This window comes from Dioscorea cayenensis, chromosome 16, assembly GCF_009730915.1.
Source record: "Dioscorea cayenensis subsp. rotundata cultivar TDr96_F1 chromosome 16, TDr96_F1_v2_PseudoChromosome.rev07_lg8_w22 25.fasta, whole genome shotgun sequence".
Taxonomy (NCBI): Eukaryota; Viridiplantae; Streptophyta; class Magnoliopsida; order Dioscoreales; family Dioscoreaceae; genus Dioscorea; species Dioscorea cayenensis.
This window is the reverse complement of record NC_052486.1, coordinates 1,931,110-2,003,198: the sequence shown is the minus strand read 5'-3', so window position 1 is coordinate 2,003,198 and position 72,089 is coordinate 1,931,110. Positions and strand designations below refer to the sequence as shown.

At 36.1% G+C, this 72,089-nt stretch overlaps 4 protein-coding genes and 1 pseudogene across 4 annotated transcripts in view; 2 read left to right on the top strand and 3 right to left on the bottom strand.

The window, feature by feature from the left end:
- Window positions 1-11,083: 11,083 nt before the first annotated feature.
- Window positions 11,084-12,634, bottom strand: LOC120279161 (UDP-glycosyltransferase 73C1-like). The gene is made up of 4 exons (XM_039286028.1): window positions 12,342-12,634; window positions 12,024-12,289; window positions 11,561-11,930; window positions 11,084-11,465 (listed from the first exon to the last, which is right to left on the bottom strand). Exons 1-4 carry the CDS (start codon window positions 12,632-12,634, stop codon window positions 11,084-11,086), a joined length of 1,311 nt encoding a protein of 436 aa, XP_039141962.1.
- Window positions 12,635-20,057: 7,423 nt separating this feature from the next.
- LOC120279622 (UDP-glycosyltransferase 73C6-like) lies at window positions 20,058-21,734 on the bottom strand. Its single transcript, XM_039286546.1, is given in 2 exon segments — window positions 20,058-20,959; window positions 20,961-21,734. Coding segments are annotated over 2 exon segments (1,542 nt in total). The 5' UTR covers window positions 21,702-21,734; the 3' UTR covers window positions 20,058-20,158.
- A 16,757-nt stretch (window positions 21,735-38,491) lies between these two features.
- Window positions 38,492-41,909, top strand: LOC120279157 (putative receptor-like protein kinase At3g47110). Its single transcript, XM_039286021.1, has 2 exons — window positions 38,492-41,423; window positions 41,493-41,909. Exons 1-2 carry the CDS (start codon window positions 38,492-38,494, stop codon window positions 41,849-41,851), a joined length of 3,291 nt encoding a protein of 1,096 aa, XP_039141955.1. The 3' UTR covers window positions 41,852-41,909.
- An 11,269-nt stretch (window positions 41,910-53,178) lies between these two features.
- Window positions 53,179-54,660, bottom strand: LOC120279155 (annotated as a pseudogene).
- Window positions 54,661-71,427: 16,767 nt separating this feature from the next.
- Window positions 71,428-72,089, top strand: part of LOC120279154 (probable LRR receptor-like serine/threonine-protein kinase At3g47570) — a 2,864-nt gene continuing 2,202 nt past the window's right edge. Inside the window, exons 1-2 of the mRNA XM_039286020.1 lie at window positions 71,428-71,667; window positions 71,945-72,089. The exon at window positions 71,945-72,089 is cut by the window's right edge and continues 2,202 nt beyond it. The gene's annotated coding sequence lies outside the window, so the exon portion shown is untranslated. The remainder of the gene's footprint in view (window positions 71,668-71,944) is intronic.

Below are 72,089 nucleotides of genomic sequence, written 5' to 3'. Positions count from 1 at the left end.
AAGGTTGGTAATTACAGATTACCATCAATATTATCACTGTGACTAATTCAAAGCGTGGTAATCGAAAAAGATTAACACGTAACAGGTGGTAATATTTTCACATTACCGCGAACCAACGGTCCCTAAAAGCTTTAACGAATTCCCTGTAGATTTTCCCCGATGCTCTGAAAAAATCAGCACAGTAATAGGAGCTTTAGCCTAAGAGCCCCCTACACTTGAGTTAAAATTGTAAGTCAACCACTTTCCAGTGTGATGAAAATTTGTATCACTAGGCATCATGTTAATCATGGAGAAAATTGTTAACCAACAATGCCTAATCTTATTGAACTTCCAAATAAGATGCTCAGCTATTTCTTTTTCCAACCCACAGAAGGGACAAAGAACAAAAGGCCCAATATTTAAAGAGTAAAGTAAAGCCCCCGTGGTTAACTTTCCATGAGCTAATTTCCAAATGAAGGTCTTGATATGAGGCATAACACAGTTTCCAAATGGAGTTCCAACCTTTCAAAGACTCAAAATCACTACCATTGTAGTTAATAAAGTCATAAACATAAGCTAAAATGGTAGTCTTAAGTGTGGAAGGGGCCCAAACCCAAAGGCTATCATCAGCAGAATCAATTTTGATATTATTTATCCTCTCCAAATCCAAATTTTTTTCCAAAAAGAATTTTCAGAGAAGTAAAGTGAAAATCATTGCCATCAAGAGGATCATTGAAATGCAAATCTTCAAAAGAAAGATCCATGTTTAGAATGGTAGGTTTATGGGTGATAGGGAGATCCATAATGCAAGGATCTTTCAACCAGTCCAAACAAGAGGGATTGGCATAAAGAATTTTAAAGTTAGGTATGAGGAAATTAGCTTAATTGCAAATTGATTTAAAAATCCAAAAAGAGAGATAAGGTTTATCGTTAGTTGAAGGATTCCAAAATCTGTACTTGTCTTTGAAAATATTAATACAAATTTTGTTTTTAGAGTTAAGAATAGGAAAAATATTTTTAGCCATAAGGGAGTGTTTGACATATCTGAGATTTTTAGTTCCTAGCTCTCCCTTTATTTTATCAAGTGTAGTAAGAGTCCAACTAGCCGAGTGGAAACTACTACTATTGCCATTTCTCCCCTAGAGAAAATCCTGAGCAAGTTTAGAAATAGCATCCAGAATGGTATTGGGCGGATTCATAACAAAACGAAGATAATTTGGGATTGTAAAAATAGTGTTGTTGAGGAGGACAATGCAGTCGGTAGTTGAAATGGAAGAATGGTTCAAGGAGTGAATAACAGACTTAATTCTTTTGGGAAGGAAATTTAGCTAGCTGACTAAGAGTCTTCTAGGAGAAATGGGAACACCAAGACAGGTGAACGGGAATTGACTTTACTTGATGCCCATAATCTTGGAAATGACTTTAGAAACCTTGCTATTACACCAAGAGGGAAGAAAAATAGCATATTTAAGGAGGTTTGGCTTTTAACCTGTAAGCTTTTGATAAAGATTAAGGCAAAGAAGGTAGTTTCTAGCGGTTTTCCTAGAAGTCATAGTGATTAGAATGAGATCATCAACGAACATCAAATGGTTAAATTCTCTTGGAAGATTTGAATTAAAACCAGGAACTAGATTAAGAGACAGAGCTTTATTCAAAATAGCATAGAGAGTTCGGGAGGTCAGATGAAAGAACAAAAGGGAGAGTGGATCTCCTTGTCTGACTCCCCTCCTACTGTGAATCCAGGAGGAATGGTGGTCATTAAGAATACAAGAAAAGGAGGCAAAGGACAGAGAAGCATGGATCCATTCTATCCAACACTCAAGGAAATGCATTCTCCGGAGGGTAGCAAGAATAGCTAGCCACTAGATTGTGTCAAAAGCTTTCTCGACATCAGTTTTTAAAATCCTAGGGATGACAGAGGAATCAAATTCCAAGCTATGAGATATTTTCTAGGTTGCAATTATGTTATCATAATCGCCACGCACCGGGATAAACCCTTTTCGCTCAGGATCCACTAGCTCATAAATCACAAATCATAAATGGTTGGCCAAAATTTTTTGCAATAATTTTTTAAAAGATATTACAGAGCGAAATCGGACAAAAATCCGTAACGAAAATTGGATTATCTTTTTTAGGAATCAAAGCAACATATGTTCTATCGCAGGAAACATGAATTTTAGCAGTGTAAAAAAAATGATCACCAATTAGATTCCAATAAAACATATAAAATTCCACATTAAGACCATCGGATTCAAGACTTTTCCTTGAGCCAATAAACAAATTTCGGAAACCACAAGGGTCTTTTTTGTACTTTTTCTTTGAAGGTTTAGAAAGGAGTTTCTAGTTTATCATTTCCGAATTTAGATGATAAAAAAATAAAAAAAGGTTATGCGGCAACTTTTGATTTGAGAGAATACAATCTATGTAATTGTTTCATTGAATATTTATATGTTTTTTTTTTAAAGGGTGATAAACCACATATATTAAACTGGAGAAAGTACATACAAAAAGTCACCACAAGACTAGTGGAAGACAAACAACAGATAAACGAAAACCCACTAGCTGTGGATCAACAACTACAAAAAACTACAAAAAGGTGACCAAAAAGGCTCCACTAAGTATCTCCAAGAGACCCTCTAGCTTGTGCCGTAATCAATAACCTCCTCGGAAGATGGCACCCTAGCAATCTCCTTTGCACGAGAGCCTAAAAACTCCAAGCTTCACCAAACAATCGATATAGACTCCTCAACATTCTCTTTAAGACCATCGGACGCTGTTGAGAACCAGGACAAAAACATACGATTAATCTTTAAAAATAGAATGTGAACAGACACCACAATATGTGGTTTTATTCAAAAAGTATTTTTTAAAGAATATCTCCATGGCCTTGTAAAGAATTTATTTAGGATTAAAATTATTAAAAATATTTGAAAGACTTTAGATCTCTTTCAAAATTAGTATTATGGCATTGACCGATCTCAATAATCTTTTTAAACATATTTTTTAAAAGTGGGATAAACCACTTTTAAAGGCCATTCTATGTTTTTTTCTTTAAAGCTATTCGTTCTTGATTTTATAGTCTTCTAGAGATGGGGACGATGCCGGTTTTCAAGATTCCAGTGCTAACAGATGGCGTATGTTTTGTCAACAATGGCTGCCTGAATATTTGCAGTCAAGAATGTAGGGACCACTTTGGTGGTGGACGTTCTTTTATATTTATTTGGAAATAGAGTACCAACACAAGCACATGCAAAGAGATTCAAGACTTTTTTTGTTTTGAAAATTTTTTGCTAACCTCGTAAAGAAAAAATTAAATGGGAAAAGTTCATTTTGCATTGGAATTAATTTTATAACACATGAAAAGTTCATTTTCCTCCCCTTTTTATGTTGTATTTTTTTTTAAATGTACTTTACCATTGGTGACTTTTGTATTTCTCTTTTCTTTTAATTATGCAAAAAAATATACCGATAATCACTCATAAAAGATATAAAAATAATGTAAATTGAGGCAAAGAGAGAGGTTGCCCTCTGTAAATGGTGATAAAATATTCTCTTCTAGTTAAGGGCACCATTTGCATTAAATCATCAAATTTCATTACCATCACAAGGGAGATTGTGGGGAACTTAATTCTCTCCCTTGAAATAAATGTAAGTTTTTTAAATAGTTATCTTTTCATTGGCCACTAGCCTTTAATTTCTTCTTTAAATGATCCCCATTATTAAGGATGGATTCTTCTACATCCCACTACTGTCATAATGGCGATGCTCCGATGGACTTATGGCTAGAACTCTTCTTCTTGGCTACCTCTTTCCCATTAACTTCCATAGGTGGCGTATACTTCATGCCTTCTTTATTTGTTCAACACTATCACTCTCCTTCTGCTACCCCTCAATGATTTGCTTGCGGCCTTCTACGTATCTTTTTCCATTGACTCACATCATGGACCATTGGGAGTAATTGAAACTTTTCGGGTTTATTTTTTTTACTGTTTTTTAAATACAGGTAGCTGAAATCATAGCTATGTGACTCTTTTTGGAAGAGCAACTGTCCATTGAATTATCAAACTTTTTAATTAGCTTGCATTACATAATAAAATCCTCACCTTAAAAACATAATAATAAATCTTCCTAAGAGATATTACAATAGTTTGCTAATTAACCTATATGCTTTGTTTTTTGAACATAGAATTAGTACATCATTTGTTCAAATGCCTTTATGCTTGCCAAATTAGGAATCACTTCATTTCCATTTTCACCCTCCCTATATATTTGCTTCTCTTTACGAAGCTTAGCATTCATGGAGGTAGTAATATCATATTAGCCAGGGACTTCCTGATTTAGACTATTATTTAGAGTATTTGGCTTGAACTCAATGTCCATGTTTTTGAGCTTAATTATTTCCCACATTTAATATTGATTATTATTAGGTTTGATTAAATATTCCTTCTTTGATTCTTTGCGATCCCTCGATATAGAGAAACGAATCAAGGACTCTCACTGCTATTGTTAAACATAGTCTCTAAACATATAATTAAACCTCGGATTAAGAATATTGGTTATAACTTGTGAGCCCCACCCCTTAATTAAATCTTAGCCGTTACTTTTATTTTTAATCTTAACCATTGATTTTGTTTTTAGTTTTGAAACCGTAGCCGTCACTTCACCTCCATCGGATTTAGATCGCCATTTAGAGAAAAAAAAAGAGAGACCTTGCCTCATCTCTTTTTCTCCCTATTTGCGGGTGGTGTTGACGATCGAGGGATGGGAGAAAGGGTCTCATCGTCGTGGTTTCGTTTCACTGTTATTATTGAGATAAGGTTCTGATTTATTTTTTTGATACTCTTTCTTATGATTGTCGTGGCATGATACTAGTTAGGGTTCGAGTTTGGTGAGGATGTTGATTTGATTTAATTTGAGGATAAGATTCAAAAATTCATATTAGCATAGCATATACTCCTCTTTGATGTTAGAGGTCTTAGAGGGCGAATTTGGAGGAGAGTCGAATAAGAAACTTGTAGAGTTCGATGTTGGATAAATATCTGCAGAATTTCAGAACTTTTACATGAGTATCCTATAAATTATAAGTTTTAGACGCATGTGACGCGGACAGGATTTTTGTACAGCCCTTGAACAGTTTTTTTAATTAATTTCATGATTATAAGTTTTGAATTAGATTTAGATTTATATAACAAAGTGATATATGATGGTTTATATTTGACTCTGCCAAATTTTAGAATTTTTAGCAATGTAATTTGTGAGATATAATCAGATTTCTATAGCGGTGCTCAATGGCATTTCTGCAGGAAGCATGAATTTTGATCAGAAAATTTGAGGATCTTAGATGTTGAATAAGGGCTCATGTTTAATAAGGAAGTTGTTCAATTTCGAGTTAATTATATGCTCCTAAAGTTTAATCTTATTTGAAGTTATACGTTGTGAGATATATTTTATTAAAAAGGGCATGTCTGAAATTATTGGTTTACATATTTATGATTTTTAAAAGTGATTGCTTAAATTCTGTAGATCTTAAATCATTATGAGATTTGGATATATTATAGTTGTAGATGTCTAGTTTTTGTAGAAGATTGAAATTTCTGATTTGTGTTAGAATTTGCAAAGCTATGTTGATTTCAATCTTAAGGTTCGTAGGGGAATTGGTTATTAGTCTCGATCTTGGTGGTTTTGTTAATGTCTTGAATATGTTTTTGCATTTGTATGAATTTTAGAATTTGATTTACTTGAAATTCTGATGGGTTATTCCCAAATATAAGACTTTCCAAGAAAACTCGATTGGTGAAAGAATTCGAAATCTGGTCGTTAATTAGGTAAGTATCCCTCATATAAATCCTATTAAATGTATATTTTAAAAAATTCTAGTCTTTTTGAATTTCTGAAATTTTGAGAAAAATGCTTATTATTTCAAATTATATTTTGAATTATTTATTTATTTATTATTTGAAATTCGTATGTAAGTATTTAGTTTTGGAAATGAATTGGAATTATTTTTATCTGAAAATGGGATCATCAAATTTATGTATTCTGTTTTGATAAATGTTTGGACATTACATATTTTGACATAACAACTTCTAGTCCCCAACTAACTTTACAATAACACTGTCATTGGTAGTTAAACTGACCGTGTCGACATGTATCTGTGGAATAGAAACCATAGTTTCCCACTGTTCTGTCGGTGAAGAATAACGGATTTTGATAATTCTGTCTCAGGTCACTGAGGGTAAACTTATGACCTCTTATATTCTGACTCGGGTCACTGAGGGTAAACATATGACCTCTGACATTTTGTTTTGGCAATAGTTATTTGTTGGACATATATGCTTGACTTTTGATCAGTTATGTTTTATTGAAAAACTTAACTTCTAAATTTTATTCTGATAAACTTGTATTTTATTATATTTGTATGAGTTTTGAAATTTTGAAACTTTTATGATCCTGATATTTTTTAGTGGGTACTTACTACGCTGTTAAGCTCATAATTTGTTGTTTAATCGTGATCGGGAGTTTAATAGCTCACCGCATTGAGAATTGGGTTTTGAGGGCCTTACACGCCTATTGAGTCTTGGCCTTGTAGGTGTGCTGGCCGTTTGTCGGCCCACCGTGTTTTGGCGAGCCGGGTTCGGGGTGTGACATAACTCCACTTGGATGGTGTCAATGTAGATGGTTGATTTCTCATAACAATCATTTCTTAAGAGCTAACATCGGTTTGACATTTATCTTTATCTTGTTGTTTTTAATATTTTTTTATCTTTTTTTATGTATGCGTTCTTTTTTCCGAATGGTGTTTCTGTTTCTCATTTGTTGAGTAATGTGCCGCCATCTTAATTAGTTAACTAGTTAATTGTGACTACTCGAAGCTTTAAAATATAATATTAAAGGAAAGTTTTGCTTTCTTTGATAATTTGATACTTGTGGTTTAAGTTGTAACACTTTAGTACACTGTAATCTAAACCATTTGCAAAAAAGTGCTAAAACGCTTAACTTTTTAATTTAATTCTGAATTTATCTTTTTGCCTTTATTTACATTGCTGAAACGCCTTTTCTATTTACGAATCATTCAAGTCTACCTTCAATTATAACTTTAATGGTTTTTAAATACTATGCAAATAGCTGGATTTGATTGGTTTTTATTAATACATATTTTAGTAATGTAAATAAGGGTAAAAAAAGTAAATTTATATCCATTTTTATGCCACGTCATTAAGATTTAACCGAGTTAAGCGTTTTTGGTATGTACAAACGGTTTAGACGACAGTAGTACTAAAGTGTTATAACTCAAACTACAAGCCCCTCAGATTGATAAGTAGACAAACCAGAAGGTACTTTAGTAAAATTTCCTTAATATAAGGTACATGTGTTTAAAAATTATGAGGGGTATTTGTACTTTCCTTTTTTTCCGAAAATCTTAAGGTGTGGAGATGTGTTGCTTTCTATGTAATTAAATGCTGAGAAATAATAATGAATGTTTTGGAGATTTAAGCTGAAAATTCGTGGTTTATCCACTTTATTAAAAAAAAATATTGTTTCTCCTTTTTGAGATCCCTTGTGTTTTTCATCCTGCAGAAATAATTAGTGCTTCTCCCAATTGCAGGCTAGCTTTTTGGATATATAATACAAGGAAGGAGCCACTACATCTTTATATTTAGCAAACTACAATTTATCATCTAATTTCAGCTTCTATTGCTTGTGTTGTCTCACATTAAGAGAATCAACTAGTGTTTAAGTAAATCATGAAGAATTAGTTTTTGAAAAAGGTGGATAAACCACTATATTAATAAAAAGTAACAACCAACCACTAGATGTGGTAAGGATACAAGGTACCAGACCAAAAGAAACAACAAGAGATCAACAACAAAACAAAACAGAAAGAGGAACAACGGCCCTCCTCAAGGCCATCAGCAATTAAACACCTATCTTACGACCGCGTCGTGAACCTCTTCAGTAGACTGGGTCGCACCCCAAACCTCATCGCTGGATCCCAACTTCAAGCTCTTCCGAACATAGGTGATGTCATCATCGAAATTCTCACGGACTGCATCCCTCGATCGAAGATAACCAAGATAAAAATCATCTCGATCAATTTTTGAATAAAAATACGAGTGCACATGAACAAAAATTAGTTGAATGAAAGAAGTTAATTTGTTTTACTGCATAATATTGCCTAGTTCCCAAATTGCTCCTTGGTTTGTGATTGATCCCTGACACTCATGTTGCTAATTTTTTTAATAAATTATGATTTATCTATTTTATTTAAGAAGAGAAGAATAAAGGTATGATATTGTTTCAATGTATTGTTTATATTATGTGACACAATCTAGTAGAGGATGAATTCTTTATAAAATAATTTAGACTTAGGAGGGTCAGTTACACCATTCTACGATAATGTCTTCCTCACACTGGCCGGCAAGGATGAGGTTAAGGAGGTGTGCAGGATGGGAGAGTCGACCTTATGTCAAAGCACAAGGTTTGCACCATCTCTATTGCACTATGGTCGGTGGCGATCAATTCTATTTGAAGGCGACAAGCTTCGGGAATGGAACCAAATATGGAAGTAACTAATGGAACCTCCTCTTGCATGGTTGGTGCTAGGGATGGCAACGGGTCGGGTTGGGTGCGGGTATTACCATACCCTGCATTCGCACTCGATCACCCCACTAATATACCCGAACCCGAACCCGAACCCGATGGGTTTTAAAAACCCAAACCCACACCCGCACTCGACGGGTAATCGGGCTACCCACGGTATACCCGCCCCGCCCTCAATATTAAAAAAATTAATAAAAAAATATTATTTTTTTATAAAAAAAGTAACTTAAAAGTAATTATAATTTTTTATAAAAGAAAATAAAATAAAATAATTATAAAATTACAAGACCAAACAAAGAGGAAAAATAAAAAACCCTAAATTGTTAAGTTGTAGAACATAATAGTATATATATATATATAATATAAATATTTTAGTAATTTTAATTTCGGGTCGGGTACGGGTACGGGTCGGGTATTAGAATTCCCATACCCGCACCCGCACCCGTTTCATACAAGTCGGGTTTTATCCGAACCCGACCCGAAATCCGGTCAAATCGGGTTTTACCCGTCAAACTCGGGTCGGGTCGGGTCGGGTTGGGTCGGGTATGGGTATTATTGCCATCCCTAGTTGGTGCTGACAAATGGTTGTCCAGGTCTATGGTATGTAGGGCAAACTTAGTAATAATGGATCATAAGCAAAACTATATATATTTTTATTATTAAATAATAAATTACATAATAGAAAGTTATGGACGGACTACAGAGCTAATGTAATTTAATATTATTATAAATTAATTAAACAAGATAGGTTTCATATTTAAGAAAAAAACAATTAAGATTTTTATCAATATGATTATAAGAATAAAATAATAATAAATAAAAATTTAAAATATAATTTTTTTTTTTACAAAAATCATGAATTGGGGAGGCCAAGAGGCCTTCATATATATTTTAGAAAACAACAGTCAAGTTTTTTCAGTTTATATGGATTCGTGGTTGATATAATAATAAATGAAAACTTTAAATATAAATTTTTAAATTTTAAAAAAATTAATGAATTATATATACTAGCCCCAAAAATCATATGGATTTTAATTGTTTATGTCTAGGACCGACCATTATGGTATTGTTAGGAAAACGGTTGTGGCGTGCTAAGAAAAAGGCCTATGTGACCTAGGCACACATAAATCTTTGCTCAATCAAGCTTAGACTCGTACAATTTTTTATTTTATTTTATTTATTATTTTCTTTTGGAAAAAAATGGATAAACCACAAATTTATTAAAAAGGAGCGAACAAGGTACAATTTTACCACAATATAATTTTTTTAATAAAATAAATAAATCAATAATCTATTAAAATAAAAATGACTAGTACAAAGAAAAAAACAACAAACAAGAAATAAACGGAAACAAGAGGATGGGTGGTATATTAAAAAAATTTGAATGCTTCAAATAAATGAAAATTTGGGAGTCTTAGACTCGGTAGATTGTTTGAAAAGGTGGATAAACCACTTCAATTAAAAATAAAGACCCTCAACAGCTTGAAGGTCACAGAAACAATCACAAGAAGTGGAGAAACAGCCCAAAAGAAAAAGAAAGAAAAGAAAAAAAAGTCTAAAAGTTGGGCGAAGAGACAGTCCTCCCCCCTCTAAACCAAGGAGACTAGCCCGCGCTTTAACCCTGCAATTCCTCAGTACGTGGGGTCCCACCAAACTCCTCCACAAGAGGTCCCAAAAACTCAAGGCTCCGCCGGATGGTCGAGTTAGAATCTTTTAGCTTCACCTTAAAACTCTCTGTAGCTACTGAGTACCATGATAAAAAATTTGAATGTTTCAAATAAATGAAAATTTGGGAGCTGCTGAGTACCAAGATAAAAAATTTGAATATTTCAAATAAATGAAAATTTGGGAGTCTTAGATTCGGTAGAATTACAACATCAATCTTTATAAATTAGATGCATATCATTTTGAAGGCGGAGATTTACATAATGCATCCTTCTCATGTTTTGCTAGTACTCATTTGTTTGCCCACAGATTATTCCAGAACGCTTAGGCTAGCGCTGTCATAAAATTCATTCATTCATGATCATTAATCCAATAGAACTATATTTATGCACTGCATCTAATATACATCAACGGTGGTGCGTATGTGTTAGAAAGTTTGGTCTAATTATTATTATTATTATTTTTTCACAAAGTTGACAAGCGACAAATCAAAGGACAAACGGGTATGGAGGTGCACTAGTTATGGTGACTTGAATGACCTCCTGGGAATAATCCCTCCGCTATGCAACCCTGGAAGGGAGAACGAGAGGTAATCCTCACACAGAACTCCCACAGGGGACCCTAAATATGAATTGTAATCTGAGAGGTTCGAACTCGAGACCTCTCAATTACAATCATGGGTAGTTACTATTGGGCTAGCCCAAGGTTCCATGTCTAATTATTTCCATTTGAACCACCAAAATAAATAAATAATAAAGACACTAGCATGACATATAACATGTCGCTGATAAATTGAAATACAAAGTTTCTGAGATACAAAATTAGAAATACAAATTTATTAAGCTTTAGTTCTTTGTACAACCTTGCGAGGTTCCTGTTTCATGTACTCAACGAGCTTGGTTATATTCTCATAAGAAGAACCTCCTCCTTCCATAGCCTTAATGGCCTTCTCCTTAATCTCTCTAGCCCTTATCCTCCTCTCCTCAGCCACCTCTCCATCATTCATCAAACTCCTCACAGCCCTCTCCACATCATCCCTCCTTACCGGAATCTCATCCTCACCATAATTAAACACTGGTTTCTTCACTCCAATAGCAATCCCAATCCTCAGGAACTCCACAACCAACCTCTCATTCAAGAACTGGTCTCCAAACTGCGGCCAAGTGATCATTGGCACACCATTTGACGCTGCCTCCAACGTTGAGTTCCATCCACAATGACTAACAAAACCACCAACAGACTTATGCGAGAGTATCACAGCTAGGGGCCCATCCCTTGATAACAAAAACTCCTCAAACTCATCCTCCGCTCAAACCCTTCCAACCACTCCTCAACCTTCGGACACTTCTCTGCATCCTTAATAACCCAGATGAAAGGAACTTCAGAAGCCTCAAGTCCTGACCCAATCTCCAATATCTGCCCGACATTCATCCGAATCAAACTCCCAAAACTGATATAAAGCACAGAATTTTCTTCCATAGAATCAAGCCAACATAACAACTTCTCTTGATCCACTGCAGCCTTGTTCCCTCTCACAATCCTAGCACTAAAATCATCATCCTTATCATATAAACACAATGGCCCAACAGTCCAAACATCCTTTCCAACCACCTTCTTATAAGCCTCCACAAACATAGGCTCGACATCATCGAAAGTGTTGATGACCACCCCATCAGCCGTCTCCTCTGCATGTAAAAACCTCCTCACGTAACTTCTCATAACCCGGCGAGGGTGAACCAACCTGGTGCATGCATTCTACAAACCTTAAAAACTCTGACCAACAACATCATCATAATCAGTCAAACCAGGCACAGCAATTTCTTCAAACTCATCAGTAACGGTCTCATAAATCTTATGCAGATGAAAAACATGACTACAATAGATGTGAATGCAAGAAGGGCCATGAAAGACGAGGCGACGAATGTTGAGTGAACGTGCGACGTTAGCCGTCCACGGGTTGAACATGTCGTTGATCATGCAGGTGGGGCGGGGGACGAGATTTTTGAGGCGTTGCTCGAGAGGGAGGGCGAGAAGTTGGAGTGAGCTAAAGAAGGTCGGAAAGAGGTCATTAGAAGGGATGAGGTCGCAGTTTTCACAGCCGGGGGGTAGGCCAGCTTCGGTGCAGGGGAAAGGGAGCCTCGATGAAGTCTATAGGGAGGTTGGACTCGTGCACTCGGACTATGATGGGTTTTATGCGCGACGTGTTCACTGGGGTTGTGATGAAGGTGACGCGGGTGCCACGCTCGGCCAGTAACCGTGCCATGTCAAGCATGGGGATTATGTGTCCTTGTGCCATTAATGGAACTAGAACAACATGAGGAGGAGGAGGAGGAGGAGGAGGAGCAGTGTTGTTGTTGGAGTCACTGATGATGGTTGTTTGTTTGGTCATGGCTATGGAGATTGATGGATGGGAGAGGTTGGAAAGGATGAAGGATATGGGTGGAGATGAACAGGTTTTTATAGGGAGAAGGGTAAAGGAAGGCTTGTGCTTCACGGGACTTCGAAATGGTGACGCAAAAGGAGATAAAGGAGCAAGCTTGTTTGGGAGTTAAAGAGTGAGTCAGCATCGTTGGGACACTTGGCAAAGTGCGTAGCAAGGATGATTCTGGATTGACGAATGGCGCATATGTATAGATAGATATCAGATGCGTGCATATCTATGTAAGAGATAAAAGAGATAAAATGGATGATTAATTATCTTTTCTGGAGATTTCTTTAAAAGAAATTAACAACAGCTGTGCAGGAAGTATGTTTATTTTTTCCTAATCAGTTGAATTTATTTGGTGGAGAATAATATTATTGGAATATGTAACTTTCATGACCAGTGTCATATTTATAGATTGTAATTTTTTCATTTATCATGTGAGAGATTGAGAGAAATTCTTTAAAAAAAATGATAAATTATGTTCATTAAAAAGGAAATAAGAAAACAGAGATAACACCAATAAACCGGGGCTGAAAATCACCCCCAACAGGAGAGGAGTGGGAGACAACACAAAAGTATGTGATTAACCAAAGTAAGTTTTTTTTAATAATTAACCAAAGTAAGTGATTTGTCTATATTATAAAAAAAAATTTTAAAAAAAATTATGTATCAAAATTTAATTAGTTATATTTTTTTTGAATAATAGATGACAAGCGCCTTTTTTATCTGAATATAAACAGTACCGAACAGTACTGGAATCCGGATGTACAGTGTATGCACAATATGAGAATAATTAGTTAATTCAATTAGTATTTAAAACTGTGAGTGCATAATTTTGTTTTAAAATTAATTAATTTTATTTAAATTAAAATTTAAACGAATAATAGCATTTTTTTTTTTTGTATACAAGTCTTTTTCTTTTATAGTATGAAGAAAGAAGACTTCGGTTTGTTGATATCTAAATAATTTTTCTTAAAGATGAATACCATGTGCTTTATGGTCTTCTCATTTGAGAGCTATTTATTAGTGTTTGGTTTTCTAGTTGGTTTTCCATATTCCACCGGAATTTGGTGATATTTATTTAAAAACAATAGTTGTCTAAATCTTTGTCAAAAAATTTTTATTATATGATAAAAGTGGATAAATTATAATTTTATTAAAAAAAAAAGACAAGTACAAACCTGAAAAACAAAAGCAACTGAAAAATAAATAATAACCCAGAACAACAAGCCATCACCAGAGATAATGAACTTCTAACAATAAAACAAACCAACAACCAAAGAAATAGCTCAAGAAAAAGAGAAAACATCGCAACTGAGAAGTCAATGATGATGAATATATATATACTTATATGGCTATATATTTTTCATGGACATTTGTTAATGCTTTAGCAGAGAATGAAAAAAAATGAGAAAAAATGAGAGAGAGAGAAAGGGAGAGAGAGAGAGAGATTGGGTGAAAAGAAGGGGAGTAGGGGATGCAAATCAATTTGGACGTTTGTGATTAAATGTTTACAATTGAGATGATGATCGAATGGTTGTGATGCAATCACTGTTTATTATTCAGAACATTGTTTATTGTACTATTCACACTAATGGATGATGTGTAGCCTTTCGATTAATTTAAATCCAGCAGCTGATATAGGCACATTCGTAGAATTTTTATCTACTAACATCCTTAGTAGAATGGTCTTATATATATATATATATATGCTAAACATTTTTTAAAAACGCCAATAAAGAAGCAAAAGTATGAAAGACAGTTGGGTGTTGTTTTTTTTAATTTTTCAATTGCGGAGAAAAAGAGATAGATGCGGAGAGAAAAATATGGGGAGGAGAACAAGATCGTTGGATAAGCATCATCCAATGGCCCCTCAGGGGACATCCGTAGAATTGTTATTTTACGGATCTCCCTAAATTACTGGGCTCCATATATTTTGTTAACTTTATTCGAGTTACAATTATCCCAGCCATCTGTTTCTAGAATCTGGAAATCCTAGCTACCCTCGTTAAATTCTAGCCAACGGATATTGTGGGACCTTAGTTCTAGAGTCATCATTTGGAATATTTGGCTAGAACGAAATATTCACATTTTCTAGTTACTTGCTTTACCATTTTATGCTGTAATCTTTAAAATTGCTAATATGCTTCTTTTTTGGTTTTCCATAACTTCAAACCTACAACACCAAAATTTCACCGAAGCATCTCAAAGGATCAAGCACTCCCTTAACTTCATGAGCACAAGAGTCGCGAACAATTCCTGCGATACAAACCCTAATATAGTTCAGGAGTAGCCTACTCCCCCATGCATCTCGGATTGGCCTGTGATTGCAGATGGTAGTTTCGCTGGTCCAGCTACACTACTCTTTTCAGTTTTTTCTTTCTTCTCTTCTTCTTTTCTTTTTCTTATTTCGAGTGGCTCACTGTTGGTGAGAGACCTCAGATTGTTTTCTGTTTTGTTGTTTGTTCTCCTTTTGTATGTTTGTCCTTCTTTTTTGTTTTTAAATGAAGTTGTTGTTTATCCACTTTTATCAAAGAAAAAAAAAATTTGCAAAACATACAATTGATCATCATGAAAGATAAATGATATATATATATATAGAATATAGTCAAAAGAGATGGTGCTGATTGAATCAATAGTTTGAAATTCCTTTATTTTAAGTTGACACAATCTAGAAGATGAATTATCTAAACTTAGAAAAAGAAAGAACAAGCTCACAATTGAAACTTCACAAAAGGGGAAAACAAGGATAACAAGCCACATTATAATTAGTTTTAGCAATGATTTGGAAAGAATGGTGTGTTATGCATGGTGGAATTTAAAAATTTCATCCAATGAGAAAGGAAAGAGAAGTCTGACTTATGTTCTAGAAGACAAATACAATGACACCATATAATTAAAAAAGAAGATACCATTAATCACAACAAAACAACAAACCAGGGAGAATATATAGAATGGCTATATTCATATTTTTTTAATAGTTTTAATATTTTTAAAATATATCACATTTAATTATTATTATTATTATTATTATTATTATTATTATTTATTTTCCTCCATCTCCTTCCTTCATGGTATGTATAAGACAAAACAAGTGCTTGCATATGCTTTAAAAAAAAAAATACTAATTAATGCAACTTGTATTTATTATCAAGATGCACATAGTTCATGTTTTAACTTAAAAAATATCATTAAAAATTTTAAAACTAACTAGTTATATAAAAGCTAGCAAGGTTCCATCCCTATTTTTTCTTTTCTTTTTTTTTCTTTTTTTCTTTTTGATAAAGTGGACAAGCCACGTAATCAGGGACATGTACAGGGACATGTACAGGATCAGGCATTGAACATCCAATCTTGCACCCTCACCTGGAAACACAGAGCTTAGGTGACAAGCTCAAACCCATACTAGGAACCTAAAACCATTATTTGTGGTTGAGAGAATTTGAATTTGGGACAATAAAATTTTCTTATTTTAATTTTAGCAAGTGGGACCGTGCCGCTGAGCTATGAGCTTGCCGGCACCATCCCTACTCTAAACGAGAGAATATTTCATTCTTATCACATATATTTTTGGTTGTTACGGCAGATGTGGCATCTATTCAAAAAGGTTAACTTTCCTGTTTACTTATCAAAATGATCTAATAATAACATACACTTGCTAAACATAATTAATAACTAAATATGAACATATAGGCCTATAGCTAGTTTTATTTACATAAAGAGTCGTAAAACTCATTCCATAACTATGAGTAAAATAACTATACTATTTTTTTTTGAATAAAGTGGATAAACCACAAATTTATTAATAAGAAAAGGGGAGTAAAATAACTATACTATGGTATAAATCTAAAATTAAATATAAAGACTCCATTGGCACAGGATCGACTATTCTAAATTTTATTTATGTTCTCACAAGAGGACCAATTAAGGGCTTTTGTTCTTGCATATGAGCTAATATTTCAATTGATTAGTAGTGGTTATTCGATTCAATATCATATATGAACACACAAGAAATTAAACTTGAAACATGTTGCTCGTTAAAAAAATATATCCAATATGAATAAAAACCGGTTAAATAACAGTAAATTCGATATGAAACCAGTAAAAACCCTGCAATTAATTTAGCACTATATTATAAGTATGAACAAGGCATTTAACACACAAATTATAATAATCAAACAAGTCTCGTAAACATCCACTATAATATCTCGTCATACCCTGACAATTAACAAAGAAACTGATAATTGATAATTTGATAATTGTATCATTTGCTTGTGGATGCCCTCAAAAAGCACTTCACCGGGTACTATACTCTAAAAATATTTGAGCAGGGATTTTAACAAAAACAATGGTTTTAAACTTTTTTTTCTCCCAAATGTAATAACAAATGTGGTGCTAAAAACCTCAATTACTCATACATAACCTCTAATATAATTGGGTGGATCTCAAAGAGGGGCATACACAACTTAATTAATTAGATCCCTAATAGGCTAGTATCCTCTTTGTTTAACCAATCTTTTTTGGTTTTTTTTTTTAAAAAGGTGGATGAACCACTGATGAATTGCAAAAGAAATAAAAGGCAATAGATAACAAAAGAAAAAAAAAGACAGAGAGACTGATAACCAGAGGTGAAGTGTCTCAGCTACAACCCAGAAAAAACAAAAACCACTAAGGAAGAGGTCGGCATTAGGGCGGCTAACACCGACCGGGGGCAGTCAAAAAGCAGGAGCGCCATCAAAAGTAGGGACGTCTGGGTCAACAACAAGAGCAGTCGTCTCTAGAGTGGGGGTGTCTGTCTCAATCATCGGAATAGCTGTCTCGAGTGTGGAACTGTCAGACCCACTAGCTAGATCAGATGTCTAGAGAGGATAGAAGCCCTGTTGCCCACAAAAACTAGGCGACGCTTGATCGTGTGAAAGATCTCCTCCAGTTGTGGTTTAACCAAATATTTGTCTAAATATTTTTAATATGTCACACACATAGTACATTAATAATGTCAAATTAGTCTATTGTGTAAACATGATGAGAATATCATACAGTCATGCCATATATAAGAACCGGAAATCTAAAACTAAGAAATTGATTTAACTTAAAACTGAATATAACTGTAATTAAAGTTATTGATGAAATACTAATTACTTGATAAAACATACATTTGATGTAAACAACCTTTCTAAATGTTAACTACTACTTACTCATGTGTAGTACCTCTAGATTTTCATTTGACCGTCTCTCTTATAGATAAGTTACCCATGCACATACTTTCATTATTTACATTTTAATTATGCATTGGAAGATAGTTAAACCATGCCTCATATGAATTAAATATCTAACAGTTTGCCCATTACAATGATAACTCCCTCACTTATTTTTTATTTTTTTGACGAAGTAGATAAACCACAATTGTTTTTAGAAAAACTAACAATACACGAAACTCCCTCACTTATTTTATTTTTATCTTTTATCCTTTTTAACTATAAATAAATAATATGTGAATATCAGTACAAGTAAATAAGAAAATTTAATAGTTGAAACTTTCCTAAACCTAAATAGTAAATAATGCCGGGCCTCTCATATATTGTTGCCTTGGATAAATTGAAATATGTCACTTGCTAGCTAATAGCGAGGCTTGTTATTATCCCCACAACTCACTCAACTCCTCCACCATGTCCAAATGAACTGGTCATTATAGACTCCATCAAAATTAAAATGGATGGGCACAACAGTTTATGCCATTATCGCGGTCATCTCTGATTCTTGCTTTTGAATTTTATTGAATAAAGAATAAGGGAGATGATGAACTGATGCCAGAGGCAGAGAGTTTCTGCTCCTGGTTGTTGCTCTATTTTTATTCGTGTTTGATTGCTTGTACTCTGTTGCTCTATTTTTTTAAATGCATTTATAGTTTATCTATTTTATATTAAAAAAAATTCTGCTACATTTTGCTACAAGAATGAGATCAAAACAGATGCACTCACGGATGGATGTATCATGCATGTTGGGTTAAAAAAAATATTCAAATATGCTAATCTTGTTCAGATCCCACTTAAGCTTAATTAATTGGGGCTGTGGTGGCAGCATGCTAGCTGGTGGTGGCAGGCTGGCAGCTTGCATTATTGCCCACTTCCATATGGCTTTGGTATTTATCTTCAAAATTCCAATTTAGCCCCTCACATGAATACTTCCAATTATGACGACCCGCTTTGGATCGCGAATAGTAAACTGAATAGTGAATAAAAAGAAGAAATGCGAATGAGAATAGCGAATGAGTAATAACGTTTGGCTTTAAGGGTAATAAAGATTGTGAATAAAAAAAGTTTGGAAAGGTAGGATGTAGTAAAATTACATCAATACCCCCTAGATATAAATAATATGATATTATATAAAAAATAATTCATTATGTTTAATGAAAAATATTTAACATTATTTATTATTAATTATTTTTTTATAATATAAATGTATATTTTCAATATATTATAATTATATAATTAATCTTAATAATTTATTTAACAATTATATATTTATTAAATTAGTTAATATCATTAAATACGTTTAATTAAATTAATTAAATTTTTATTTATTTTAATTTTAATTTCCCAAAAATAATTTAATTAAATTATTTTTAATAAATAAAGCTAAAAATATATAAATATGTAATTATATATGCTAGGGGTATGTTAGTAATTTTATAACTAAGGCATACTCTCCCCATTTTTGGGTGGACTAGGACGCCTCCCAGGAGTAATTCTTTTTCCCACGCATGGACGCAACTCACGCCTTTCCCCGATCACTAAACAAGGGGCTGGGAACGAGATTCCCATTCCTGCCCCCTCAATCCGTGATCCAAACGCCCCCTAAGAGTCTCTGAAAAATTTATAATAACTACCTGGATACCAAAACAATATTAAAAAGCTCCCTACAAAATTTATCTAGCCTCTACTCTTTTCTCCTTTTTCATTACATGATTTATCTAGCCTTTCAAAAAATAATAAAATATAATAGAATATAATTTTCTCGCATCTAGAAGTTGAGTGTTCAATCTCATAAAAACACACATATATATTTATATATGTCATAACGGAATTATGATTTTTTTTTTTTTGAATAAATGTGGATGAACCATAACTTTATTGAAATAAAAAAACAAAAGAACAAGACAAATGAGGAAAAAAAAAGATTACAAGAAACGAAACAATAGAAAAGATACAAAAATCTCATAAGAGGTGATGGTACAATAAAAGTAAATACTGGAAAAATAAGTAAAAAAAGAAATTGGGCGGTCTAAGTCATTTTCCTGGAATTGTGATTTTTAATAACAAAAATCCATCTAGTTTCATAAAATCTAATTTCATTCCTTTCAACTAAATTGACAAAAGTAACCCGTAAATGCACAATAGTGACAATACAATGGATTTTCAAATCAATGTCCAAATAAATTAGACTTTCAAATTAAAAAAAAAAAAGAAAATTTAAATTAAATAAAACAAGCTATGCAAAAAGTGCATTCTTCTTGTCCCCCACTTGACCATGATCAGCACCATTGAAGCACTGTATCAAGTTGCTCAAATTCTGATAAGAAGAACCACCTTCTTCCATTGCCCTGCCAGCCATCTCTCCCAACACCTTTGCTCTCTTCCTCATCTCCTCTGCTTCCTCTGCTTCCTCTCCTTCAGCCATCAACGTCGCTACTGCCTTCTCAACCCTCTCCTTCTCAAGCAGCACTGCATCCCCATTATCATCACCCCACTTTGTGGGATGCTTCACTCCCACTGACACTCCAATCTTCAGCACTTGAACAATCAACTTCTCATTAATAAACTGTTCAGCAAAATGAGGCCATGTGATCATTGGCACACCTGCAGTCACACCTTCAAGAGTGGAATTCCATCCACAGTGAGTCATGAACCCTCCAACTGCTTGGTGTGATAAGATCATCACCTGAGGAGCCCATCCTCTTATGATCAAGCCTCTTGATCTTGTTCTCTCTTCAAAACCTTCAGATAACCACTTCTCCACCTCTGCCATCTTTTCCCCAGCTTTTATCACCCATACAAAAGGCTTCTCTGAAGCTTCAAGTGCGAGTCCCAACTCCACAAGTTGATCAACCTTTGTGCGTGCCATGCTACCAAAGCTCACGTAAAGAACTGAGCTTGGTTTCATGGAGTCAAGCCAGCTCATACACAAGCTTTCATCAATGGCTGCCTTGTTCCCTCTGGCTGCCACATCAGCTACATTCTTGTTAGACAGTGACAGAGGACCAATCATCCAAGCCTTCTTTCCAGTTGTTTTTCTGGTACCATTCACAGTACGGGCTCTCTAACTCATCAAAGCTATTCACCACCACGCCATCAGCATCAATCTCAGCTTCTCTTACCTCCCTGCGTGTACTTCTCCAATTCTTTGGTAGAAAAACCCAGGGGCCTGCTGCACGTGTCAACTCTATCCTGTCTGGCATTCCAGGGATGACAAACAGCTCATTCTCATCGGTAATGGTCTCATGAATCTTATGCTGACGTATGTTGAACGAACAAAGAAGAGCAAAGCAGCCAAAACCATTAAAAAAGAGCCTTGGAATGGATAGCTCCTTGGAAACCTCTCTAGTCCAAGGATGAGAGAGGTCAGTGATGATGAGGCTTGGAGGAGGAAGATGACTCTGAGCTTTGAGATGGTTAATGAGAGGGTCTTTGAGCAAACGGCATGCATCTAGGAAGTTCTTGATAAGGGCCCTGGATGGCAGAGTGTCAAGGTTTTCACAACCTTCAGGGAGCCCAGCTTCAGTGCCTGGGAATGGGAGGGTGAGGAAATGGATAGGGAGACCAGAGCCATGCATGGAGTTTATGGAGGTGGTGTTGCGTGCAGCGTTGATAGGGGTGGTGACGAAGGTGACATGCACGCCTCTGCTGGCGATGAGCCGAGCCATGTCGATCATGGGGATCATGTGGCCTTGCGCCATTAACGGCACTAGAACAAAGTGGGGGTTGGGAACATTGCCGGAATTTTGGCTAAGTGGGATGACTGTTTGGTTTGTCATACTAAACAAGAAACTCTTTGATTTGATGATGAATTGGAAGGTATGGTTTCTGTCTTTGTTGTGTTGATATATATATATATATATATAATAATAATTATATGGTTTCGCATGTTGACGAGTGCTGTGAGGTCATGGATGAGTGGTGATGTATGCACAGACGTTCGCACTAAGATTTAAAATGCTGTTGTTTTGACTGCTTGATTTGATTTCTGTATTAATTAATGTTGAGCAGGTTGAGCCTTTGTTCAACATTGGGGGCTGATCTGTTGGCCACTACCCTGATGTTGGGGTTCAAGTGGAAAAAGGCAAACGAAAGAGTGCTTTTGGTTTGGAGTTTTAATAATAATAATAATAATAATAATAATAATAATAAGTGGAAATTGCCAAAAAAACCCTACAACTTTGCCAAATTATCAAACAAACCCCCATAGTTTCGGAATACCCAAAAACCCATTTCTTTTCAACTCCATGATTTTGAAACCCCCAAAAGCACGTAAACGGGCATTAAACTGAGTGTATTTAAAATTTTATGGATGAAAAATGCCCTCTTGACGTGAAGTCGTAGTCGCACTCATTTCTGCATGTGAGAGGAAGTGGGTGGGTTTTTCTTAGGCATTACAATGCTTGTCTCTCTCTCAACTCGCGACTCAGCTCAACTCGCGTCTCCAGCTCTTCTCTTCCCACCCAAGACTCTTCCCTTTCCACCGCTGCCTCAAGAAGAAGTCCCGCAAGTATTCAGCATTTCGTCACTTTGCGTCTAAGGTATTCATTATGGTTTTTGTTAACTATTCCATTACGTAAGAGACATTTTTCGGTTTTGGTTTGTGATTTTTGTTTTTGCTGGAAGACATCAAGCTTTTCGTGGGGATTAATCGACTGGGGTTTTGTTAGTCCGCAGAGATGTCTCGGCTAGGGTTTTTGTTTTGTTTTACATTTTCGCTGCAGTATACGATCGAAATGGTTTTCCCGATTGTTGTGCTTTGTGTAATGTTTATAATCTACGCTTTACTCTTTCGACTGATATGGTTGCAGATTGTAAAAACGAGGTCTCCGCTTTAAACAACGAGCTTTACCGCTTAAGTTAGTTCGTCTCCGCTTAATTATTTCGTATCTCTGCTTAATAGTATACGCCACTCGCTTAAAAAAATGATATCGGGTGTTTAAGAACCGGAGTGTTTACCGCTTTAACAAATTACATTTCCGCTAACAATGTGATGTTATTATCGCAGGCTTGTGATTACGGGCGGTCAATCTAGTTAACGGTGATGCTACTTGACACCTGTGAGTGGAGACCGTGGGTCAATTGAAAGTTCACATGATCCTCGACATCGGGAGATCATCCGAAGGACACTCGTTCACGACGTTCATCGAGTTGAAGTCGAGTACCAAGAGCGGGCCCTTCTTGACTCTCACAGTAGAGATACGATATCGCACTCAATATATTCGTGGATCGGGGAAAGTAGCTCGACTTTCGAGCCCTGAAGATGTGTGCAATCGTTCTGGTCTGCGTTGTGATGGGGAGGCGATCGTGTTTTCAAGAAGAAAAACACGGTCACTTTTCAAGAGAGGTATTTGATCGAAGACGTCGAGAGACAGCGGAGACTCCATCGGAGCACTCTTCAAAGAACTCGCTGGACAGAGGGAAGAAGAGGAGAATTTTGCCAAACCATCGATGGTGTATCTCCCCAGCATAATCCTCTTCCCAAATACCTCCCTCGCCGGTTCATAACCCGGATCGTTGATTATGTCGATGATCTACACGGAATGGGGCGCCACGCATGGGCGCAAGCTGACGCACAAGTGGCTTATGGAGGACATACCACAAGCCGCCACCCGAGCTGCAATCTAGATCGCTGGGGAAGAAGACATCAACACCGGTATGTTAAGGGGTTGCACTGTAGCGCTTAACATCCGGTTTTACTGAGTGACGGAACCGGAAAGAAAAGTCCGTTCTGCAAGATCCCAAGGATCGTTTGTCTACGGTGAAAATACTTACGGAAGCAAGTGACGATAGAGACGAGTTTGTCATCTCGAGAAGGAAAAGAGGTAATAATTCAAAAATATTTTGTTTAAGCGTAGAGCGTTAACTTTTTAACCATATCATTTTACCGTTTAACTTTATTCATCTATCGTTTAACATTATAACTTACCGCTTAACTTTGTTCAACTACCGTTTAAATTTTTAGTTTAATGTTTAATTTGTTTGTTTATGTTTAACACAATAGGTTATAACGTTTAAATATACGAGTTACATGTGTAAATATAGTTTTAATTGTTTTAAACTAAATAATTTCAGCTAAGATTGTTTGCTTTACACATGCTAGTTTCTCGAAATGGTTCCGTCGAATCGTCGATGAAGAAGTATTTGTTCGACAACCGTCCCTGCCTCGGATGCTATTGCTCCCGGGAACCGCTTCTAAAAGGCGAGATGAGGAGTGGCAACCTCTTCCTCTGGGCCGGACGCTTCTCTCCTGCCTAGGCCAAAAGCGCATTCGTGCCAGGCCGGAGAAGCCCTCCCACACGCCCGCCCATGGCTTCCCGACCAGTGTCGACCCCGACGTGGCGGCTCCCCGCTGGGCACTAGGCGAGGATGTCACCGCAACTCTCATCGCAGGCTTGCAGTTTTGATGCCGAGGGTTCCCTCGGCTTGTCTGCCGGGGTAGAGCGATTGGAAGGCGTCAGCAGAGTCATCGATCATGCGCCTTCCCTTTAAACAAATGAAGCACCGGGACGGAATCGCGTCGGAGTTCGACGACAAGGACATCATCGGGGTGGCCCTTCGAAAGACGGACCTCATTCGAAGAAGCTCGCAAAAGAGGAAAAACAATAATGCCTCCGTCTCCACCCGCTGCCGGCTGACGATGAAATAATAGCAGCGACACCATCGGCAGCTTTCACGTGCTGGTGATGTTGTTAACGTTGATGACATGCCCATCACGGTGGAGGAGATCAAGATGGCGCCCGAGTTTGCCGCGGTGGAAAAGATCGTCGACTCACGTTGTTGACAACATCATGCATACACGCGTGGGAACCGGCGCGACAGTCATGGGCATCAAAGATGGACACAATCCATGAAGAACAACGGGACAACGCTGTGTCTCCCATTGATCTGTCACTGCTGCGGAACTCACGGTTGAGAAGGTCGTTGAGTCTATCCTCGACGAAGTGGAATTCACGGGCGGAACCAACGGCTGATCGTACGCGCATCGAGGCGCATACAATCCTACAAGAACAAGAAGCATGAAGGAAGTGTCTCCGTTGATCTGCCGCGTCGTTTCCCCGATTAAAGGAAGCCGATAAAAAGTAGAAGAACTTCGGAAAGTCTTCGTTCAGAAGAAAAATACGTTGGCCAATCGCGCCTCAATAAGTACGAGCAGGAGTTGATAAGGATCTTCCTCAACTGCCCTATGGACAAGTAAGTTTGAAGTTTTTATGATATTGTTTAAACTGTTTTAGTTACCATTTAAGTAGGAGCGTTAACGTTTAAAATTTACAGATAACATTTAACTTATAAGTGATACCCTTTAAATATTACCGTTACCGTTTAAACATTCAATATAGAATTTAAAGTTTATACTTTAACGTTTAATTTTATACTTACAACATTGTTTACATGTCTTTGTTCCGTTCAACCACAGCACTGTCGTGTGGAAGAAACGACTCTGTCAGCACCACACGGGCCAATCTATTCGACTGCTCGAGGGGAAGGGAGATGGTCACGAGGCGATGTGATGGGACGCATTCGTATGTATCTTGCAAAAGACGATGGCGTAGTGTCGTATATCGTTATAAGAGGCGCGCCTCCATCACACGGCCACTGGCCTTGTTCATGCTCAAAGCGAGAGTGACGCACGCATGAATCCACGATGGCTATGATTGGAGATGCCGCGCAACTTGCATGAAAGTGGACATCGTCATCCTTCCGATAATTATGAGTGGCCACTTCCATGTCGTACGTCCTCGACAATGAAAAACAAGAATACGGCATTATTCTTCATGCCAAAGCGAAGAATACGATAAAAAAACACGCTAGAAATGGTAAGTGCTTTAATAATTTGTGTTTGTGTAATAGTGTTCGATAAATAATCGGCATTCTAATATGAACTTGTATATCTCGGCAGCGAACCTATTCGACCTTTGTATCGACATGGAGTTAGGGCGAGTCGGCGACCGCTAAAGTACCCGCTTGTTCACGACACTGAAGCCCCACGACAGAAAAAAGGAAGTGTCAACTGCAGCGTCTATGTCATGCGGTTTATCGAGCAGTTACTCGCCGGTGAGAAGCTCACGGGTACATGAGACTGAGCGTCCCTTATCTGCGATTAAGGTATGTTTCCCGCATACTTAGGGAGGGAGGCAGCTGGCATCACAGCAGGGAGGGAGTCTTCGCAGCGGGTTCTTAGTCATTCTTTCTATATTTGTATACACGATTCTTTCTTTAATAATCCAGATTCATTGTTTAACATACACTTTCGGTGTTTAAGTATATAGTTCATTGTGTAAATATCAATGTAATTGTTTAAACTCCGCTTTTTCTGCATGTAAAACGAACCAGAGGGGAGTGTACGCAAGCGGGGTCATAGTCATTGTATAGGTGTAAATATCATTCTGTTTCGTTTTGAGGTTCTGTTCTTGTTGGATGATATTGTAGTCCGCTGGGTACATTATCGGGTAGGGTTCTCGTTTCATTTTCATTTTCATTATCGACTAATATCAACATTCATTTTAAGCTGTATAATGATAACTTTTGCCCTTTTAACTTTTCGTTTTCTCCTGTTTAAGTTTAGGTTTCTCTGTTTAAATTTAATATTTTTACATTTAAAAATATCCTTATTATTTAATAATATCAATGTAATTACAACAAAAATATACTTAATATTTTTCTGTTTAAAAATATCCTTATTACTTAATAATCTCTTATAGAGTGTAATGTAATGTTCCGATTTTTTTATGTGCGACAGGGAGTGGAAGCGCTTGGGGAACCCGAGCGTGTATTGAGTCACGCTTGGGGAACCGCTAGCACCATCCCGTTGTACATTTTAAGCGGATACAAATTTATTTTAAGCGATAAAAAAATAACGATTAAAGCAGAGAATAAAAATATTTAAAACGTAAGAGATATATTTAAATATAAAGTTCGATATTTAAACAATAATAAAGTATATACACAATGCCTAGTCGTGCAATGATTTCATTCCACGATCTGCGATTGTGACCCGAAGCGTGGCAATGGTAGCTAGACGCAACTCAGGACCTCGGGACGCTTACGACTCGATCCTCTTTCGTCTAGGACACCCGGGTTGCCTTCTCGTCACAGTGATCGCAAAACCACGATTCGCGATTTTTCATCCATCGGCCCGTCATTATGTCTGTATGGGGAATATAGCTTCCTTATATGCCATTTTTGAAGTCGAAGCTACCTTCCACGATGCCGGTGTTTTCGTTCTTGATGAATTTGAAGTCAAAATTCCTTTTGATTGCAAAATTCTAAGTCGTCTCGAAATGTTCAACGCCTTCAAAAACATTGTCCAATATCCAACGACAACACTTGACTTGATCGGATGAGGAAGCAGGCTGCCACACCCTCGAGGCTCGCCAGTGATGTGGAGCAGGCGATGCCGATTCCGAATTCCTGCCAACACTTTTGAGTTTAAGCGAACACGATCGATATTTAAACGAGACACAAAATATTTAAAGCGATAAACATAAATCTTAAACGTTAAAAACAAAAAGTTAAATAATAAGTTAATAAGTTAATCGGAGACAATAGTGTTTAAATGGAAACTTGATAAATGTAAACAGTGGCAGGGATAATAAACAATAATTAACTTCTACAACTATATAAACATAAACGAGAAGAAACTTACAACGAGAATAACTCATTTTCAGTAGGATACGATACCACATCATCTGTCTCAACAACAAGATCAACAACAAAACATTTGAAGATGGAGTGCACGTGACACATGCGCTGGAAGTCAACCTCGTTTTATATAAGGACATACCGTTTTTATGTCCATCGAGTGTGATAAACTTCACCCTCGACACGGGAAATATCGAGACCCCATCGCTCACATATTTCATTAACACCGATTCCCAAGAAGTCGGTAGTGAACATTAGCACTCGTCCCTCCCGTTGTATCTAGCAATAGCACAAAAACTCTCCATAATTTAATCGGAAGAGCTAAAATTGAATACACCAAATGAGAAGAAGAAAAAGAAGAAGAAGAAGAAAAGAAGAACAAGAAGAACAAGAAGAACAAGATACGAGCCTCTAAACTTTCGTTTGAGAAAAAGCAAGCGAGAGGATTGAAAAACTATGCATAAAGAAAATTATGATTTGGTACCATTTTTCCCACCTTTTGCAAGGGCAAAAAGGAATTTCATATTGTGGACCCTACTTCAACTTACCGTGAGGGTTAAAAGGAATGTAAAATATAACGGAGGGTTTAGTCCAGGGGTGTGCAAAAGTTGGAGGGGGTTTTTGGGAAGTTTTGAAAATTACGAGGGGTGAACAGTAATTTTCCCTAATAATAATAATAAATTTGCAAGAACTTTGTTTCAACTTTTTATTTATTTATTTATTCAATTTTTTTTTGTCTTGTTTGTAGTGGAAATAGCTTATGGGAATCTGGGATTGGCACTCCTATCAAAGTCGGAAAGAGTGCTTTGATAAGGATATACTATTAAAAGGATAACACATTATTTATTATATATCATACAAAAATATGTCGACCTATACGCTGAGGATGGTGCGCAAACTATATTCTGGTGGGACAGCTTTTGGTATTACACAGTAACTAATGCAACCAATGGGCAACGTGAAAAGTCTAATGACATCCACTACCCTCTTTGTTGGCAGATCCTGCTATCTTGATATCTGTTCATAGATCTCGGGAGCTCTGTCTAATAATTGTGATTCATAGAGCACTACAACAAAAAAAAACGTTATTTGCGACATATTTTTGCGACATAAAAATTTAAAAATGCTGTCATGACTATAATTACGCAATCTGCTGACGATAAAATAATACGCGTTTCAGACGTCAGTAAATTTTTGCGACACTTTTGAAAAAGTGTCGCAAATTTTTGCGATCAAAACAAAAATGTCTGAAAATTTAATCGCGAATTCGTAGGGTTTTCTGAGACAATATTTGCAATGTAATTTGCAACAATATGTGACATTGTTTGCGACATAGTTTTTGGTGTCAGTAAATTGTATTCAGGTAATGTAGAAACTTTTGTAACAAAGACCTGCGATACATCTATTGTCATGAAATCGAGTACATAATTATATCCGAATCTTATGAGACATTTTGTGACACATTGTCACAAATTATGTCAGCAAAATTAATTTCATAACAAAAAAGCTATGACACGTTTGTTATTTATATACAATAATTTTTTAAACATTTTTTACAAACATGTTTAAAACCTAATTTACAATGCTAAACAACAACTTTTATAATATTTTGCAAAATAAACATTCCGATTGATAAGTATCCCGAACAACAATTGAATACAAAATATAATAATCCAAACATCTAATACAACAAACCAATACAAAATGTAATAGTCCAAACAATGTTATGTGCAGTTTTCTTACTAACAATGTCAATAGCATATCCTTCCAACTTTAGCCTACTTCTGACAAAAAAATATAAGAGAATGTCTGGAACCTTTTCCGTGCAATAAGAAAATCATTACTCATGCCACGAACCACATTGTCCTCCAAAAGGATATCTACCATTGGATAAATACAAGATGATTTGAATGGTGATTTTTGAACCTGCATTCATCCCAGGGAATTGCTTCCCTTGTACAAACTGATCATCCAAAGCATTGAGACATAATAAGGGCACTGACACATTTCTAACAAATTGAGCACTGCTGTAGTGGCGGTAATATGTATCAACAGTCTGACAAATATTGGTGTCATTCAAGTTAGCTCATCTTACAATATCCAAATAATACTGTCAGTTGAGATAACTATACCTCAAATTAGCAGCAATTCGAGTTGCATGGTGGTCAAAGTCCCTTACAGTGCGTGACTGGTCAAAAGTAAAAAGAAGAATAAACAATTAGTTTGGAGAATGATGTTCCACCTTGTATTACACGCCCGGAGTAAATAAAAAGGTGTATGAGCAATCAGTGTAGAAAACTGGCATTATCCAAATGTCATAGTTATGTAGAGAACAAAGTCCAAAAGCTCCAAAAGAACATATAAAGATGATATGTCAATTTATATTTATGGAGAAAGATGACGTGTTAAGGCTGTTTTCTTGCTTTTGTCCAGAATTCTAATTCAACATTAACCCACTACTTCAGTTTTATCAAATTAGTAACAAACAGCCTAGTGTGACTGAATTAAATTTTGTTGTGAATTTGAGGACAGGATGTGCACCGTTGAGAACCAAGGCATGACAAAAAAATAAAAAGGACCGAGTAGACTATAAGTCTTACAAAACAATTCCTCAATGATTGCATCCTACAATCAGGAATATTTCCTCATTGTTGATGCACGAGAAAATCACGTCAAGACACTCAATACTTACACAAAGGATTCCAGTTAATGCACAGACAAAAAAACCCATAGATGTGAGTACGTACCTTCTGAATCCCTTCCCAGTTTGCAAGTCAAGTCAAAAGAGGCTGATGTCTGAAAAATGACAATGTCCAAAAGTATCATCAAATGATGTATCAAAGAAGTATGTGGGCAGTTCATGCTAGAGGATGGCACTAACAATATTTACTTGAGGAACAGTCTGCTAGATAAGATGGTTCTAGAGACGTACTGTTTAGAATAACCTAGAAGACCAATTGCAAGGGCTATGTCATACAATTGTTGCACAAGCTTACGATTAATGAACCTGTCACAAACCTACAAACTGGGTGTCAAATGTCAATAATTTTCCAAATAGCAATTCTTACAAACACTGACAAACTCAGCATCCAAATAAAAAAGACTCCAAACTAATGACAAAGATTTATATTAGACCTAACAAAGCAGTTAGTTAGAATCAGATGCCATGCCAATTATGGTGGCTCACAAATATTGAATAAATAGCTTACATAATTAGAAAGAGGTCCAATGCTGAAAAGGAATGCTACAAAAATTAAGTGAAAAACTAGGCTAAAGAAGAAATTGATACTGGGCTAAAAGAACCAAGCAAGCAGTTCATCTGGAAGTCAGGAAGAAACAGGGAAAGATAGGTTAGGCAATGCATTTAGATGGAAATAGCAACAATGAGATCTACCTAGTGTAATGCCAGATGCCAATTATTAAATCAAAGCCAAATTATGAATTGAGAACTCAGGAAGTTAAGCATATGAAAAATGTAACATATCTGCAAAAACTGAAAGGGAAAATTCAACTAAAAATACAAAAAAAATTAATTATATTAGAGAAAGTTCTATATCTAAAACTTGTTTGATGACATAGAACATGTAATAATAAACTGAACAGAGGATCAATTGCCTTGCTTATTGAAAAAACAATGCCATCTTGATCCCCAGTAAAGTTGTTAATTTACTAACCACTGGATCCCATGGAGAGCAAACAGAAACAGCACCGGCAACAGGAGTGCTCTACCCCTCTTCTGCGAGATACTTAACCTAAAATCCAATATCCAAATGATCATGAGAAGCTAAAAAAAGCCCATTATTCAATATACCAATCACAATTCTCTGCTCAAAGGATATAGTAAATGATATTATATCATACCAATATATTGGCACCAATGCTTGTCCCTACAGCAAATAGAAGAGCCTTTGGATGCTCATGATTAAGGTAGTTCACAACTTCCCTCAAATCTTCCGTCCATCCATCATTATAAAGGCAGTAAGACTGCATGAATTGGCATAGAAAGCAGAAAACTTAGAACTTAGCAATAATTGTACTATTGCTAATTATTCAGAAAAAAATCATAATCAACCTGTGAGAACATCTGAATTAAGAGACATGTTTTACAGATGCAGAGGTGGGAATTGGACACATTAAGACTAAAACATTGACAGTAAAAATGATAGCTAGGTTTACCTGAAATAGTTTAGGGTTAGGAGAAGTGGTAGGTTCAAACCTTGATCGTATATCAACAGTATTATGTAAATCATAACTAGTGAGAGAATCCTGAAGCTAAGTTCTATATTGCAACTCATAGCTCGGCCACGTCTAAATACTCGATCACCATACCTGATCCGTTTAATTTTGCGGTGATTTTGGGATGATCCATGATCAGTCAGCTCTTATTCCTTTGTCGGAGATGCGGCAGCAGGAGGTCATGAAGCAATACGATCTGGAAACCGATGCCAAAGTGCTCGACACCGCTGCAGACTGAAGAGACCAAAAGAATGAACTGCAGTTCCTATTGAAGCTTAGTGACAAAAATTTTAGTTACTGCAAACTGAAGAGATCTGGATAATTGCAAAATAGGGATCCAGTAACAAAGGATGAAAACTAAATAAAAAAAATAAATATAGCAAAGATTTGTTAGTACTAGTGAGTCTGGACATTCTAGACATCAAGAACATGGCACAGAAAACCACAAAAGGAATATAGGGAAGGTTAAAGATAAGAATGCAAGAGACTAATTGATGCATGCCTGAAAAGAAAGGCTTAATCCTGGAACCTAAACAATATCCTTTAGCAGGTTTTCTTTCAATTTGGTATAGGTACAAGCAGAGGTACATATATATTCATAAAGAATTAGACATTATGTGACTATAGATATCCATGGAGCAATAAAAATAAGGCATTCATGAAAAAAATTGTTATCATAAGTCTATTAAGTCTGCAATCACCACGAATGAAAAGGAAACAACCACCTGCGAAGGCTGAACAGAAGGCAAATATTGCAGAGAGGGTGAAGCAACGTTGGATGGCTTTAGCTTTTTACGAGGTACACAAACTTTGGAATTCACGTCAATGCAAGGGTGGTTCTCAGTTTTTTGTTGCTGAAAACATGCGGGTTGGGGAATTCTAAATTTAGATGACTTCAATCTTGCACTCTTAGGGAAATGGTGGTGGAAATTTACCACCGGAGTACCTTGGAGTGGAAGAGAGATAATTCTTTATAATTATTTCCAAAATTCCCCGCTTTGGAATCTCCATAATCTCCCCCAACAAAGAAGGTCGTTTATCACGGAATGGCCTCTTACAATGTCTTCAGCCTTTAGAAATTGTATTTCTTCAATTGTACACAATGGGGACTCCACTCTTTTTGGCTTGATAAATGGGTGGAGAATCAGTGCGCCAATGTTACTTTTGGCGAGGCAGCGATTTCATCCTCTCCAATCGCCCCTTTGATACAGTTCAAAATCTGGCTCATTGAAAGAGTCCTTGTCCAAAAAAAATTTGTGTGTTTAGTTGGCTAGCTTGGGACAATAGTATCCTCAGCTGGCAGTACGAGGATGTAACAGACTCCCCACTGCGACATGTGTTATGTGTAACGCAGGCATTGAAACTGTTGATCACTTATTCTTTTCCTGCCTATTTGCCACGTTTATCTGGAATTCTCTCATTCCAATTTTTCGATTACCGTCACCTCCACAGTCGGTTCATGCTCTTTGGGGATCTTGGAGGCCCAAACTCTCTTCTCATGTGAGAGATGCGGGGACCCTCATTATCCATGCTTTAATGTGGAACATTTAGCTAGAAAAGAAATGCTCGCATTTTTAGGGATACATACTCGCATGTAAATCAGATTATGCAAATGTATTCATATGTTTCTACTTTGGTTGAATCGCGATTACGGATAAAAAGAAACCAAGATTGGAGGATTCAGCTGTGTCTGCTAAACACAGCCTGGACTTCCTGAATGACCATCCAGGATCCGGCGAAGAAGACAAAACTGAGTAGTCAGTGATTTTTTGACCCTAACCTTTGGGTGGGTTAGGGGTCTTGTTATGTTATTTTGTTTCGACCTTGTTATCTTGTACTTTGTTTTTGCTCCACTTCTAGTGGATGTTGTTTGGACTTATTTTCAGTTAATGCATGTGGTTTATCCACTTTTTCAACAACGATAAAAACAAACCAGGCCTACAAGAGACCAACAAAGACTCAAAGTAAATAAAACAAACGAGAAGAAGAACAAATGAGAGGAAAACCACCAGGGGTGGCCCAACCCACAGAACAAACTGACACAAAAACCTAGAGGCAGAGCCCTCTAGGGAGAAACAGACCAACAAGGACTACATCTCGCCAGTATTCGGGGCAGGCTCAGGGTGGACACTAGGAACCGCATCCCCGGCAGAGAGGAATTCAAGACTACACTTGACTTTAGCCACAGGTTCCTCCAATCTAGCTTTCTTTGAATCAGGCGCTGCTAAAAACCATAGAAGAAATAAGTGAACAATTTTGATCAAAATGGATTTAACAGGAAGACAAGTGCAATTAAAAATGCGCATGTTTCTTTCAAGCCAAATGTTTCAAGTGATTGCCCTCACAAGGAGATCCCAGAGAAAAATCAGTGATTGCCCTCACAAGGACTTGACCGAATATTTGGAAAAATCAGTGATTGCCCTTACAAGGAGGTCCCAGAGAAAAATCAGTGGTATTATACCTCAAATTTGGAAACTCAAATATTTCTTGAAATAATTTTTTTTTTAATAAAAGTAGGTAAATCACAAATTTATTAAAAAAAAAAAATAGTACAAACTAGCACAGTACGAATAAACTAGAAAAAACAGAAGATCTTACCAGAGGTGAAGCATAAAAACAACTAAAAGCATAAACATAGAAAAGACAGTGAAAAGATAAAGCAACACCGTTCGAAACAATTTGATTGATACACCCATAAAAGCTGGCATACAATAGCAAATGCCATTCTAGAAGAAGGAAACTAGAACCGAGCTATGAAAGAACAAGTTCCACTTAGAGGCACCATAGCTAAAATGCACTATCGACAAACCACACCAGTTCGCATCGGAAGTCAATTTCCACCACCATTTCCCAAGGAGGCGAGATTGAAAGCATCCAGATCCAGGATTACCCACCCTCCTAAGTCCCGTGCATGATAGATGTTCTTCTAACAAACCAACCGACATTTGGGCTTATCCAAGTCTGGGCTAGACCAAAGAAAGTCCCTCCTGATTTGATTAATTTCCTTAATAACCTAGCTCGGTAGATGGAAAATGGACACCCAATACATGGGGGTAAAAGATAACACTAAGTTCAAGAGGGTTAATATACCGCCCAATGAGAATTGACCAGCTTTCCAGGAGGTAAGACATCCCCGGACCTTCACAATAAGGATTTCCAAATCTTGCTTACGAGGTCTTCTTCCTAAAATAGAGATGCCAAGATAAGTGACCGACAGATATCCAACAGCACAACTAAGGGTTTGTGACTCGGCAGGATCCTGTAACTGATCCATTCTAGTCGAATAGAGACAAGTCTTCAAAAAATTAGTTACTAATCAGACATACCTTCAAAAAGATATAACAGAAGTTTGATGATTATCAAATCTTCCAAACCCCTAGTGGTAAAAACCAACAAATCATCAGCATAATGTAAGTTGCTCATTCGGCCCTAGTCGTCTAGCAGAATGCCAACTAGAATTCTAGAAGTCAATACATGCCTAAACATGGTGCCAAGAACAGTCATCTCTAGGATGAAAAGAGGCGGGCATCCTGTCTTAAGCCACAACGATATCTCACATACCCACTTTGAGTACCGTTTACAATAATGGATGCCTTGGAGGAGGACAGAATGGATCTGATTGTAATTAGGCAGTTACGTTTAATTTTTATTGTATTTTATTTGGGAAACCCTAGCTACTTTTTCCCACATAATCTCATGCTCTTCACTCCCTCCTGACCTAGTATCACCATTTAAGAAAAATGAGATCTAGACCACATCCTCCCTCGTCACAACGTGGTTCCTATGATGAAGTAGAGAAATTCATCTCCATGGGTGCTTGACTGTGAGTGATTGATGTAAGGTTCTGATTTATTCTATTTTTGCTCTTTATTATAATTGTTTGTGATGCAATGCTAGTTAGGGTTAGGGTTTGGTGAGAACCTTGATTTGACTCTTTTGTTCTCATAGTTTAGGTTATTCTTATAGAAATTCTTTAGTCTTTGATTATGTTCTGATCATTTTAAAATTGTTATCAACCTGGACTAAAGAGAAATGCCTGAACCATCCATGCTTCTTATGTGAAAGGTTTGATTTATTTGAGCATAAGATTCAGAAATTTGCTTTTAGCAGAGTAGATATTCCTCTCTAATTTTGGGAGACCTAGAGACTGGATTTAGAGGAGATCAAAATACAAAATTTGTAGATCTTAATCTTACCTAGCTTACTACAACATTTCAGATTTTATTCATGTGTATGATGTAAGTTATAACCTTTAAATTCAGGTGCCTCGGATAAGACTCTTGTGTAGACTTTGAAGAGTTATTAATTTGTTTTATGACTTTAGAGTTTGAATTAGATATATAATTATATAGGAAAGTTGTAGAAGTTGACATTATCTATGGATCTAAAATATTTCAGAATTTATGCCTCTGTAATACTTGAGTTATAGCCATATTACGAGTGCTCAAATGACATTTCTACAGAAAGCATGAAGATTGGTTAGACAATTTCATGGTCTTAGAGTTGGAATCAAGACACATTCTCTCTAAGAAAGTTGTTTCATTTTGAGTTAGTTATCCGCTCCTGAAGTTTGATTTTATTTTAAAGCATATGCTGTGAGATATTCTTATTAGAAAGAGCAATTCTGAATTTTCTGATTTGCAGAAATAGGTTTACTCAAATTCTTGGTTTAAATCTTGTAGATCTCAAATCATTGTGAAATTTGGATATGTCATAGCCTCCAGTGTCTAATATTTTTAAGATTTAGAATTTTGTGATTTGGGAAAAGATAGACAAACTTGTGTCTGATTTACTACTCAAGGGTCATGATAGAATTTTTATATGACCATTTAGAGTGGATATATGCTATTATACCCTTGAAAAGAATCAAATTTTGGGAGAATAGAGTGACACTTTGATTTTTTGCATTTGTACCCTCCTGAAAATTTTCTAGCAAGCCCATGATTATTGTAAAAATTCATATTGTTTGCGATACTAATAGGTTACTTCCCAATTTTAGGGCATAATGAAGGAACTTGGTTTGCCTTAGAATTTAGGTTGTTTTGGACATTAATCAAATAAGTAACACTACATATAAATGTATATACATAAATATATATTCTAATTACCGACAATTGTGAATTTATTCTTTTATTTAATTAATTCCTTGTTTTTTTTAGGTTGCCTGCATAATATTAAATCATTTGTTGGGTTTTAATTCATTTTTTGGTATTATATATTTATTAAAATTTTGAATTATTTCTCTTTCTTTGAAATATTAATTCCCATATTTGATTATATTTGTTAACCTTTGATATGTTAAGCTGGTTAATTGTTTTGAATATAACTGGATTATTTTTGCTATAAAAGAAATTGGATAATAAGTATGTTGATATTTTGCTTGGCAAATTATTCTGTAAATCCGGATATGTTTGAAATTATGTGAAATTCTAATTTTGGTTTTTGGATAATAAACTTATTTTGACATAAATACGTTTAGTCCCTAATTAAATAGGTACTAACCCTATTACCTGAGGTTAAATACTGACCATGTCAACATGAGTTTCTGACTTTAATAAGAAACTATATTTTTGCACAGTTCCATCGGTGGAGAATAATGACCTCTGATAATCTTGCTCGGGTCACTGAGAGTAAATAAATGTGCTCTGAAAATCTGACTCGGGCCAACGAGTGTAAATAAATGATTTTTGATATTTTATTTTGGGCATAGTGATTTGGAAACATATATCTTTGTTTGCCATTGAATTGTATTTTGTTGAACGGTTTTTGTTTTATGAACTATATTTTGGATAAATATTTGTACTATGTGATATGATTTTTTTTTTATTTCAAATTTTTGAAACTTCATATGATCCTAGTTTTTTTTAGTCGGTTACTTGCTGGGCGGTTACACTAATAATCTTGTTGTTGAATTTTTTCAGATTTGGAGTAAGTAATCCAACAAGCAACTTAGTTGACTAGTGAAAACTTATGCTCTTTCTTTTAAACTTTTTGGGTTATCATTATGTTTGTGTGAGTATTTGAATTATGTTTAGAATACTTCTTTGTATTTGAACCTATTATATTCAACTTGTATTTAAAGTTGTACTTTTGAGCTTCATAATTTTTGTTCTAGAACAGTTCTGAAGGCTTGCATGTTTATTGTGTTCCACCCCATAGGTGTGTGGCCGTTTGTCGGCGTACTAGATCTAGCAAGCCAGGTTTGGGGCGTGTAAGATGTCCCCAATGAAGTCATTGGTTTCATACCTGTCCCCAGTAAGTTTTGATTCTGACTCATCGATTGCATTGAATTTGCTGGCATATTTCTTAGGAACCAATGAGCAACACACCCGAGACAAAATACCACTCAACCTGAGGCCAGGGTCAGATGTGAGGGCTGATTCGATTCATTACAAAGTCCACCTCGGCCTCAGACAAATCAACAATATACTTAATAGATTAGTAATTATTCACATTAGAGGATGCTAAGGATTTTAAATTGAAATAGACCCACAAACTGGGCCATGCTCAGCTGCTCTCCATGGGGCTGGGCCTCAGGAGCAACAGACCGCACCTGATTCTTGTCCGCAGTATTGAGTTGGTGCTGGTTGAGTTATATATATATATATATACTTTTCTACCTGCCTTGTCGTTGTCGGCCCTTTATCCACAAAAAAACAAACATTTGTCTTCATCATATCATCATTATTTAATGACAACATTGACCGCCGAGCTATTGAGGTTCCAAGTTTTCTCCCTTACTACCAACAAGAACATGTATCACTGTATCAGTATTATATCAGTATTGCAGTATAAAATCATCTCTTGTCCTCCATTAACGGATTATGAAGCACTGTTAATAGTCATGGGTTTCTCTCATTTGCCCTTTTTCTCTTTGCTTCTCTGTTTCATGGCAACCACTTTGTTAGCATTCGAGACTGAAGATCACTTAGCATTGCTTGGATTCAAGAATGGAGTCACATCTGATCCTTATGGAGCTCTTAATTCTTGGAATGATTCTGTTTATTTCTGCAACTGGACTGGTGTCACTTGTTCTGGCATGCACAAAGGTAGAGTCACCTCTATCAATCTCTCCATGTTGGGCCTGGGAGGCTTCATATCACCCTCTATTGCCAATCTTAGCTTCCTGAACAACATTGAGCTCTCTCTCAACGAATTCTCCGGCGAGGTCCCACCGGAGTTTGGTCGCCTGCACCAGCTGCGGTACCTGAACCTCAGTTTCAATGCGCTTAATGGCATGATCCCAGTAAGTTTGGTCAACTGTTCTCAACTCAGAGTTCTCGACTTGTTTGGCAACCAGCTCAATGGTTCTATCCCTGTTGTGCATGGTGGAACTCTCCCCAAGCTCAAGGTCCTGGTTTTATCCAATAACAGTCTCACTGGAGTCATTCCATCATCCATTGGGAACCTTTCTTCTCTAGTTCAACTCCGTTTGGCAGTAAATCATATACAAGGAATCATCCCTGAAGAACTTGGCAGACTGTCAAACTTTGATCATTTTCAGGTGTCCTGGAACTTGCTCCATGGGACAATCCCTTCAGTTTTGTTCAACATTTCATCTATGAGCTTTATAAGCGTTGCAGGCAATCAGCTCCATGGTAGGCTGCCTTCAAGTTTAGGTACCAAGCTTTCTAAACTCACATCCTTTTACATTGCCCGAAACATGTTTACCGGAGCCATCCCTGCTTCACTGTCCAATGCTTCTCTTCTAGAGACAATTTATATTTCAAGTAACCAGTTTAGTGGGACAGTGCCTCCAATTTTTGGAGGGATGCATGGTCTTCATGACCTCAATTTAGAGAACAATCAGTTTCAAGCCAGCGATGCCACTGATTGGACCTTCATTGATTCCTTGGTGAATTGCAGCAACTTGCAGAGTCTCTCTGTTGCATTCAATGATCTCGGAGGTGTGTTACCTCTGTCAGTAGCCAACTTCTCCAAGGAGATGATCCATTTGTACATGGATTACAACCATTTCTCAGGGATCCTTCCTCATGGGATTGAAAACTTAGTCAGTTTGAATATCTTGCAATTCAGTAATAATCAACTGACTGGCCCAATTCCAGAGCACATTGGACAGTTTGCCAAGTTACAGGTTTTGAGTTTGGGCGACAACAAGTTCACAGGCTACATTCCCTCCAGCATTGGCAATCTGACTTTGTTGTCGGATATCTACTTATCTGGGAATAGATTTGAAGGCACTATACCTTCTTCTATGATAACTCTCAGGCAACTCAAAACACTGGCCCTCTCTAACAACAGATTTAGTGGGAGAATGCCCGGAGAAATCCTTGGACAATTCTTTTCACTCTCTGTTCTTGATTTAGCTAACAACTCTTTCAATGGAACTATTCCTTTTGAAATTGGAAGCTTGATAAATCTACAACAATTGCAGTTGAGTGGGAACAGATTGACAGGTGAAATCCCTGGGACTATCAGTGGATGTGTAGTCTTAGAAGACCTCCATTTGCAAGGTAATCTCATTACTGGATCCATTCCTCCATCTTTAGGCAAACTAAAAGGTCTCAAAAATTTAAACCTTTCACACAATAGCTTGTCAGGAGGCATTCCTTCATCTTTTAGCAACTTAAAACTCCTCCAAACACTTGGTCTATCAAACAATAACTTATCAGGGTCTGTCCCAGAGTTCCTACAGGATTTGAAGTACCTTTCTTTTTTGGACTTTTCTTACAATCACTTCCACGGAGAACTCCCTTTAAAAGGGGTGTTTACAAATTCATCTGCACTACTTTTAGTTGGAAATGTTGAGCTTTGTGGTGGCGTCCCACAACTTCACTTATCCATCTGCCTCAAGTCCCATAAGAAAACAAGTAGAGGATCTCTAATCCTAAAGATTGTGATCCCAATAGTTTCCCTTTTATCGTGCCTTCTCTTGCTCTTGCTATTTCTTTTCTTGTTTCGGCAACGGCAACGGCAACGGCAACGAGAATCAAAGATGAAAACAAAGACTTCATCATCCTTGCCTGTTCCATATGAAGAGTTTCCAAGAGTTTCATACTATGATTTGGTCAGAGCAACAGATGGTTTTACTCCCAGCAATCTCATCGGAAAAGGAAAGCATGCTTCTGTTTACAAAGGAACTCTTCAGGGCATCAACAGTGCCATGATGATGGTAGCCATTAAAGTCTTCAGTCTCGATATAAAAGGAGCTTCAAAGAGCTTTCTGTCTGAATGTGAATCACTCAGAAGCATCCGACACCGGAATCTCATCAAGATCATCACTTCATGCGTAAGCACTGATTCAGAAGGCAATGACTTCAAAGCTCTGGTTTTAGACTTGATGCCAAATGGAAGCTTGGATTCATGGTTACATCCAGTGGAGAATCAACAACACCAAAGTCCTCTGAGTTTGATTCAAAGATTGAATGTGGCCATTGATGTTGCTGATGCGTTGGAGTATCTTCATCACTCTTGCCAACCTCCTATTGTTCATTGTGATCTGAAGCCAAGCAATGTTCTCTTGGATGATGACATGAATGCTCATGTCGGAGACTTTGGACTTGCAAAGATACTAATGAACAACAATCACAACAACAACTCATTGCAAAGCTCGACAACCTCAACTGGGATCATCAGAGGAACCATTGGTTATGTTCCCCCAGGTATATATTGTAGATGGTTTCATTTTACTCTGTTATATTAAAATATCGTTGATGATTGTATGCATGCAGAGTATGGCTTTGGGAGTGAGGTGTCAACCATGGGAGATGTGTACAGCTATGGGATCCTTGTTCTGGAGTTGCTGACAGGAAAGAGACCAGTTGATGAGAGTTTCAAGGATGGTATGACAATGATAAAATTTGCTGAGACTTACGCATCTCCGGAGAGAATCATGGAGATCATGGATCCATCAATGTTCTCAGAAGAAGATGATGACAGTGAATACCGAAAAAAAAAGGAGTGTGTGCTCTCTGTTGTGGCTTTAGGCCTTGTATGCTGTGCTGAATCTTCAATTGAGAGGCCTAGCATGTGTCATGTTGCAGCTCAAACGCTTAAAATTAGGGATGAATTCCTTGAACTTGTTTATTGAATCTTATCTGATAGATCAAGGACTTACCCTCCTATTTGTATTAGACACTATAATAGCGTCCAGTATAAGGAATAATGTCCGGTTATTTTCAATTTTTTTTTTTTTAAAGTAAATGTGGATAACCACAGGTTTATTGATTTTCAATCCTTTTATATTTATTTATTTATTTTTTTTAAGAAAAGTAGATAAACCATATTTTTATATTTAGATTAGTAATTTTTTTTTTACAAATAGGTCACAAGCGTCTCTTATTTAAATGATTGTCAAAAGGACAAATAGGTACAGAAATACAATTACGGTGACTTGCTGACCTTCTATAAAAATCCCCATAACCTGCAATCCTAAAGAGTGAAACCACTATTTATTTCACAAGGAACTCACACCTGTACCCATAAATAATACTAATAAACAGTATTAGACCCAAGTGTATAGTGTATGAAAGGCATCTATATTTCTAATAAAAGAATGGCACATCTATTGACCCATCTCTTCCACCAACAAAGAATGACATCTATATTTAGCTTAATCACTAAAATAATCATTGTACTTTTCTCTCTCTACCTTTTAGTCCTGCACTCGAGATTCTATATTTTTCGTCCCTATACTTTTAAAAATGGGTAAAAAAGGTCCAAACCATTACGTCACCGTCAATTTTAGCTGATGTAGATTTTTTAAATAAAATATTAATAAACATTTTACTAACATGGGTTTTATAAAAATAAAATATTAATAAATGATTTAAAAAATATTAAAAATAATATAAGAAAAACTCCATTATCTTTCTTCTCCACGCGGCCACGCCCTCCTTTGCCACCATGGCCACCATGGCCACCGCCAGTGGCGGAACCAGAAGGAAAATAAAGGGGGTGCTCATATAAAAAATTATAAATTTTTTTTAAAATTTTTTTAATTAAAAAATATATAATTAGATTAGTTGAACGACATATTTATTGTAGCTTTAGCCCAATCCAATTGTTACACATACATTTATAATATTCAAGACAAAAATAAAAAAATTAAGGGGCCAAACAATAATTTTTATAAATATTTTCTAAATATATATATTTATATAAATATTTTTATATATATATATATATATATCTTATATCCTAACTAATAAAAAAATCACGGGTTTAACCAATAAATGTTTGTAATATTTTTCTAATTTTTATTCTATATAAACTAATTTGTAATAAATGAAGGCTAAACAATGATTTTTTTTAATTCTTTTATTTTTTATAAACCAATTTATAAAAATATCTAAATAAGAAATATTAATTTTTATTCCAAACACTACTTTTTTTAAACTATCGGTATTAATTTGTAAAAAATAAATATTTTTTTTAGAAAAAATGAAAAATAAAGATCCAATGAATTATTAATATATATATATATATATATATATAGAGAGAGAGAGAGAGAGAGAGTGTGTGTGAGAGAAGAGAGAGGGGGTGCTCAACTCTCTCCTGTGTTCCTCTTTTATATATATATAATAATAATAATATTGGTTGATTGGGGCCAAGGGGGTGCTCAAGCACACCCTTGACCCCCCCTCCATCCGCCACTGGCCACCGCCGCCTCCTTTTTTATCGCCCTCTTGCACCATTGTTTAGACTTTATTAAACTAAAGGTATAATAGAGTTCTGACGAGCACCAAAGGTGATGTTGATAGAGTTATTAATTGGTGCAAGTGTCTAGAGATTGTAGTGAAGACGAGGATTTGATTCTAGTGAAGGGATGGCCGCTGGCGTAGCGCGGTTGTGGTGTTGGGTTGGAGTGGGATGCCAACAAAGTGTTAATGAGCTTAGTTGCTCATTGGATTGATCGAGTTCATGGAGGAGTTAAAGAGCACAAGTTCACTGTGCCACCATGTTAGCATAACTGACTGACATAGCCTCGGTTCATTAGGCATAGTGTCTGAAGGCTCTTCGATTGTTTCTCCGGTGCACCAAGAAAGAGGGTCACCATTGTTTAAACCCTTCTATGTATCAAGAATCTTAGTGATTGCATGCATAGATATAGATATATATATATATATATATATATAATTAAAGGGGAAGGCATAAGATATAAAGTAAAGATTAATCGTATGATTTTATCCTAGTTCTCAGCAGCTTTTGAGGGTTCTCAAGCGAAGCTTGAAGGTTCTATCGATAGCATTCGGCGCAGTCTATTATTCTTAGGTCCGAGGGTGGAGGAGATCGATCAGGGGTCTTCCTTGGAGGGGTTTTGCCTTCTGTCTGGGCTTCCTTGTGTGGGGTTCTGTGTTGTTGAACCACATCTAGTGGTGTTTTTGTTGAGTTGTTGTTTTATGTTCTGCATGTAACCACTTCTCTGGTAGTCGCTTTTGTACTTTTCAGTTATTAATTGTAGTGGTTTATCCATTTTTTTTAAGAAAAAAAGATATAAACTAAAAGATACTGTGTTTTTAATGAGAAAATACCTTAACAGATGTGATAACAATGGAGATGTTTCCTTCTTTCTTCTCTCTCTCTCTCTCTCACAGAGAACTTGAATTATATACATATGCATACACACTCACACACACACACACACACACATATATATATATATATATATATATATATATATATATATTCCTGCAACTCTCATCTTTTTTTTTTCTTTCTTTGTTTTTGTTTCTTAGAATGAAAAAAAAGGAGACTATAATGCAAGAGGGTGGTGGAGAAAAGGGAGATGGTGGGTGCGAGACAACGAAGGGTGGCGAATGAGGCAATCACGATGGCTGAGGAGGGTGGTGGTAGAGTAGTTGTGGAGAAGGATCATGGAGTTTTCTTTTATTATTTTTTATTATTTATTAATATTTAATTCTAAAAAAGTCACTCCAGCTAATTGTTTATTAATACTTTATTTTAAAAAAAATCCGTAACTTCTAAAATAGAAGGAGACATAACGATTTGGACCTCTTTTACCCATTTTTAAAAGTATAGGGACAAAAAGTATAAAATCTCCGGTGCAGGGACCAAAAAAGTAGAGAGAAAAAAAAGTAGAGGGACTATTATAATGATTAAACCTCTATATTTCTAATAATTGGAGATATAGATGATCAGAAAGGAGGGAAGTAGCTGTGAATATATTTCTAAAAAAATTACGACTTGATGAAACGCATACTTAGACCACACAAGGAAGGCTCCGTCAACTTCCACAATTACTTCTCAAGTAGAGTCAGGTTAAAGGCTTTAATATTAAGAATGCCCCAATCTCCTTAATTTGTTCCTAAGCTTGCCAATTCAATACCAATTAATAAGTCGGCACCATGACTTATCTGATGGATCTCTATGCTGATGTAGAATACAAGATAAATAACCAGTTCTTCAATCTGAGATGAAACAAGGATGCACACACTCACACAATTGAAATGAAGAGAAAGCCTTTTTGAGTATTAGCAAGATCACACCTTGAATTCATTCAACAAACTGAATATAAAGATACATAATTATGAGTGCCAGTCAAGCATCTCACAAGATACATAATAACACAACAAACATCAAACAGTAATGATTCAAAGTAAGCCAATCCAAATAGCATACAAACAACACAAACATATAATAGAGCAAAGTTGCTTCAACTGTTCTTCAGACTTCTCAACGTAGAGACCGAAAGACTTAATTCCCTGCCAATCCCTCCGATCAAACACCCAACATATTCCCGCCAATCCTCTGATCAAACACCAACATGCTCCCTTGATCGGAGCTTTCAAACACCCGTGGGCATGTCGAAAAATACACAAACTTTTGATATGATAAAGCCTTGGTAAATATATCAGCCAGCTGTTCATTGGTTCCACAATGAATTAGATTAATTTGATCATCTTTTACTAGATCTCTGATGAAGTGATAACGGGTGTCAATATGTTTTGTTCTTCCATGATGTATTGGGTTTCTAGCAATTTGAATGGCTGATTTGTTGTCACAGTATATAACCGATGCACTTGTTTGTTTCTCATACAGATCAATCATTAACCTTCTCAACCAAACTGCTTCACAGGCTGCAGAGGTGAGTGCAATGTACTCAGCTTCAGTACTAGAAAGTGCAGCGATGGTTTGCTTCTTCGAGCTCCAAGCAATGACAGCTGATCCAAGAGAGAAACACCAACCTGAAGTGCTTCGCCTGTCATCAATGGATCCACCCCAATCGCTGTCCGAGTGGCCTTGCAATTCCAAACCATCTATTGTTTTATCGAATAAGCCATAATTCAGAGTGCCTTTCACATACATGAGTATTCTCTTTAATGCACCATAATGATGAGAAGAAGGAGAGCTCATGAATCGTGACACAGTGGACACAGCAAACATGAGGTCTGGTCTAGTATGAGTGAGATAGAGCAGACCACCCACTATTCTTCTGTATTTTATGGAACAGACATTCTTAGAATCATCATGTAATTGAAGATGCTCATTTGTATTCATTGGAGTTGTAGCTGAGTTGCAATTTTCCATTCCAAACTTGTTTAACAGATTAACTGCATATTTGTGCTGAGACACAAAGAGACCATCATTCAATTTCTTTACTTCTAATCCGAGAATGTACTTTAACTCCCCAAGATCAGACATTTCAAACGTCTTCATCATCTCCTCTTTGAATTCTTTCAACATTACTTCAGAAGAACTCGTATAGACGATGTCATCAACATACAAACACAACATTAACATTTCACTGTCTCCTTGCTGCTTTTTATAGACTGTAGGCTCGTTTTCACTTCTCTCAAAGCCTAATTGAATGAAATGTGAATCAATACGACTGTACCATTCTCTGGGGGCTTGGCGAAGACCGTAAAGAGCTTTTCTAAGCTTGAGCACCTGATTTTCTTTTCCTCCAATGATAAAACCTTCCGGTTGTTCAACAAAGACCTCTTCCTTTAGTTCTCCATTCAAGAAGGCGGTCTTGACATCCAGTTGAAGGAGCTTCCATCTTCGCTGAGCTCCAATAGCAAGAAACAGACGTACAGTCTCCATTCGAGCAACGGGAGAGAAGACCTCGTCAAAGTCTTCACCTTCCCGTTGAGCATAGCCTTTCGCAACAATGCGAGCTTTTCTCCTCAACAAGGACCCGTCAGGATTGAACTTCAATTTGAATACCCACTTTAGACCGATTGCCTTCTTGTTTTCAGGTAGGGTCATCAACTCCCATGTTTTGTTCTTGTGAATGGCCATCATCTCTTCTTTCATGGCTGCAATCCACTCAGGACTTGCTTTTGCATCATCATATGTCACTGGGTCTGCAGTGATTAATGCAAAAGAACATGAAGAGTAAACATCAGAGAGATTTTTATACCTCACCGGAGCTCCGCCGTTACTGGTTGTTTCCGATGAGAGGGTTGGAGACGAAGCATCAAGAGGGTGATGAATCTCAGTCCGTTGATTTATTATTTCCAACGGTGAGGATTCATCTGCTTGATCTCGCTCCATGTCACCAAACAACACACAAGTTGAGGTTGCTGAGTTGGAGGGCAAGGACCAATCCCAACGTTTATTCTCAAAAAAGTGAAGATTCCTGCTGATGTGTACACGCTTCGTATCCGGATCCAGCACCCGATAGGCCCTTGAATCTCCGTAGTAGCCAATGAAAACGCACGGAGATGACTTGGCATCAAGTTTGGTTCTTTGACTGGAGTCAATCAGTCTATGTGCGAGGCATCCGAACACTTTGAGAAAGTTTACTCTGGGCTTTGACCCAGTCAAGGCTTCAAATGGGGTTTGACCCTCCACTGCTCGAGTCAACGAGCGATTAACAAGGAAAACAGCAGTCGCTACCGCTTCTCCCCATAACTCCGGTGGCATTCCTGCATCTAGTAGCATGGTTCGTGCCATCTCAGTAAATGTTCTATTTTTCCTCTCCGCGATGCCGTTCTGCTGGGGCGACCTTGGAGCGGTGAGCTGATGAAAAATCCCATTGAGGTTGCAAAAACCCTTGAATTCTTTAGACATGAATTCTCCACCCCTGTCAGTCCGTAGAGCTTTTACAGGTAAAGAGAGCTGCTTCTCAACTAAGGATTTGAATGTTCTGAAGTGATGCAACGCTTCTGATTTCATCTTCAGAAAGTATGGCCAACAATACCTGGAGTAATCATCAGTTAAGAGCATGAAATAAAGATTACCTCCAATAGTTGGTGTCTTCATTGGTCCAACAAGATCACCATGGATCAACTCAAGTGGAAAACTTGCACGAGTGGCCACACCTCTAGGAAACTCTTTTCTGGTTTGTTTTCCAAAGGAACAAGTTTCACATGGATCAATATCAGCAATTGGTGACAATCCTAGCACCAGTTCCTCTTCATGAAGTCGCTTCAGTGTCTTTAAGTTAACATGACCATACCTCTTGTGCCAGAGTTGTGATGTATCATCATGTGCTGTGAGAGCATAGCTTACATTCTCAGCAGCTAATGGGAAGAGTCTTTGCTTTGTCATGTGTACCTGTGCTACAATACCTCTTGAGTTTGTCTCACTGATAGTGCAAGTTGCTTTTGAAAAGTTCACATCATAACCGGGTATCCATCGTCTGTCCCACACTTACGTGATTATGAGTTAAGTTGGAGCACTAATTGGACCTTTGTGAGAGTAATACTGCTCTCCCGAACTTGCACCCGAGAGGAATAGAACCAACACCTTCAACTTGAAGAGGTTTCCCATCTCCAAGCCCACGATAATCTTGTTTTACGTTGATTCAAAAGACCCGAAACAAAAGCTTTCTCACTGTCATATGGTTTGAACACCCGCTGTCTATGAGCCATGTTCCTCCATTTTTATTCACAGCATCATCACCAATGGCCATGAATACCACTCCTTCTCCATCTTTGTCTTTGCTTTCTTCTGCAACATTAGCCTCCTTGTTTCTATACCAGCATTGAGCCTTTACATGCCCAAATTTCTTGCAAATGAAACATTGAACTCCTTTGTACTGCTTTGTATTGTTGCTTGAACTTCCAACTTCTGTGATTGAGCGTCCACCGGTTGTGTTTCTTCCTCATCCTCTTGATCTTCCTCTAAAGAAACCTCGGCCTCTACCTCTCCCTCTGTTGCTTTGATCTCCAAATTGAGAACTTTTAACATGGAGAGCTTTCTCTTCTTCTGGTTCACTTGAGATATCAAGGATGGATTCATGATTTCTCAATGAACCACTGAGTTCATCAATGCTAAGAGTACTCAGATTCTTAGCTTCAATGATAGAATGTATTACTTGTGAGAACCTAGGGGTGAGGCTTCTCACTATCTTGCTTACAACAGCCTTTTGTCGGAGTGTTTCTCCCATCACTCGAATTTTATACACTACATCTAGCACTCTACTGATGTAGTCTTGAATCTTCTCTCCATTCTTCATCTTTAGAGCATCAAATTCTCTTTGAAGTGAGTGTAATTGATATCGTGAGATTCTCTGTGCTTCCTTGAAACTCCTTCTTGATGGTCTCCCAAGCATCCTTTTTGCGTTTTGGCTTCGAGTGATCCTGATGAGGATCCTCTTGTCAAGAGCTTGTTGAATGAGAAAGAGCCTTTTGCATCTTTCTTCATGCTCTCGTTGATTCTATTCCCATCACCTTCTTCACTGAACCCTTTTTCAACTAGGTTCCATAGATCTTTTAGACCGAACATGGTCTTCATCATCAAGCTCCATGCATTATAATTTTTCACCATCGAAGAAGGGGACTGATGGATCTCTAGAAGAAGAACTTGCCATCTCTGATACCAATGATGGATCTCTATGCTGATGTAGAATACAAGATAAATAACCAGTTCTTCAATCTGAGATGAAACAAGGATGCACACTCACACAATTGAAATGAAGAGAAAAGCCTTTTTGAGTATTAGCAAGATCACACCTTGAATTCATTCAACAAACTGAATATAAAGATACATAATTATGAGTGCCAGTCAAGCATCTCACAAGATACATAATAACACAACAAACATCAAACAGTAATGATTCAAAGTAAGCCAATCCAAATAGCATACAAACAACACAAACATATAATAGAGCAAAGTTGCTTCAACTGTTCTTCAGACTTCTCAACAGAGACCAGCACTTAATTCCCGCCAATTCTCTGATCAAACACCCAACATATTCCCGCCAATCCTCTGATCAAACACCAACATTATCAATGTCAAGGCTCGAATTAGAGGAAGCCCTTTTTAATACTATCATTAAATACCCAAGAAAAGAGCCTAAAAATATACATCCAATCGATCAGAATGGACGTTAGGAACTAATTAGGGAATGTAAGTCTTCCCCATGGCGAAAGAAACCTAAATTTCTTTGAGGATAATCTTGATCTAATTTCCAGGCTGGATTATTATTACTTTTGATGGAATATTATCAAATCTTCGAAAATCTATTAGCATGGGTTATAAACAAGCCAAATCCTATCCAACTCAAATTGACCAAGGATCTCAAGTGGGTTGAGCGAAGGTCAATGTTATCTAATTGGACCAAGGGCCTTTTTCAATACAAAATAATTTATTATATATATACATATATTTTTTTTTTGGAAAATGTATATTTTCTAAGAACTAAAATTATAGTTCATATGGATTTTTTTAATTTAATTGTTTATAAATATTTTTTGTAGTTATTTTCTCAATAAATTGTTGTTTTTCTATTTTATTAAAAAAAATTAGTTGGCTGCATGGAATAGTTAGTAAATAATAATAAATTTTTTATTATTTTAAATTTTTAACATTGATAGTAACTTTGTCAATTTTGTTTTCATTGTATTTGACCAAGTAATCACTTTGACTAGTTATGGTGATCGTTGATCTCATCCTGATTTGATTCGGCTATACTGGAGTTTATACTTGTTCCTTCTAATGTAATTCTTGGTTTATCTATAGTATAAAATAAATAAATAAACTATCAAGATACTGAATATTGATAGGGATGCAAGTGTATGTGTCGATCGTGTAATAAAGTGCTTAAAAGCGGGATATCGATCCACATGGAAGATTGAGAGTATTTATACTAGTTATAATCCCGAAAACTAATCTAAACAAATGTTGTGATGTGTGCGAGCAAACTAAGTAACAAGAGGAAAGAAAAATAGAATAAGGAAGCAAAAGCAGTTAAGAAATCAAGGGGATGCCCGGGCATAATATCCCTCTAGGGTATGTTAAGTTTAGGTCAAAGGTTGTAAAAGTATGTAATCCTATTTGAAACGAGAGAAATTTTAAAATATACGAAACCTCTCTTGCAAGGGCGATTAGTATCTAATTTAGTATAATGTTGATATAGACACCCCACAATCAGATTGTACTCTATCAAATTTCAATGTGGATTAACAAGAATTTCTGAAATAGATAATCTTTCTTGCGAAGAGATTATCCCTAATCCCATACATCATATAAATGTGATTTCTCCTAAACTCTATTCCCTATGCTAGGTTTACTCAAAATCCCCTCCAATCATGGCATTCCTATGCTAGGTGGGTACTTATACTCGTCACAAAGCACATAATGCATGAGAACTAGGGCTTTTGCCTCGTTAGCAATCATGGCATACAAAACATGCAATTGGATTTAAACAATATCGGTTGCAATTAAGAAACAATTAAACCAATAAGATCCAAAACCAATATCAAAATAGAATAAAACCCTAGAGTTCAACTATGCCCGAATATTTACAAAATTAACCCTCCATTAATGGAGGGCAAGCATCCAAACAACACGGCACAATGAGAATCAAAGAAGACATGGAAACCCCTTCTCGATTGTGTTGATAGATGATTGTCAAAGAACACCCGAGGACCTTCCACAAATGTCACCAAGCTAATCTTGACTGCTACAATCCTTCTTCTTCAAGATAGATGGGCTGATTCTCCATCTTAATTCGCCTCCAAATCTGAAGAGATCAGTCCTTTTCTTTCCCATAAGCCTCGCCTTCGAATAGAGCAAAAGATGCCCTAGAAACCCTAGTCAAGAATATTTATACTACGCCACTTACGGGCTGCTTACTTGCATAAGAACGTGGCCATAAGAAGCTAGTTATTGATGGGTTGGGAGCCTTACAGGATCACTTTCGGCCGTAAGTCCCGTCTTTAAGGTCTTCTATCTTGTGTTATGGTCCAGCTTAAGGTCGTAAGTGTTGGACTGTAAGCTTGTCTGGATTGCCCTAGCAACTACCCTTATGGGAGTATGTTGTGGTTTTAAACTCCTCTGGATAGCCCTAATAGTCTGTCTTACGGGCGTACGTCCTACTCGTAAGGTCCTCTGGTTTGTCTTTATGCTCTTCCTTATAGACATAAGCATGGCAGCAAGGTTCTTTGAAAGAGACTTACGACGGTAATCCATGCCGTAAGGTGCATGTAAGAAAGTCTGCTTTGGCTCTAGAATGGTTTTTTTTTTTTTTGCTCTCTCTCGTTTTTAGACACTGCCTGAATCTTGAGAATGCGAAATACACCATGTTTAACAACGAATTAGATAATGTTACTCTAATACATGCCTAATAAGTGTACAAAATGATATTAAATATTGTAAAATTTACATATCAAATATCTTCTAGATTGCATAGGAAAAAGAATTTATTAGCTCGGTTTGATTTTTAAAAATCTTCTGGTTGTGTATGTGGTAAGACTTTTATCGTCCTATGTGACACCAGCCTAGTTAACAAATTCTTTGATGGTTGATAAAGTACCGTAATTAGTGCATCACCGTAACTGCCGTCCCTTAATAACCTTTTAATGGAGCAGTGCTTGTCCCCATTGTAAAAAAGAAATGTATGTTGTAATTTATTTATAAATCTAAAATAACAAAAACATATAAACAAATAATGAAAAACTAATTTTATGAGAAACTACTAGTAGCTCATTACAAAGTGTGTAAGGAGATGACAGTTCGAAGCTTTGCTCTCATAGTACTGTTCATTAGTACTACTAACGCATTGTATACAAGTGACAATTACTGTTTATCAGTATTGTTTGTTGGTCCTTGTGTGGGGATTTATCCGTAGGAAATTTTTAAACTATATGGCTGAAGTGCACCATTTGTACATGCCTCTCCCATTAACGAAGCTTATCGACCTTGTCAAAAACACTAATTTCATTTGTTTTCAATACTGACAACCAAATGCAGAACACAATACTTTTTTGTTTTTCTAAAATGGATCAACCACATGCATTAGAACGAATACAATGTATTTATTTTTGAACAAATAAATAAATCACATTTATTAAAAAAAAACAACGGTACAAATTCCACTAACTGTGGAAAGGACAAGAAAAACCCCAATGCATTTTCGAGTCTACTCACAAACAAATTAAATTTTTAAATTAAAAAAAAACAAACAAACAGTAGAAAATCACAAAACAGAAACAATAATCCAAGCTATTCAAACTGCACATGCCTCTTGTCCTCCACTTGGTCATGATCAGCACCATTAAAGTAGTTTATCAAGTTGCTCAAAGTCTGGTAAGAAGAACCACCTTCTTCCATTCCCCTAACAGCCATCTCTCCCAACATCTTTGCTCTCTTCCTCATCTCCTCTGCTTCCGTTCCTCCTCCCATCAACCTTACCACCGCCTTCTCAATCATCTCCTTCTCAACCACCAGTGCATCCCCCTTATCTTCGACCCACTGCCTTCCAGGATGCTTCACTCCAACTGACACTCCAATCTTCAGCACTTGAACAATCAGCTTCTCATTGATAAACTGTTCAGCAAAAATGAGGCCATGTGATCATTTGGCACACCTGCAGTCACACCTTCAAAGGTGGAATTCCATCCACAGTGAGTCATGAACCCTCCAACAGCTTGGTGAGATAAGATCATTACTTGGGAAGCCCAACCTCTTATGATCAAACCCCTTGATCTTGTTCTCTCTTCAAACCCTTCAGATAACCACTCCTCCACATCTGCCACCTTTTTCACCATCTCTTATCACCCATATAAAAGGGGCTTCTGTGAAGCTTCAAGTGAGAGTCCTAACTCCACAAAGCTGATCAAGCTTTTGTATGGGCCATGCTACCAAAGCTCACGTAAAAGAACTGAGCTTGGTTTCATGGAAGTCAAGCCAGCTCATGCACAAGCCTTCATCTATGGCCGCCTTGTTCCCTCTGGCAGCCACATCACCAATTTTCTTGTTAGACAGTGACAAAGGACCAATCATCCAGACCTTCTTTCCAGTTGTTTTCTGGTACCATTCACAGTACTGGATCTCTAACTCATCAAAGCTATTCACCACCACACCATCAGCCTCAATCTCAGCTTCTCTCATCTCCACCATGTACTTCTCCATTTCTTTGATAGAAAAACCAGGAGTCTGCGCACGTGTCAACTCTATCCTATCTGGCAATCCAGGGATCACAAAGAGCTCATTCTCATCAGTAATGGCTTGATGAATCTTATGCTCATGTATCTTGAAGCAACAGAGAAGAGCAAAGCAGCCAAAACCATTAAAAAATAGTCTTGGAATGGATAGCTCTCTGGAAACCTCTCTAGTCCAAGGAAGAGAGGCATCCGAGATGATGAGGCTTGGAGGAGGAAAATTATTTTGAGCTTTGAGATGGTTAATGAGAGGGTTTTTGAGCAAGCGGCACGCATCTAGGAAGGTCTTGATAAGATCTCCGGTTGGCAACATATCAAGATTCTCACAACCTTCAGGGAGGCCAGCTTCAATGCATGGGAATGGGAGGATGAGGAAGTGGATGGGGAGGCCAGAGCCATGCATGGAGTTAATGGTGGTGTTGTTGCGTGCGGCATTGAGCGGGGTAGTGACGAAGGTGACATGCACGCCTCGGCTGGCGATGAGCCGAGCCATGTCGATCATGGGGATCATGTGGCCTTGGGCCATTATCGGCATTAGAACATAGTGGGGGTTGGTAACATCGCCGGAGTTTTGGCAAAGTGGGATGATTGTTTGGTTTGTCATACTGAACAAGATCTCTGTGATTTGAAGATGAATTGTAGGTATGGTTTGTCTCTTTGTTGTATGTATCTATAATAATAATATATTTTTCTATGTTTGACGAGTGCTGTGAGGGCATGGATGAGTGTTGAGGTCATTATGTTGAGCATGTCGACGAAGGTTTGTTCAACATTGGGGAATAGTCTTTTGGCTTGTACTCTGATGATGAGAGTTCTGGCTGAGAAAGGTAAAATTAACGGAAGAGTGTTTTTTGGTTTGGAGGTGCCAAATAAATAAATATTAATTACATGTAATACCAGGCCGTATTCTTCTGATTGACTTCTATGTCTTCCGTTGATTTTTATCTTTTTTTTCCTTTTTTTGAGGGAATGGTCAAACCGTCTCTTATTTTCTTGGAAGCGAAGTCATATTAGTTAATGACATATATGGCTTCATTATGTCAACACTATTTCATGACGGCATTTTTGGTAATGAGAGCTCCCTTGGTTTCTCATTTCATAATTAAAAAGAGGTAGAAATATCATCAAAATGAATGCTACTATTTTGTATTTTTCCGTCATTGTCAATCTCTGTCTAATCAAATGCTCTTTTGTCTTCGTATTTTCACATTTTGTTTTGGTCCCTCTAATTGTGGATATCACCTCAGTCGCTTCAGGTTGATGAATTAGAGACGAGATGAAAATGTAAAATCTGATGATTTAGCGGATTTACTAGCTAAAGGACAAAATGTGCGAAATCATGGGCAAAAGTGCGGATTTTATATTAAAGAGGCTAAAAGTGGAAAACCAAAAATAGGTGATCGTTTTGATATTTATCATCATTATGTCATCACTAGTATTTTAAACCCCCAAAAAAATATTGTGGATGAAAACATATTTATTTACATGTTGAGCTATCTGAATGAGTTTTTTTTTAAATAAATGTGGATAAACCACAGGTTTATTGAAAAAGAACAGTAGAGAACAGAAGAGCAGTTGTATTCTTTGTTGCTATTGTATTCTTTGTTTTTCATTGTGTTTATTTGCTTCTCTTTGTTGTACATATTAGTCTTGTCTTTTTACTATTAATTTTTTTAATAAATTATAATCTATTCACTTTTATAAAACTTAAAAAAACTACTAACTCATTCATATGGTTATTATTACTATTTGTGAAATATATAAATCCTCAATAATCTATTCATATGAGCTATAGACAAATTATATAGGCAGTTATATTGGAATATGCCAGTTAAATTTTGGCCTCCAGACTTAGAAATGTGATTGATTCCCTAATTGAATCAACACAATCTGCCTTTATTGCAGGAAGATGCATTTTGGATAATATTGTAGCAACGGGGGAGACAATATTTAGCCTTCAAGATAGAAGGCTTCCTGGCAATATTCTTAAAGTGGACATTGCTAAAGTTTTTGATATGATGGATTGGGACTTCTTTTTTTATCTCTTGAAAGCTAGGGGTTTTGGTGAACGTTAGATTGGTGGAGCAATAAAGATACTAAACATACAATACCATAGCTCTTACTAGGATGTAAGTGCCTCTAGAAGAGCTCAAGAAACAAAATAAGATAAACAACACTTGTTGACAGTCTGGCTAGCTTGATCAGGAATCCCTTAGGGGTTACTAGACTCACCCCCCTAGAAACTACAAAGTTCAGGGTTCTCTAAACAATGCTAGTCAACTCCTCCATCTTTTGCCTTTTAACCTTTGGAGTTGCATAAACCCATGCACAAACAAAAAGTGTTAGCAATTGTAGCAAGTAGAGAAATATGATAAATAAAAGATGAACGAAATATGCGCCTATTTCTTTCAAGCCAAATGAGCCAAAGGATGGCTTTAGAAAGAACATCCCAAGTTTCCCTAATCAATTTCCTGAGCCTTACTCTCCACGGACCCCACAAATCAGTGATGGACAATGGAAGTGGGATCCAATCAAAGCATTGTAGAAAGTGTTCCTAAATGAGCATAGTAAATTGGCAGTGAAGAAATAAATTACTAATATGCTTACTCTGCCACAAAGCCTCTGAGACCATAGATCACTTATTCCTTGATTATGATTACTCGACACGAATTTGGTCCTTCTTCTCTCAAAATTTTGAAATACACTCTTTCCTCCTTACATTTTGAAGATTTGGACCACTTGAATTCCTTCCATTCAGTCTCAACTTCAACCCGTTTAGGACCTCAGTTCTAGAGCTATCTTGTGGAATAAGCGCTCCCTTAACTCTATCAGCTCAAGGGTTTCGAACCAAACCGGCGATTTAGATCAAAATCAAGCTATGGAGTAAGTTACTCCTCCTTTTAGCCTGTGTAGACCTGTTCTTCTAGACGGTGGCTTTCGTCAACTAGGTTGTTATCTTCTTTCTTTGTTTTTGCTAGTTTGCCTTTTCTTGTAGTTTATGTGCCTCACCTCTGGTGAGAGCTTTCTGGCTTTCTCTTTCCTTTGTTTCTTTGTGTTGAATCTATTTATTTTTCAAAAAAGTTGTGGTTTATCCACTTTCATAAAAAAAAAAGAGAGAAAGGTAGGCAAGGACGGAAGTGCACTAGTTAAGGTGGTTTATTAATTCCTTTAGGAATTATAAATTTACCAGACGACTCATGGGGCAATGAAAGCCCACCACATGCACGCCCTGAAAATATATAATGCCCAGCTATTTTAAATCATTTTATATTTAGTTTAGTAACTTGATGATTTTTTTTCTTATGTTATTATAGTTTTTCCTTCCTAGGTCACGGCATATAGTTTTCTTTGTTTTAATTTATTTGTTCTTTTTAATTAATAAAGTGGAGGTTTCTCATATTTTAACATAGAAATAGCAAATGGAAATTGAATTTCGGAGTTATAGCAAAGCTTGAAAAGAGTGATTTGATCTCTATTTATTGTTATAGAATAAAGAAGTTTTTTCAAGTTTATTGGAGTCTTTCAGATTATATATACATTGAAAAATAGATGAACTACATTCATTAAATAATAATAATAATAATAATAATAATAATAATAATAATAATAAAAGAAACAAACACAATCCTAGCAGAGAATACAACTTGGCAATCTTCTAGGGGGCGTTTCGTGCTTTACCATGGGAATGTTGTGATGGAATTTAATTGATAGGAAAGTGATTCCTTAGAAAGTAACATTCTTTTGTTTGGTATGTATTGGAAAATTTGATTAAATTGATGGGAAAGTAATATTTCTGTGTTTGGTATGCAAACACATTCATGGGAACTTTTTGGTATAATGACATAAATGCCCTTATGTTACTTTACTCATATACAACCTATCATTGTTTTTAATATTAAAACAAAAACAACATATTAGGCTCGATTCAAGCCACATCAGTATATAATACTAAAATACACATTATATAATACCAAAATACATAGTATTTGGCTCATCTCGAATACACCCCTATTACATACAAAATACATAGTATATGACACCCAAAATACATAGTATATAATACCAAAATACACATTATATAATATACAAAAATACATAGTATTTGGCTTGGCTCTTATACACCCCTGTTACTTACACATTAGTATATAATACCAAAATATATAGTATATAATACCCAAAACCTAATGGCAATTAGATGTAATGTTAAAAAAAAGTGTGAGGGTAGTTTGGTCAAAAGCTAAGGGTTCACTTTCCACTCCCATGGGAACCCAACTTTCCAACAAAGTAGAGAGGGAATCACTTTCCCTCACCCTGATGGAATTACTTTCCCATGGCAATCTTACTTTCCAGGAAAAACCCTGTGCCAAACATAACAAAGTTATTCCAAGAAGTTATTTTCCAGGGAAAGTAAGCACATTCCCATCTACCAAACGTCTCCTAGGAGTAGAGTCACTACAACAAAAAACACTTATTGTGACATTTTTAAAGTAACATTTTTGGCAAATGTCACTGCAAACCATTAAAATGACTTTTAAGCGATAATTGTAATAAATGTTGGTATGTTTTTATTTATTCTTACATTTATAATGACATTTCTACTTATAGTCACAAAAGGTTTTTATTTTGCGATATTTTTTAAGATTTTAGCTACATTGAAAGAAACGTCAGTACAATATTATTTGTTAAGACGTTTGTTATGACCTATGTAACAAATATCATAATCCAATATGACTTAAATTGGATTAATTTACTAGGATATATTTGAAAGCACCATTTTAAGTTAGGATATGTATATATCTATATTAAAAAAATAAAAACAATAATTTAAAATTGAAAAAAAGTGCTATTTAAGGGAAAAACAAAAGCATCAATATTTTAATTTTCAAGAGTGTCAAAAATTAGGCGGCAGTTTTTTTTTATGAGCGCCAAAACCTACGTGGCTTATAGATTCATGATCTATATATAAGACAAGAAAACCACCTAATAGTGCAAAATGCCAAAAATAAAGTTCTTGTCAGGAGATAAAGTAAGTATCTCGATTTTTCTTCATTTCATAATATTTTTTAGCATTGTTTTTCTTGCAATATTGTTTAAATATTTAACTTGTTATTCATTTTGATAAATGATTGATAGTTGATTAATTTTTTTATTAGTTTTTGTTATGAAAACAAGTATGAGAATTTAATTAATCTAATTCAAGGATGTGAGAATATTTCTTAAAAGAAAAGAAAGAAGAAGATTTAATTTAATTGGGATGAGATCTCCAAAACATCCCCTTTTTGTTGAAAATTAAAATATGTTTTTGTTTTTGTCCTTGCCGACAGTGATGATGGGGTGGTCATGACATGGATGCAAGGCTTCCATCCTTAAAATTGTCATTTAGTTTTTTTTATTTAATCCAAGTTTTGTTGAAGTTTTACAATTTGTCGCCTTTTTTTTAGGGTTCTTACTATACTAAAGGGGGACACATATAATTTTGGTGAAGTTTTACAATTTTCCCCTTATATAATTTTTATTTCTTATCTTGTTACAATTATGGCTCACACATAGCTTTGTTGAAGTTTTATATTCCATCCTTTTATTCTAAGTTAAATTATTTAAAAGTTCTTATTATGGATATCACACACACATACATAACTTGAGACAAATTATATATTCTCCTTCAATATAAAAATAGCTTATTTGTACTTTTTTTATGCAAATTATATATGCTCCACATGGTTTAATATTTTATTTTTTATTTTTTATTTGTATTTCAAATTTGTATTTTTGATTCTAATATATCATATATGTTTACATTTAATTTAACTTTTATTGTTATATTACTTTTATTTTATTAAATGTAAAAAATTTTGTAGGTAGGAGATGCTACAAGTAGTCCTCGTTCTCAATTACCCACTCAATTTCATTTTAGCGATAATGATTCGGTACAATTTTTATAATATCATCTTGTTATATTTTTAAATTATTAAAATTATAAATTGTATTATTTATTTATCTCTTTTTCTTTATTAATTGATTTAGATAAACACTGGCGTATTTGTATATTTTATTTTGCAGATTAATTTAAAGCCAATTCTATGGATTGAAACTTTAGAATTATTATAATATTTGAAAGTTAATTTTTAAAGATTTGCAGATCATTTAGACATTGTTTAAATTAATTTAAATTTTTAAAATTATAAATTGTATTATTTATTTATCTCTTTTTCTTTATTAATTGATTTAGATAGACATTAATGTATTTGTATATTTTATTTTGCAGATAAGAGATCATCATGACAAATTTAAAGACAATTATACGGATTGAAACCTTAGCTTTATGATAATGTTTAGAATTTATTTTTAAAACATTTGTAGATAATGTTGACATTATTTTAATTATCTGGATTTTTAAATTTTTTATGAATAATTTTTATTAATATTTTATTATATTATGCAAATTAATTTTAAAGAATTTAAACTATATCTCATATTTTATTTAATTATATCATATATAAATATTGTTTAATTTAATATTGTGAAAAATTATACAATATTCTTCTACCAACATTTATAAACGACATTTAATTTTAAAATTAGAAAAGATGAATAACTTTTACTAACATTTAGAAATATCGACTTAAATTGGTATTCATATATAATTGCTATTTTATTAAACCAATGTTTACAAAAAGTTGATATAAGTAATTTAAGAGACCTTTAACAAATGTTATTATATAACCTCTATAACAACAATGATAAATATTGCAATATTTCAAAATTAATTTGGTAAAAATTTGTGGCGACATCTACAAATGTTGTATTAAAAAGTGTTTCTTAAGCCATATACAAATGTTGGAATAAAATCCATATTAAGACTATTTGCAAAACGTCGGGAAAAATATCACAATAAATGTCTGGAATATATAGGCATCAAAAGTTTCTGAAATGTCACAACAAAAGTATACCGACTATGGCAATTATGACATATAATCTACATTTGTTACAAAAATCGGTATAGAGTTATTCCGATGATTTTTTGCTATTTTACGACATATGTCAAACGTCACAAAAATTCTATTTTGTTGTAGTGAGTCTGACCAAACAAAAATGAAAAGATCCCAAGGTGAGGTGGAGATCCTGAATCCAATTCAATCTCAAGCCAAGGAATTGATGATTCCCCTTGATCATTCAATCCAATCTCTAGCCAATGCATTGAATCACTCTCCAGTACAATCCCGAGGCAAGGGTGTGGTTCAAACCTTGATGGACTCTCTTCCCCGATCTCGAGGCAAAACATCATCATCGATCCGATCCAGAGACAATGCAGAGACTTCTTTGGACTCTTTTGATGAAGGTAGTGGACCGGCCCAAGTGGAGTTTTCCCCTAGTAAAACCTTGCTCACTAGGCCATCCCTCCTTCCAAAGAATTGCAGCTTGGGTTGGGCTTGGGCCTAATCAAGATCCACTATGTAGTTCTCAGCCCATTTCTCTGGACTCTTTAGAAGTTCTTGGGCCAGGTTTTGCAAATGAGCTTGCTATAGGCCCCTTCAAATAGTCTTCTGATCAAGATCAATATTATGGGGTTCTTCCTGATTTGTTCAAAGATATTGGCAGACCCCCTCAGGGGATACCCATCCCACCTGGGTTTACATGGCACCTTTTTTTAGGGAATTGGTCTTTGGTTCCCAAGGCCAATACTCTCCTGATTGACACGATCCTTTCTGCCTGATCCCAGTATCTCTTTTCTTGACTTTGATGAGGTTGTTTGGGGGAAAGACCCTCTCCTAGTAGATTCACTTATGGAGGAGATCTCTTCGACTATTGCTTCACAAAGAATTATTGGCAGTACGATGTGGTTATCCTCAATGGAGGAAGTTTGTCCTTTGGGAAGGGATTGCCCCTTCTGGCCCTGTTGTGTGCTCTCCACAACCACCTATGTCTACGTGTCGTAGTCACGGATTGAAGAAACTGTCTTCTAGGTGGAACGAAGAGTATGGGTTTCTAGCCAAGCTGCCATAGTCTTCTAAAAAGAAAGGAATCTCTCCAAAAGATATGCCAACTAACTCTCTTTTAATTTTTGATTGGTTTGATAGTCAATTGGGACGATATTGTTTGGCTTATGGAATTGACCTAGATATTATTGGCAACAAGAAACGTTCTTGTTTTAACTTTATTAGCTTCCAGAATCTTCTACAGCTAGCCAGCTAAAGGTCCATCCATGTCCTTCAAGATCCCCATAATGTTCAATTTTTATGATTATTATTTTTTAGAATGTTAGGGGCCTAGGTAGGCCCAATATGAAGCACCTAGTTAGAGATTTTCTGGATCTTCACACGGCCGTTTGTTGCATTCAAGAGTCAAAACTAGCAGTAGTAGACAAGAATATTTGGAAATCCATAGGGGGCACTATATTGGATGAATTTTGTTCTATTCCCACCCAAAGGTCTACGGGTCGTATGATCATTGGATGGAATGAGTCCATGTTCATTAGATCCCTAATTCATTCTAATTCTCTTTGTCTTATTATTGAACTCAAAATCATTTTGGATCAGATTAACTGGCTATGCACGTTATTTTATGGTCCAGTTGCTAGAGCTCACAAGGCTGACTTCTAGAAGGAAATCTGTGATTTCAAACCAATTGGACAAATTCCATAGGTCATCTGTGGGGATTTTAACGTGATCTTCTCAATGTCAGATAAGAATTCTGGAAATCCTGATTGGGAAGACATTCATAATGCTCAAGACCTCCTCAGGGATCTAAACCTTCTAGAGCCACCTCTGCGAGGTTGGTAGTACACTTGAACAAATGGGTAACAAAACCCTGTATGGGTTCATCTTGACAGGTCTCTCTTGTCTAAGGAATGGCTTTTACAGCACCGAAACATTCAACAAGTCTATCTACCTAGATTTAGCTTGAACCATGTTCCAATCAGGTTGGAATCCGGTAGGCATAGCTTCCGACCCCAACACTTCAAATTTGAGCTGGCTAGGTTAGCTCATGAAGGGTTCAATGAGCTTGTCAATGGCTAGGGTAGCTCATCTAGTTGGTGTGGCGTGTTTGTTATCACTAAGAGGTTTACTTAGCTTAAAAATAAGCTGAGGTTGTGGGCATGTCACACCTTCAAGGTCATTCAAAATCAAAAATCGGATCTTCTTCATTCTCTCGAAGCCTTGGACATCACAGGGAATCTCGTACTCTGAACCCTGACAAAGCTTCCCGCTGGTCGAAGCTTAGGAGGGACCTCTACAACCCTCCCGCTAGAGGAAATTTTTTGGAGACAGCAATCGCGGGTTACCTAGCTTAAATCTTCTAGACACAATTTTTTCACAATGTCGTGAATGGGCGTCACAATCAGAATTTGATCCAACAGATTTCTCATAATGATATTCCCCTGGTGGGGGAAGAGAATATCGGGAAAGCCTTCACTGCTATGTTCCGAACGCAGTTTGGTTCAAAAAAAAAATTTTGTCTTCTCTTCGACTGGTCCTGCTCCTAGCATCAAAACCCATCATGGATTTGTCTAAGTTGGAAACCCCTTTTTCTCTAGCCGAAGAGATAGCTGCTACTTTTGATTTGGTGCAGACAAAGCCCAGGGCCTAATGGATTTCCATTAATGTTTTCCCAAAATTTTTGGGACATAGTTGGACAAGACGTGATCAATCTTTGCAATGATATCATCTCACAATCAGCCTATCTTGAAAGGATCAATTAGGCAAATATTGTCCTTCTCCCAAAATCTCAACACCATATTGCAACTACCTATTTTAGACCCATTAGTTTGATCAATTCTTCACTCAAAATTATCTCCAAGATCCTTGCCACACGTCTAGCTAAAGTGATTGAAAATCTTGTTGATAAGACACAACCAGCTTTAATTTGGGGTCATTTCATCATGGATAATGTCATAGCAGCGGAAGAAACCATTTTTAATCTCCAAAAGCATAATATCCCGGGCAATGCTGTTAAGGTCAATTTTGCTAAGGCTTTTGATATGGTTGATTGGGATTTTTTGCTTGATCTCCTGGTCACTAGAGGTTTTTGGCAACGATGGATTCATTGGATCATCATCATTCTGCATTCATTCAAAGCTTATATCCTCATTAACGGCTCCCCGAATGGTTACGTTCATTACCAAAGGGGTCTAAGACAAGACGACCCCTTTCTGCCCTCTTATTTGTTTTAGTCATGGATTTGCTCAGTTCTATTTTTTCTCATGTCTAACTTCAAGGATACTCTATGGCGTTCCTCTGGGGAACCTATGGACTGTGTGCCATCTCTAGTGCATCGATGATCTCATCATACTATCCACCTGTGGTATCGAAGATCTTAGAATCATCAAGCTATTAACTATCATAAGACATGCCTCTTCTCCATGACTTCCAATTCTCTCCTAAACTAGGGTGACTTAAATACTCTGCACTGTACCCCAAGTACGCTGTCAATGACTTACCTAGGCATCCCGTTAGCCAGGAGGTATTCGAGGAGACAAGATTAAGAAAAACTTATCGCCTTGATTAGGGCCAAGCTTGGTTTTTACAAGGCCAGCTTCCTCTCCTTAAGAGCCAGAATCATTCTGATCAATTTAATATTGTCCGCAATTTTGACAAATTGGATGTCCATCTTCAAATTCCCTTCCTGGGTCCTTCGATCTATTGATTTTATCAGAAGAGATTTTCTTTGGACTAGCCCGGATATCGATAAGCCTAAGTGTCGTTTGGTCAACTGTAATAGGTTATGCCAATCAAGAAAGCAGGGAGGATGGGGCATTATCAACCTTGAGAAGTTCAACTACACCCTACCTGGAAAATGGTGGTAGAAAGTTTCCAAGGATGATTCCTAGTATGGGCACCTTCTTCTCAAGTTTAACTACTTCCATCATACACAGTTGGAGTCTATATCCCAAAAAACAGAGGAGATGCTCCTTTTTTGGAAGAGCATCCTATCGTCTCTTGAGGAGTTCCACTGTTGTTCACATTTGATCATTGTAGACTATTCCTCTACCATGTTCTTATTAGACAATTGGTATGCTGGTTTGGTGCCTAAATATGTTTGGCTTGACGCCTTTGTGCATATCTCTTCTCCTTGGACGGAAGTCAAAGATGGTATAGCGAGTTTCAGACTTTCATTACCTACAACTGACCCAATCTTGGAAGACATTCAAAATTAGCTTGACTCATCATTATTGCCCAGCTTTGGCTATCGGGTTTGGAAGTTAACACCAATTGGTATTTTTTTGGTCAAATCCTTCTATAAGTTTCTAATCAACCAAGGAAAGCTTTGTCAGATTCTCAGTGTATTTTCAAAAGATTCTATCCTCAAAAGATCAACACATTCCTTTGGCTTTTGTGGGATAATAAAATCCTCACTTTAGAGAATCTGGCCGTCATAAGATGTAATGTGCTTTCCACACCAACCTGTTCACTCTGCCTTAGTGGGATTGAAACTATAGATCATTTGTTTTTTGGTTGTTTTGTCGCCTCCTACACCTGCCATCAGTTCATGCATATTGTTGGGTTTAGCAAGGCCTCGACCTCTAGGTTGATCTCTGGGAGAGCTGGTTAAGGACCTGGGTCCCTGGCATCATTTTGCTTGTTCTCTTTTAGCAAGAGCTATCATTTGGTAAATTTGGCTAGGAAAAAATTCATGCATTTTTCAGTGTACGTACTGCTCTTTTTGTTTCTTCCTTATTTCTAAAAATTTGCTACTTGTTTCTTTCTTGGGTCGATGTAGCTCCTGTCTCCAAAAGGCAAAAGTTGTAGTAGTCATCTTCAACTATCAAGCATTGTATTCAGTTCTTAGGGATTTCCCCACACACTAAGCGTAACCATGATGATGGTCTTGATGCTTCTTCCAATTAGTATGAGTTCATTTCCCAGCTTGTGTAGCCGCTAAGTGGCCCTCGTCCCAAGGAGGATCATCATGCTTTCACTCACTCGTCTCACCACTTCTAGTGGTTGTGTTTTTGTTTGAGTGTTGTTTTCCCGTTTCAGTACCACTTCCAATGGTTGTCATTGTCGTTTGTTGTTGTTGTTGTTGTTGTTGTTTGGCATTGCTGTTGTTGCTTGTCGTTGTTGTTGTTGTTTATTGATGTTTTGTTTTCTGTTCTTGTTGTTATTGTTCACTTTATTTTTAATCATTTATGGTTTATCCATTTTATCAAAAAAAAAAGAAAAGAAAAGAAAAGAAAAGACCAACGAGAAAAGAAAAAAAAGTTACTACAAAGGATAAAGGAATAGACACATAGAGGTCATATAATAGGAAACACAAAAGATAACCCCCTAGGTCCTAAGGAAAGTGGCTAGGAAACTCCATGCCCACTACACTATCCTCGCATCATTATCACCTGCATCAATGTGGTGTTTGAGAAATTCCAAACTGCACTTTGCTGTGCTAGTTGAGCCTTCCAGTCTAACCCTATTTGCATCTGGAGTAGCTTCTTGAGGGTTTAGGGTTTAGGTTTTAGGTTTTTAGTTTTAAATGGACTGACATGGCTCAATTAAAATAGTACGGGATTAAAACCTTAAAATTTAAAATAGAAGAACTAAACAAATGTAAATTTGTCAAAATAAAGGAATTCTTGGGTTTTGATCCTTAGGTTTCCTACTCACCATTCTATAGTATTATGATTCTTTATTCGATAAGATGTAAACTAATTTTTTAGTTTTTTTTCAATACTACGGTTGCAAACATGATATTGTTCTTGATTATTAACTGGATTTATGATGTGTCAATGTCCATACACACATATATACATCAATCTTGAATTAAAAATATTTATAAAAACCTTGTTTTTTCTCATCTATTAGTTTGGTTTTATTTTTTTATTTGTGTTTTTTTTTATTTTTTGACAAAATAGATAAACCACATTTATTAAAATGAAAGCAATACAAAGTACAAAGTAGTAATAGTCACTCAAAACAATAGAGAAGCAACATAGTATAACAAGAGTAGGAAGTCCACTAGATGTGGATCACATAATGATCCCATGCACAAAATAGGAAGCTGACACCTCTTAAAGAAAGAGAGATCCCTAGGAGGGCTTTGGTCACAAGCAGGGAAGCAGTGAGTGGAGATTCCCCTGCAGAGAGCCGGATGAGGGAAGACCCTCAGGTCCGGTTCGGAGGGCGGGGATATCCCGACCCTACTATCATTATGCCTTTGCAATCTTACTTGGTTCAACTCCATTTGTGACCTTTTCTCGTATGTGGGACTTACTGATAGCCAAAACTATTCTCAATCATTAGGGGTTATTCGACTCATTCCTCTTGGGATATGCAAATTCCAGGCTTCTCTTGGCCATGTTTGCTAACTCCTCTAGCTTTTGTTTCTTCTTTATGTGTTTTTCTTCTATTTTTTTCTTTTAATGGCTAAGTGGTTGTCCATAATTTATTGTGAAAAACTTTTAAACCAAATAGTTTTAATTTTAATTTTAATTTAATTAATCAGGCGGTTTTTAAAAAAAAAAAGATGGATAAACCACTTCAATTAAAATAAAACAAGCACACTACAACCGTTCTCTAATCAGAAGTGGAAAAAGTAAAAGAGACACAAAACATCATACCACTAGATGTGGTATAACACCTAGAAACAAAAAACAAACAACAACAACTATAATAAAAACAACCACGAGGATCAATAGATAAATCATATTTATGGATTGGTGAGAAAAGAAGATAGAACAACAGAGAAGAGAAGAAGCACACTACAAAAAGCACTCCACGAGGAGAGGATTCTTCATTATATCATCATTATTTTATGATGCCATTGTGAGAATAAATGCGATTTTATGATAAATCCCATTTATTCTCAGTCCTATGGCCTAGGCCCTTCTTTCATCTTGTTTTTATTCTGTTTTCTAGTCCCATGTTTCATCACGGGGGAGCCTGACTTGTTTTATCTTTGTGGTTATAGTCATTGTGTATGTCATATTCCTCTCTTACTTTTTCAGCATTTCTAATGAATTTGTCATTTATTCATTTCCTTAGTTCCCATTTTTTATATCATCAATTTTTTATGTTTGAACCAGTGTTTAAATCCTAAAAAATGCTTATTATGGAAGGAAACCTATTGTTTTTCATGTTGAGCTCATGTGCATGACTTTGTGGGATCAGTGTTTAATTTTCATATCTTTTGTTGCTGACACCCATCTCTATCAAAAGGTTTGTAGGCTATACATGTTTATGAGGTGTATTATATATGGGTATAATACATGAATTAATCCCTCTACTTTTCTCTCTATTCCTTTTTGGTCCCTCTACTCAGAAATGCGCCCCACTAATCCCTCTACTCTTGAAAATGACCCAATTTAGTCCCTCTACCTTTAATCTCTTCCCATCTAGTCCTTCTACTCTTGAAAAATACAACCAATAATTGGCCTATTTTAGAGTAGAAGGGACTTAGCCATTTTCAAGAGTAGAGGGACTATTTGGGAGCATTTCTGAGTAGATGGACCAAAACGAAAGAGAGCGAAAAGTAGAGGGACTAATTCGGGTATTATACCATTATATATGTGTATGCACACAACTACCAAGGTATAATACCCTAATTGGTCCCTCTACTTTTCTCTCTCTTCCCTTTTGGTCCCTCTACTTAGAAATATTCCTGACTAGTTTCTCTACTTTTAAAAATGTGCCCACTTAGTTAGAAATGCTCCCAACTAGTCCCTCTACTTTTAAAAATGTCCCAACTAGAGGGACTAAGTGAGCTCATTTTTAAAAGTAGAGGAACTAATTTGGAGCATTTCTAATTAAGTGGTCACATTTTTAAAAGTAAAGAGACTAGTCGGGAGAATTTTTGAGTAGAGGGACCAAAAGGGAAGAGAGAGGAAAGTACAGGGATTATTTTAGTGATTATACCCAACTAACAAACATATCTCTTTAACTAAAACTATTAATCAAAAGATTTTATTGTATCATCAGGTAAAGATTAAGTTGAGAAAAAAGTTTTGATGTGGACTCCACTCTTATTAACTATTTTTGTGATTTTTGTTTTTTTAAATTTAATTAGTTTCTTTAAAATTTTATCTTATCATTTCAGTAACCATCCACCATCTCCCACTTGCGATCTTTTAAATTTAAATAAAAGGATAACTTCGCAGTCTTCTCCCTATCATTTCTATAGCGTTGTGGTGGAAGAATCAAGAGGTTTTCCGTGGTCACGATTGTCAAATGAGGATCCAAGCGACTTCCAAATTCAAGGTTAGGCTGTCACCTGATTTTTGTGCCTTGGGGTTGTCTTGTTGGATAGTGTGAGGGTGTTGTTTGGTGTTGCATATTAGAGGTTCTCTGTATGTAGGTTCTTCCTGTTCTTTTAAGTTCCTCTGTTAAATATGGCTTTATAGTTTTTAATGCTTGTGGTTTAGTGAATACATACAAGCATTACTTCTCCATGTTTCGGCTTAGTCATGTTTTATTTTATTTTATTTCTTTCTTTCTTTATTATCGTTAATTGCAGGGAGGCTAAGTTGATGCCATTGTAAGTGCTTTAAGTTGTATAATGATGTTTCATTAGATATGTATGCCATATTGATTGTACGGATTTGTTGGCAGTGGAGAAATGGACTTTTAATCAAGCCAAAGTTTTCCTTTTTATGGTGTTAGCAATCCTAACATTTTACTTTTATTGGATGCGTGTCTTGTGTATATATATGTGTGCTATGTACATATATATATATATAGTTGCTGTTGTGTATATATATATATGTATTATCCTTCCGGAGTTAAGTAGTAATGTTTTAGCAGTTGCATTGTGTTATTTGGGTTAGGAGGTGCAGTGTTTTAATTGAGGTCTTATGTTATCCAATAATATTTATTTCCTGATCCTTTATAGGAATAGGTTCATATTAGTTCTGTATTTTTTAAAGTTAGGATTACTGAACTGATTTTATGTCTATAGGTTCTTTTGTGGAGAGTTGAGTGGGAGTCAATTTTGATTTTTGAAAATTTAGCGAATATCAGATAAGTATGTGTGCACTCTAGTTTTTGAATATTTGGGATTTTTGAGAAAAGTATTGTTTTTATTTATTTGTATTTTAAATCATTTATTTATTATTATTATCATATTTATTTTTAAAATCATTTAAATAACACGTTAATGATATGATATTTTTTGGTTTAGATTTATCTAAAAGGTTTAATGTCTATTTAAAAGTTCTGGAAGATTTATTTAAATTTTGAATTTTTATGAATCTGGATCATATCATTCCTGAGTTTTAATTCATTTGTTTAAATTCAGCTAATTTAACTTTTGGATTTCAGATATTATATTTAAAATCTGAATTTTTAATTCATTTCATTAAATTTAGGATTTCTAATTTTTGAATATCAGATATTTATTTAATTTATGATTAATTTATTTTTTTAAATTCAGATTATTTATTTTTTGAATTTCAGGTATTCTATTTAATCTCTGATTAACGAATATTATTATTTTTATTATATGTTCATGTTTGGATTCCATTAACTGGTTTATTTTGATATGATAAAAATGGGATCACTTACTGTAAATTCTTGTCATTTGCCCGATTAGCTTATTGTTTTGTCAACATGAAGTATTTTGACATGGAAACTAGTCCCCAATTAACTATACAATAACCCTGTCACTAGGGATTAAACACTGACCGTGTCGACACGTATTTTGTTCTAGAAACTATAGTTTCTCACCGCTTGCCGTCGGTGAAAAATATCAGCTTTTGATAATTTTGGCTCGGGGTCACCGAGGGTAAAAATATGACTTTTGATAAATTTTGTCTCGGGTCACCGAAGTTAAATATACGAATTCTGTGATTTTGTTTTGGCAATAGTTGTTTGGGGGACCTATATGCTTAAATTTTTGACATCTATGTTTACGTGAAATAAATTTGTTTTGTTGATTTTGCAATTTGATAAATTATGATTTTGTATAAGTGATCCCTATATTTTTAGTGGGTGCTTACTGGGTTGTCAAGCTCATAAATTTTGTTGATATTTTTTCAGATCAGGAGTAGAGGTCGGTGGCAGATAGCTTAGCAGGGATCGTTGGGCCATCGCCGTTTTATTTAGCTTGTAATAAGTCCCGATTATTGTGGGCCTAGGTTTTATTTAATAAACTTGTATTGATTGTGCAAAATAGTTTGTTCTTTTAGTGTTGAACTCTGTTCTTGTTTCTAGTTTTAATTCTCTGTTAGGTTTGTGAATTTTGAGAACAGATTTTGAGGCCTTGCATGCCTACTAGGCCTCAGCTTGGTTGGTGTGTGGCTGTTTGTCAGCGTACTGAGCCTGGCGAGCCAGGTTCGGGGCATGACATTTGATTAATCTAACAAAAAAACTTAAAAGCCCGTCAACATTTGGAATTTACTTGCAAGTGTATTAATTAATTGGTTGACAGCATCTATCATATTATCTTCCCCATCTGACCTGTGGTCATGAGCTTCTCTTAGTCATTGTTGAGGCTTGAGCATGATCAGAGTGAGCTAGTGATACTATGCTGCGTGGGGCCTGGAAAACAAATTGAGATATGTGATAGTGCGTGAACTGTGAGGCTGGTCAAATGATGCAGTGTTAGGCTCGGGAATTACACTCAATAAGTAACTGTCTTTGCATGAATGTTTGTATTGCTTTTCATTATGCTTTGCTGTTAGTTTAATGTATGTTTGTATTAGATGTTTGTTTCTTCTGGTTGTATGAATTGTGATGCCTCACTCGCATGCACATCATGTGTTTGCTTAAATGCTCAGTTAATCAGTTAATGGTATTTTCAGTAGAGTTTCATCATCTGTTCTTCTTTGTATTGAGCATTATCTTCTTTTGCTAGGTTGACTGAGTGTGTTTAGATTGTGATTGTTATTCCTTTGATCCTGACAGTCATAACGTCCATTGACCGCCAAACTACTGAGACTTCCAAGTCTTCCACAATGCCACCATGAACATGCATCAGCGTATCAATATTATTATTATTTTATTATTATTAAAACAGCGTATCATTATTGGATTATAAAATCATCTCCTA

Bases quoted from the DNA above. Each gene is read 5' to 3' on its own strand.
- LOC120279161 (XM_039286028.1), bottom strand. From the start codon at position 12,634: ATGACCAAACAAACAACCATCATCAGTGACTCCAACAACAACACTGCT. The intron at 12,290-12,341 runs GTGAAAACTGCG...GACCTTCTTTAG, and splicing joins AGCTGGCCTACCCCCCGGCT to CTCACTCCAACTTCTCGCCC. The intron at 11,931-12,023 runs GTCAGAGTTTTT...TTTTACATGCAG, and splicing joins TGATTATGATGATGTTGTTG to AGGAGACGGCTGATGGGGTG.
- LOC120279157 (XM_039286021.1), top strand. From the start codon at position 38,492: ATGACAACATTGACCGCCGAGCTATTGAGGTTCCAAGTTTTCTCCCTT. The intron at 41,424-41,492 runs GTATATATTGTA...GTATGCATGCAG, and splicing joins CATTGGTTATGTTCCCCCAG to AGTATGGCTTTGGGAGTGAG.